A 66,150-nucleotide genomic window follows, 5' to 3' on the forward strand; every position below is an offset into this window, starting at 1 on the left:
AGCCCATGGAACAGTCTAAGTTTGGTGAAGGATTTTAGGGTAGGCACCGTAGACCTTGACCCCGTATATACTTTAAACATGTTATGAGAGTTACAGAAGTACACAACACCAAACTTGTGGCCAGTATATTACGATAAAATAAGTGGTCTCAGTACATTTACGAGACAGTGCCCATTGATACGTGGCAGCAGAACCTTGAATTCACGGCGTTGGTCTCGTATCATTCATCAAAACAGGCTGCATCTAACACACGACGTATATTTAAGTTGCCAGAGTGCTAGAGAAGTAAACATTTGTATCAACAAAGTAATTGGTCGCTAGCTGGACTGTTATATATATATTCAACACGTACGTTAATTTACGGTCAAACTTTGCCCAGCATCTTCATTTTTAGCTAGGCAGCCTGCTTCGTTAATTTTCTTCAGCATGATAATCCGACGAACCTTGGTTAATTCTGCTGTTTCGCGTGCGTGGTTTCTTACTTAACGCACGCTAGCTGTAGCGCACCAGCTTAGCAACCTTCTGGTGCTGGTGGTACGTGAAGCGCGAATTGTCTTCGGATTATCGGATATATCCCTGCATGCCCACGCGGCGGGCGCCGCGCGCACACAACATAAGACAACGCGTCCATCCAGCGATCGACGACGCGCGCACTGTCCATCTATCCTACCTATCGCTTTATATATCCATGCATGCACCTCCCTATCCTTCACACCTAGCTCGCTCGATCATTTCATTTCTCGAGGCAGGCAAGCTAGCTAAGATTCGATCAATGGCGCTCCGACGCCACGCGGCACTTCTCTCCTTGGCAGTAGTACTACTGTTCGCCGGCCTCGCCGCCGCGTCGCCGACGTCCCAGAACACCGGCGACACCGTGATCTTTTGGGGACGGAACAAGGACGAGGGCTCCCTCAGGGAGGCCTGCGATACCGGCCTCTACACCACCGTCATCATTTCCTTCCTCAGCGCCTTTGGCTACAAGCCCGGGTACTACAAGGTCGACATCTCCGGCCACCCGGTCTCCGCCGTCGGCCCCGACATCAAGTACTGCCAATCCAAGGGCATACTCATCCTCCTCGCCATCGGCGGCCAAGGCGGCGAGTATTCCCTCCCGACCCCACAGGCGGCCGTTGAGCTGAATGACCACCTCTGGTACTCCTACCTCGGCGGCCACCGCAACGGCGTCTATCGCCCGTTCGGCGACGCCATCGTCAACGGCATCGACTTCTTCATCGACCAGGGCGGCAGGGAGAACTACAACAAGCTAGCCAAGCTGCTCTACGCGCACAACAAGGACTACCGCGGCACGGTCGGGGTGATGCTGACGGCGACGACGCGGTGCGAGTACCCGGACCACCGGCTGGATGAGGCGCTGGCGACGGGGCTCTTCCACCGCATCCACGTCAAGAAATTCAGCGATGGCCGGTGCCCGGCATCGTCCTGGATACAGTCGTTCCAGAAGTGGGCGAAGATGTACCCGCAGAGCCGTGTCCTGGTCGGCGTCGTGGCCTCGCGGGAGGTGGACAGGGAGGCCTACATCTCGCCAGAGGACCTCAAGAAATTGATGCAGTACGTCTTCAGCAAGCTGCCCAACTTCGGAGGCGTCATGGTCTGGGACAGGTTCTACGACGAGAAGACCGGCTTCACGGGTCGCCTGCGAGCGTAACTGGTCGCGACATTTGAAGCCCGTTAATTCCTTACTATGAGATCAATAAAAAAGCTTTTGTGGAGTACTCCACAAATAAAGTCATGTAATAATAAATAAACATATTGTGTATACTATAAAGATTTGTGTGTTGGGTAATGTATGTAATCAATAAATAAAGCGAGGTACGATGATACCTCGAGTAAAATAAATAAAGAGCTTTGAGATTAATAAAGTTTTCTTTATCTTAAAAGGTATAAAGATTAATTGCCGTGGGAATTTACCCTCTATGGACGATTAATTCATAATATGGACTTACAGAGATCTTTGCAGGATGAAGGACCAGAACTTGAATGCTTGCATACAATGACTTTTTCAATTTGTGAGCTAATAATGATGATATACTACCTCCGTTTTTTAATAGATAATGTATTTAATTTTTTTGCCGCATGTTGAACTATTGATCTTATTCAAAAAATTATGTAATTATTATAATTTATTTTGTTGTAAGTTGTTTTATCACTTAAAATAGTTTAAGCATGATTTATATATTAAACATTTGCATAAAATTTTTGAATAAAACAAATGATCAAACATGTGTTCAAATGTCAACAACGTCATATATTAAAAATCGGAGGGAGTATATGCATACAAGTACATATAAACCGCTCAACAAATTTGTCAAGAAATCACTTCCGTACTTTTTTTTCTATAGTGGCCTTTTACATATCCATTTCGGGAATCATCAGCCTACCTGGAAGAAGGTATAACAGGCTAAACCCAAACAAGGTGATCGATTTATCTTATCATATATAGTTCGGATGATGGTGGTTGCTTAAGAATTCCGCCTAAAATATATAGATGCCCCTCCACTCTTCCTCAATAGACCGACGATACATTATAGATGCCCCTCCACTCTTCCTCAATAGACCGACGATTTTGGGGAGGCCAATACCCCATGGGACACGCGGTGGAAGTTGAAGCGAACGACGATTTTTGATAAAGGATGGGACTACCTATACATCTAACGGGTGATTTTTCACCCAAAATCACACAGATTTTTTTAAACCATTAGATCTACATCCAATGAACAGGAAAAAATATAATAAAAAAACAATTATAAAATAGAACAAAAAATTAAATGAAATATAAATCAAATGGGCTGTAATCTAGCCCAAACGTCATAATCAAAATAAACCATAAAAGACAAAAAAAAGCCCAATAGAAGAAATGAGCCCTAGATAGAAAAGAAAATCAACAACATAGCCCATTGAAAATCGTAGCCCATTACAACAGAACCATCAACTTGGAATCCAAGAAAGCTATCAAAAAAGGAAAAGAGGAAAACACACGCAACAAACAAGGTTCAAGGTTCTAGATCAATCAGAGCAGATCAGGGGCGCCATGGACAGCGATGAGAAGGAAAAAAAAAGAGAGAACAAGGAGACTATCACCAAAAAAATGGAGATCAAGAGGATCAAGCAAACAAGAGAAAACATACCAGGTAAATTTCAACCCTGAAACCCCTTCCCCCTTCACCTTTGCATTTCTGATTTTAAACCTCTAAAACTTTCACCACATCTTCTGCCATCAGTTGACCAACTAGAACAGATCTATCTAATGCTCATACAGTTGAACAATTGAACAGATACCAATTCTCATGCAGGATATTAACTTGACAACTCAAAACTTCCACTAGATAACAACTAAAATTACATATGGAACTATGGTCCAATTCCACTGTAACTGCACTGTAACTGTCAATGAATTGTACTGTAACTGAAACTATAAGACTACTTACAGTTATATTTTGCTAGCACCATACATGGCCCCAACCCGTATGCAAAAAATTACAGTGCATTTGCACTAAAATTACATTTGTAAGAACAATAGATATAACATGTAAGTGCACTGTAAGTTTAGTACAAATGCACTGTAAATTTACCAAAAAGTAAAATAACCTTAGTATGCCCATTCCAAATTGTGCTAAGAGGGAATCACTAAAACTGAACACATCAACTCAGTTTTGAATCACTAATAGTATATCATGCCATGTAGCTAGGTGCACAAACCACTGTAAATCACTAATAGTATATCAATTGGTCAGAAAAAAAAGAAAAAGAAAACCACACTAGTTATTAGCATGGTGATATGGGTCAGAGACAACTAACCTGCATGATGGCTAATAGACAGGATAGTTGAGATCCCTTGAGTAAGAAGCAAGCTAAAATTAAAGAGAACAAAAGCATGAATTAGGACATATTCCACGGTAAAACTGAGTCACATAACAATTGGAGTAGGGCACAATCCATATGAAAAAAACTCAATCCATATCTACAAACATGCCAGGCAAAAAAAAACATGAACACCTATTTTAGGCACAAATCAACTGAAATCAACACACAAATAATACTCCAATACTAAGATTGCACAAGGGATTAAAAATGAAAAAGAAGTTCAGAAACTAAAAACAACACCGCACCAAATCAAATTCACATTCACATATGGTCAAATTGGAAAATTACAGTGCTTTGTACCTTAAATTACATTTGTAAAAACAATATATACGGCATGTAAGTGCACTGTAAGTTTAGTACAATTGCATTGTAAAATTTGATAACTTCAATATGTTAACTTCAAAATTTCATAAATTCTCCATCAAACAGTAATGCATATACAGATTTTACATCAAACATGATAGGAACACATGTAATGCTCAAAAACAAACAATCAAGATTTACTTAAGGTAATAAACACATTTATATTAACACTAATAATATAAAAACTTTTGCCATCAAATATTAAAGAAAAACACCTCAAAACTTTGCACATCATCAGACAAGAAGTTTAATAAATCTTTTTCACAAATAGTGAATAATTTTCTTGTCTGATGACGTGCAAAAATTTGATTTGCTTAATTCAAAAATTATTTATCATCATTTGGCAAAAAGAGTTGATTGCATAAAGAACACTAGATTATGAAAATTTGGTGCATGTCCTATGTAAATAAATATCTAATACTTAACAATCTAGTAAGATGATTTTAAAAAACATGTATACTAATTTGGTGCATATTCCTTGAATGTTGCAGGAACAAAATTTGCTGAACCAGTTCAGGTTGGCTGCATGGACAAAATAGTTACATAAATACTATACTATGCTAGACAAAAAGATTCATCACATCAGGTCATATTAAAAATAGCACTATTCAGAAGTTAAAGTTTAAAAGAAAAAAACAACTTACAGTCAAAACTTGCTACAACTTACAGTCAAAACTTGCTACAACTTACAGTCAAAACTTGCTAAAATTACAACTGTAACTGTAGTTCATGAAGAATGTATTGGACTGTAACTATAGTGCAATAAATATGGAACTAGAACAGATATATCTAAATACGCCCCAATTCTCGTAGAGGAAACTTCACAAAACCAAAAATTACAGTAGATAACACCTAAAATTACATATGTAACTATGGCCTAATTCCACTTTAACTGCACTGTAAGTGGTATACAATTGTACTGTAAGACCACTGTAAATGTGATAATTGATGAAGAATATACAGGGATTGTATGGAATATAGAATTCAGTAAGGACAACACATTACATGTTTCTACTGTAACTACATTGCCTTAATTTTTGCAGGGTTAAAGAATGAGACACAAAAAGACAAAGACATCAATAAACAAGGAAAAATACAGGCACAGATTCAAGTAATGAAAGAAATTGCTGGTAAGTAATTTATGGTCAACAAAATTTTAAATTACAAAGATATTATATTGTAATGCTTTTTAAATATTAATGCAGGATTAAAGCCAGATGGAGAATGTAGTCAGAAAAAAATTCTTTCAGAAACAAGTTGATACAGAAATCACCAATTTCAAGCAACATACAGGTAACAATTAAATTCTACGAAGAATAGAATAAAATTTATTTTGAAAAACACTGCTTGCAGCTATAAAAAATGACTAGGGCAGCAATCAAACTAAGGGGCACATAAAAGTCCGAACTTACAAAAACATCAAACAAATTTAATTCTCCAGGCATGCCCCAACAAATGAATGATGACAGGATGAAAATATCTAAAAAAACTAACATTCTATTATAAATTACAATACAAAAGTACTAAAATTACGACTGTAATTAATCAGTACTTGAACTGTAACTGACTGTAAGTGGTATAAAATATAACTGTAACTGATTGTATTTTTTTTTGCAGGTACAAGGAAGCGTGAAAGTGAAGAAGGGGGAATAAATGCAGGGGAGACAATGAGAAGAAAATTTCAAAAAACTGGGCTTGAAGAAATCAAAAGAGACATACAAATATCAGGTTATATTATTGAGAAGGAAAATTTTAACAGAAAAAAAAATGACTTACAGTCAAAACTTGCAAAACTTACAACTGTAACTATAGTTGTTGTGTACTGTAACCTTATGATGCTTATTTATTTATTCAATTACAGGATCAAATCAATTGCAGGAGATTGACAAAAAAGAATATTCAATCAGGACAAAATGCTAGAGGAGGAACAGAAACACCAAATGCAACAAGCTATGGAGCACAAATACTATACAACCAGTACTCATTGCTTAATGAAGATGGAAGACTTGTAAGTACAAAATTCACAATATTATAAAAATAATGCCAATACTTCTGATATAACAGAAAACAAGGGAAATTTACAGATGGAGGCAGGAAAGATGAGCTACACTAATCTCATGCAACAAATAATTCAGAGTCCAAGAGTGACCATGCAAACAAATGAGGTAAGCATATTTTAATCAGATTTCAATTGTACTAGAAAAAGAAAAATGAAAGAAAAACTAATTGCAATCTAAAATGAAATGTGCAGGAAGGAATAGAGGCATATACAAATCTACTTCAAACACCCGTCGCATTTGATGTGAGAACTTAACTTACAACCATAAATGAAGAACAAAAATGTCAAAATTTATAAGTCATTACTAACAGTTTATATTTTGCCATTGCAGAATTCTATGATTTTGACAACAAGCAGGTTTTCTCCACAAGAAACAGATCAGCAAGATGGGTTTTATCAACAACAGATTTCTACAACAGAACGCATCTATCAAGAATTTGATGCAATATACAATAACAACAACATGACTACATGGAGTGAGGTAACATTTTGAACAGTGAAATAAATACACTAACCGGATTATTACTTACAAATGACAAACAATTTAAAAAAATTATGCAGAGATCATCAGAAAGAGATATAAAAGAGTTGTATGAATCCAAAAACAACCATTTCAAAAGACAGGTACGTTACTTTTGACAAACATTCATAAAATAAAATCATAAAAACATGTGATAGTATAATTGAAACATAACAAATAAGAAATTTGCAGGTGAATGGGACGACAATGGCAATGCAGAGTAATGAGCATCCAAACGAAGAGGATATACAACAAAATTCAAGAAATGAGAATGGACAGGTAAACAAGAGTGATTCATATATTGACATTGAGATTACAAAATAGATTAGTTTACTAAAATTTCATACTAATCAATTCATATATTTTTTTCAGATAAACAGTGGACAAGTGAATGAAGAAATAACAGAAGTTAGAAATGACACAGAAGGTGCACAAAAAGTCCAAAATAACTGTGAACAAAGTACTATAACAGCTAGTAATGAAGTAAGCAGTTCAAGAAGCCACACAACTGGAGGGGACATAAATGAGGAAGACATAAACAATTTCTTGGATAATGAATAGGAAATCAATGAAGTAATTGACAAAAGGCACATACCTGAAGTTGGAATGGAGTTCAGATCAGATAAGGAGGCTCATGGATTCTTCAACTTTTATGCATACCTAGTTGGGTTCTCAATTGTAAATACACACCATTACAAGACAACAAGCAAGAAAATGAATGGTGAGATTACTAGTTATACATATCAGTGCTACAGATATGGGAAAAATGAGGAAGATGGGAAGAAAAAGAAGAAAACAACAGAACAAAGGAATACAAATGTGATAAACAGAACTGACTACAAGTGTGTGATGGTAATAAAAGAGGAATACAAATGTGATAAATAGAAAACTGACTACAAGTGTGTGATGGTAATAAAAGAGGAATACAAATGTGATAAACAGAACTGACTACAAGTGTGTGATGGTAATAAAAGAGGTACAGAATATTTGGAAAATATCAAGACTGAACCTAGAACACAATCACACACTAAGCCCAAACAGAGAAGCAAAATTCCTAAAGTCACACAAGAATATGACAGTAGAAGAAAAGAGGTTGATCAGAACTCTCAAGGAGTGCAACATACCTACAAGAAGCATGATAGTCATACTGTCATTTCTCCAAGGGGGATTGTCAGCACTGCTATACAACAAAAAAGATGTCAGCAATGTGACAACATCAATCAATTCAGAAACAAAAAACAGTGATATGAAGCTCATGGAGTATCTATTAACAAAGAAGCCGAAAACCCAGGATTCTACTACGAGTTGTTGCTAGATGAGAATAATAAGGTGAAGAGTATGTTTTGGACTGATGGTAGATCCACTCAACTATATGAGGAGTATGGTGAATTTGTTAGTTTCGACACCATGTACAAAACTAACAAGTACAACCTACCATTTGCTCCTTTTGTTGGGGTTACAGGTCATGGCAGCATATGCATTTTTGCGTGTGCATTTTTAGGAGATGAAACTATGGAAACTTTCAAATGGGTTTTTGAGGCATTCCTAACAGCTATGGGAGGAAAACATCCTGAGACAATCATAACTGACCAAGACTTGGCAATGAAATCAGCAATAGAAAAAGTATTTCCGGATACAAAACACACGAATTGCTTGTTCCATATTATGAAGAAGTGGAGAGAAAGGACAGGAAACACATTTTCAGAAAAGAAAAATAAAGATCTCTACAATGAATTTTATGATATTGTTCACAACTGCTTGACAAGAGTTGAGTTTGAAACATTGTGGCCTCAAATGATTGAAAAGTATGGTTTGCAAAACATCAAATACCTACAGACAATGTGGAGAACAAGGGAAAACTATATACCATTGTACTTTAAATTAGATTTTTGCCCATTTATTCACAGTACAGCACTAAGTGAGGTGACAAATGCAAGGTTCAAAAGGGGTGTGGGCCCAACACACAGTGTAATGAGTTTCCTTAAAGAATTTGAGATAATCAATGACACAATCTTTGATACAGAATTTTGCAAAGATCATCAGTCCAGAACAAAGAAGCCTAAGACACTATGGTCAAGCTACAAGATTGAACTACAAGCTTCAGAGATGTACAACTTGAGAATTTTCAAAAAATTTCAAGATGAGTTGCAGGAAACACTGAATCAAGAAATTGCAGTTATAGAACATGGGAAAACATATGAAGTATATGCAGCTGAAAACCTAACAAAACAGGAATTCAGACAGAGAAAATATGTGATCATAACAGACTTAGCACAATAGAACTATGTGTGCATATGTGCAAAGCCATATCCTGAAAGTGATGCTATTTCTAAAAATAAGCAAAATTCCTGAAAAGTACATAATTGAAAGGTGGAAGAAAAAGGAGAGAAAATGCATAGCAAGAATAGAGAAACCAGCTAGTGATGAAAACAGTTCAGTTCTTAGGTTCAATGTCCTCTCTAGAAGAATGGCTGACATGGCTTCAAAAGCATCAAAGAGTAAAGACACTTACCTGTATATGCTAGATCAGATGGACAGGTTGGATGGAAATTTGGACTTGTTGATTGAACAGGCACCTGAAAATCTGCAACAAAATAATCAAGGCAGTACAACAAAAGAGAGTAATGGGGAATAAGAAACAGAAGAAACAATGAATGAACAAGAAGATATCGAAGACCCTAATTTAGCAAATACAAAAGGCAAAAAAATCAGCTAGAACAAAAGCAATTGTAGAGAAGCTTAAAGAGATTCCAAAAAGGCATTGCACACGATGTGGAAGAACAAATCATACAATAGAGACATGCCCATTGATGGAAGACACATACATTATGCAAAGTCAGCAAAAAACAGCCAAGACAAGTAAGAAAAAACAATTTCTTTGAAATAAATTAAACTTGTACAAAAATATTATGTGTTACCAAAAATGTACTTATAAGGATTTAACATTGTCAGGGACTATTGAGAAGCAAAGGAAGCCTGGAACAAGAAAGAAACAGGGAGAAGATCAAACTGGAGAATCGTCAAGCAAAAGTAAGAAACAAAAAACATTCACCTAAGAACAGGAAAAAAATTAGAGGCTGACATATAAAAAAATGAAATTTCAATTTTCAGGAAAGAGGTCAGCTAGTCAAGACAATGAAAGAAAAACAATTGAGAAGAGGACAAGAAGATGAAGCAAAGATGAACAGATAGATCAAGGGAAAAAAAGATTAGTTACAATTGCTACAATGAGAATGAAAAAATTGTGTAACAGACAATTGTAATATACTATGTTACTGGATCAGAACCAGCTATCAAATGTAGCAAAAATTCTATTACAGAAAACCATGCTCAACATTTTAGTCTCGAAAGTATTATGTTCTTCTCAGAATTAACTACAGCTAATAGCTGTCCAATTTGCTACAAAAGATCCTAAGAATTCAATGTCACTGGCAGAACTTTTTCTGAGCTGCTGAAGTAAAAGTAGGCTGACGAGTACGAGGAAATTTCTCCTACAGGAAGAAAAAAAAATGAAATTTTAAACTAAATAATTGTCACATCCTGATTTTTGTTTCAGGCTTTATAAATTATTTAATAAATTAATAATAGAATTTATATTAAATGTTCTTTAATTTACAAGTGAAGTTAAATGTGGGAAATAAAATTTCCTAAATATAAATCATGGCTGAATTTAATTTTTATTAAATTCTCCATGATTAATTATACTCTCTGAAATTTTCTCGGATTTTTTCGGAGCTCAATTCCTAATTTTAACAATACAAAGAACATTTCAGTAATTATTTAACTAATGAATTAATCATTAAATGGTCTGGTTTCAATATTTTTAAATACTTAGAGTGTCCAAGTATATTCAAGATTTTTCTTGGAATTATTTGAGCATTGGAAGTATTTTTAACAATTGAGAGATCATCTCATTGGTTATTTTTTTTGGAAAAGCAATAAAATCTTCTTCCTAGTCTTGGGCCCTTTCAGCCCATTCCCTCCTATTATCTCCCTTCCTCTCAGCCCGCATAGAAGTCTGTTTATCCTCCCTCTCGCTACAGTGTTGTCTTCAACCCCTGGATAGAGCCGAGCCGTCCCGAGCCTGTGCAACCGTGCCGCTCCTCCTTCCAAATCCGGCCTCCTCGTTGCTCCTCTTTCCAAATTAGTTGCGGGAATGGAATCCTCTCAATCTCCTCTACAATTTCCCTAAGAAATCCCCAAAAGTTTCTATGGAAATCCTTTCCAATTTCGCGGATCAATCTTTCCTTTTTCCGGCGAGGATCCTAAACTTTCCCAAGTTTTTCCCCTCGATGTGGGCTTTTTCCCGAGCTCCCGTGCCTATATAAAGGACCCCCTCGTCGTCCTCTACCTATCCCCTCAAGTCCCGTCCTCCGCGGTCGCCGGAATCGCTCTCCCCACGCTTGTCTTCTCTCTCCACCGCCGCCACCATCTCCAGCGGCGCCGCGCCGCCCCTCTGGTCAGTGCCGCCTTGAGCCGTCGCCTCCCTCGGCTTCGCAAGGGTGAGAGCTACCTCGGCCACCGGTTGTTTTGCGCCAAATCCCACCGGAGGTTGCCCGTCGTCGTGAACCAGAGCGCCGCCGTCGTCGCCATGTCTCCAGCCGCACTGTTCGTCGTCGTCCGTCGTCGCCTTCGGTCGCCGTCTACTCCATTGGGTTCGCAGGAGCAAGGTGAAGCCCGTCCACCCCTCAGTTGTCGTCTCCCGTCGCTGAAACGCCGTCGCCACCGTTGATCAGTACCTCGCCGCCCTTCGGAGCTCGTCGCCGGCCATCTTCCGTCGCTGCCTGTCATCGTGTAAGTGTTGGTAAGAATCGCCGTCACCTTCTCTACCTCCCGGTGCCCTCCGTTTGCATTATTGTATCGTGGTTCGCCGGCAACCGCCGCTCTTATGTCGTTCACCGGTGTAGTTTATCCCTAGGGTCTTAATTCCATCTAATCTAATCTTGTTTGGCCCTAGCGTCATCATCGTCTCCGTGTGTGTCGTCGTCGCTGTGTCGTAGCTGCTGCACGCCGTGCGGCTGCGGTTTGCCGTCGCTCTACCGAGCCTCTTAGCCACCGCTGCTTAGTCGCTACCGCGTCGCGCCTTGCCGCGTTGCCCCGCAGCTGCTTGCCGTGCCGCTGCTGCGCGTGTGCCGGCTGAGCCGCTTAGCTGCAGCTGCTTGCCGCTTTGCCGCGCTGTTGCCCTAGAGGCCTAGACTTAGCGCAGCCGCAGTCCGTCACCGCGCTGCTATCATGCATCACTACCGCTGCCGCTGTTTGCCGCTTTGCCACAGCCGCAGCCGTGCCGGTTGCGTTTTTGCTCGCAGCCCTGCTGCTCTAGCCGTGCATGGTCGCTACCGGCTGTGCCGTCACCCTAACCCTAGCTGCGTGTTTCCGCCTAGCCGCCGCCTAGCCGAGTCAAGTTGTCTTAGTGCCGCCGTGTCGCAGCTGTGTGCCGCTTAAACCTAGCCGCTGCTTTTAGTCGAGTTGTGTAGCCGTAGGTGCAACCCTAGGTTCCTACCGGCCTATCGTTTGTCGTACCAGGGCTTTACCGTGAATCGTGTCTAGCCGACTGGTTTAGCCACAGCCGTTGTTGAGTCGTTCGCTCGTTCGTTCGAACGAGGTGTTCCCCGTGCTTCGTTCATTCGTCCGTGTTGAGTCGTCCTTTAGTTTAGAGCCGTTCAGAGCCGCCGGTTCTGTTCGCCGGTTTCGGTTGATCATTTAGGTGATCTCATGTCACGTGGAGTTGACTCGTTGAGTCGGTATCTCGTGAGGCTCGCTTGCCAGATCAATCCAAGCCATCCGATCTTAGTCGATTCGGTCAAGGTTAATCTCAACTGTCCAAAATCAATATAAATCCTCTCCTCTTTTCAGTGGCATATTATTTCTTTTTAATATATGTCATCTACCAAATATGATCCAATCTTTTCCAGAGGTTGCTTTAATCTTTTATCTCCGTTATAAATCATTTGTAAATGATTTAATTAATTTGGAATAGTCTCCGTTTAATAGGTTTAATTGGAATTAAATCTTGTAAAATTCATAATAAATTCATATGAAATCAGAATGAGGCCGTTCAAGTCTCATAATTCATCTAAAATTATAATCTACATGTTTGTTTACTTTATATGTATTGTTTATTTGGTTTTTATTAGTCTTTTTCTTCGTTTTGCGTGTTAGCTTGTCGTTTCCGTCGTTGCGAAGGTTCGCGAGTGCGCCGGAGTATTCAAGAAGATTAATTGAAGACCGATTATTACAAGGCAAGTCACACAGATCCTAAACACATTCCTTTGAGCATGTTGATCATATATTTAAATTCTCTATTTATTTCAACTGTGCATTTATTTTCGAATGTCACTGGGTGGTGTGAATCTATTCCTTTGTTATGGCCTGTTTGCATTGATTACTTTATTCCTTGATACCTTGGGTTATTATAACTTGACTAGTTGAGCTATATATATTGGTTCAGCTAGATATTAGATATGATTGCTTAGCCATGCTTAGAAACATTAGCACACTATTGGGATAACTTATGACTCACTATTATTTAATGATGGCTTAATGATAGTTCACGATGGTCAATCGTGATTGGTTAATTAATTACTTGCCAACTAAAACTTAATAATGGTGGGTTGTGAGCACATGGTTTTGAGAGTCGTGCTCATGACAATTAAGGACCGGTTCGCGAGCTACTGTTGTGAAACATTAACCGTGCCAACCACAAGCCAGCGTGGGCAACGGCTTTACCTTTTGTATAGCATGGTTCATTGCGGAGCACCAGACTGAGAAGTGGCGGAGATAAGCCCACGGGGGTCGCTGGGGAGTCCATGCCTTGTTTTATAAGGGGGTGATTATGATCCAGGAATGGTGCACTGTGGTGAGTTGTGTTGTGCAGAGGGTATTGTCACAGCCTCTATTCGGGTACTTTCCAGTATCGCGACGCATGTTAGACATGATGTTGAGGCTGTGTCTTGTGGGTACAGTGGTACACCTCTGGCCAGAGTAAAACTATTCGAATAGCCGTGCCCGCGGTTATGGGCGGGTTGAGCAATGTTTTTCGTGATTAGTCTCACACCTCTCACAATAATTATTGATGTTATAACTGGTAATAATTTGCTTAGCTCCTGGTTTGGAGATTAGATCTGTACAGCCGGGTATGGTTGTTCAGGATGGTCGGGCCTGTGCAGCATGGGTGTGCTGTTCAGTGTTGATTAAAATTTCTGATTAACTACTCTACTGTTTTATTTCTCTTAAATATTTTGCTAAACGCTGCTTTTGCAAATGAGCCTATATTATGCCATCCTTTGGTATCCTTGTGCACTTGCATATTTGCTGTGTGGCTTGTTGAGTATGTCATATGCTCATTCTTACAATAATCAATCAACCTCAGTTGAAGAAAAAGAATTCAGAAGGAGAAGACGTTTGGCTTATACCCCAGTTGAGCTACCTGTGGGAGTGGAGCCGGAGCTTCGCTAGATTTTATTTTCCGCTGCAGTTTTCTTCTTGGTGAGGACTTAGTGCCTCTTAAGTAAGTATTTATCGTTTTAGTTAATTTGATGAATCTGTATATTAAATTGTCAATTTGTGTACCTCGGCTGATTTCTGGACGAGGATTTCATGCACAAATAAGTTCGGAAATTACTAGTGAATTTCCGGGCGTGACAATAATACATAGACCAAATAAATTTGATAAAAAGGGAAAAATATTAGTTGCAAAACTTACTTGATCAAACCAATTGAGAACAACATCTTCAATCTCAGTTTGCAGCATTCTATTCTTTGGATGAAAGAATATTTGATTGGCATATTGGACACGAATATTCTTGATGTTTTCATTTGAAAGCACAGTGGATAATATAATCCTAGGTGACCAAAGTTCGGTGAATTTCATCACATAAATTCTAGAATCACAGCTGAACAAAAAAATGTGCAGAAAAAAAGAACAATTAAAAATATCAAACAAAAAAAAGATAACTAAAATAAAAAAATGAAGAATAAAGATTATAACCTGAAATCTTGACGAGGTACTGGAGGAAAAACAATCTGGAACCTTTGAAAATCCATAGGTACGCAAACAAATTTATCCCAAGCAATTTGTAAATTGGCTATCTGAATACCAAATTTAAAAATTAAAAAAAAAGTTAAACAAAAAAATTGTTTGATGATGCATCATAGATCAACACAAGAAATGTTCAGCAAGTAAATATATAAGTGGCAAGCTAATACCATGGCATACCAAGAACTGAAAAAAATTAAAGATCATGATCATGTAAAAGAATAATTTGAAGAAATATCAAAAATTCAGACATGCATATATACAGTCACAGGTCGACATCACGAATTCACATTTTCAAGGTACAAATTAATTAGATTAAACATAAAAAAGGAATATAATAACAAAAAAAGAAATATATGGCCTCAAAAATTAAGCAACAATTAAATAATAAACAAGTAGAAATGATATGATCTTACAAGCTGAGACAGAATAGGTCGAAAATACTCATCACCCTCATTATGCAATGAATCCAAAATTACAAGCATTCTATCCTTGATGTCAACAACAAACAGAAACCAATGATGATTGAAGTTGACTGGAAAATGAAGCTGCAAAAATCACAAACTATAAGTTTAATAAACATGAAACTTCATATGTGCAATGATAAAGAAAGTTCAGCAGGCATAAACACTATGAATAATAATATTCATATATTTTTTGACTTGAAAGTTTGACAAACATAAATTTCGAAAAGACACATATTTCCTTGCAAAATGCCATAAATCAATCAAGGTAACTATGCAATTCATTAAAGTATAATCTAAAAGAAGATGAACATGAATATGCAAATTACAGCATAAAAGGTAGATTTAAGGGACATAAAATAAAAAAACAGAAAGCTATGCAAAGCAATACATGGACAGGAGCAAAAAAAAAAGTTGATATGAACAGGGAAAAACCAACAAGCAAATCAAGTAAAACACCTTACCATATCACACAAGTGTAATTTCCTAGCTTTCCCAGCTCCAACAAAAGATTTTTCAAGTTTCTCCATAACACTTGTAGAAGACATATTAGATGGCAATTTTTCCTACATTTAAATCACAAAATTTAAAAAATGTATTGAATATATTTATTTCAAATTTTAACAAAAATAAAAAGAAGTAAATAACTTACAACAATAGATGGGAAAAAGTAATTCTTCTTAGATCTTGAGGGATGATCATTATGAAACAAGACTCGACAAAAAACTGACATAACAAAAGTGGAGACAAAACCACCTTTCTTGAGAGAATGACCAAACTAAGATACTTTTTCCTTCACACCATCTATATCAACAGCATCATAACTGAAGAAAAAAATATAATTACAAAATTTTTTAAAAAATATATAAACATATGTAACAAAAAATAGGAAACAAATAAAAATCAGATTAATACCTCTGCCATTTGGAACTATCAGCAAGACGACAAAAAACAATGTAATAACAGATTTCTTCATCAGTTATTGGAAATCGACGTATCTCAGTCACAAATGGATATGTGGCATGTCTTGCAAGAATTAAAACTCTCCTAGGGCCATGTATAGGTATCTTGCCACCAGTGGAATTGAAATCTTGTGTGCTTGTAGACAAATTATTGGATGAATTGTAAATTTCATCAGATTTAGAACAAAGTTTCTTACAACAGTCAGCAAATTTTGATTCACCAAGAAATTGGATATCTGGGGAATTCTGTAACGATAATTTAAAAAAAATAAAATTAGATGAAGCATTGAAGTAACACAAATGCAGTAAAATGCAATTAAAGGATATGTTTTACACATGAACGTCTTTAAAAAAAATTCATATCAGTAGAAAACTTTATCAAATGAACAATGATAGCAAATAACATATATAAATGGGAAAAGTTAAAATAAACAGTAAGAATAATACTTGATATACTAATCATAATCATTAAAGAATTGTCAAAACAGTGTAGAAATGCCCGGAAGTTAGTAGACAGGGTAAATAAAATCAAGTAACAAAGGTCAAAGGAAGTGCTTAATTCTGAACTTTTTAATTTATACTATCCCAAAGCAGTTCACAAAAATGAACTCAGGAAAGTAAACCTAAAATAAAAATTGCAAGCCAGAAGATTGTAGAGCATAACAAACACATATCAAAGAAAAATGCACAAAGCTTAAGATAAAAAGGTATCATGTAAAACAGATAAAAAATATAACAAAGCAAGGGAACGCATTCACAACGACACTAAGGACAGAACATAAAAATAGTTGGAAATATAATGCTAGTTAACAGAGACAACCAAAAAAAGAAAAGAATGCTACAAAAATAGTACAATGGTAGTGGAACAAAAATGGTAATGGTAATGATTTGAGACACATTAAGGGCCTGCTTGGGAGTTTAGGTGTTTTGATGGAAATATAGAATAACCAAAAATAAAAGTGAAAACCCACTCTAGGATCTACTTCATCAGCTTCTAAGTACTGACCCAAAAATGGTCATAGCAATATAGCATTTCATTAAAAATTTTAGACTGACAAAAATTTCAGTTCAAAGGAAAGTTCTAGAACAAGAAAATTTGATAAAAAAATAAATTAAGATTGAACCTAATTGATCATAAAAATATCAGAACAAACGTAAAATTATGATCTGGTATTTAATCAAATATAGTAAAAATAAAGAACTACATCCAATCTGAAAAAGAGAAACATCATGAACTGTATGTAATGGGAATGAGTTAAACAATACATTAAGAAAATGTCTAAGAGTTAAACTTACAGTTAAATCTTGAAATAACCTCTTGTTGGGATTTTGACAATTTGTTCTTTCTTTAGTACCAACATTTTCATACCCACGAATTATCTCAATTGGAGTGTCCTCAACAGAATGAAAATAGATAAAGCCCTACAAAACTAAAAATAATGTTGTGGTACAAAAAAATTGATGTTGCATCAATGCAAAAAGAATTCTATTTTAAACATATAAATTAAAACAGGAAAAAATAGTGTAGTACCTGAGAACATGTTGCATCAATGCATTGACACCTAATTCGTTGTCCTTATCACAATCACTGACATCATCATCAGAATCTAACAACCTAAAAGAAGGCCTATCTTCACCAAATATAGCTGCTCTTGAATTTAACTGAGTTAATCTGGACCTAAACTTGTTTGCCACATTCTTCACAAGACTAAAAGCAGCAACAGAAGATCCTAGCAAAATTATTAAAGTAAAAGAACTAATAAATACAAACTTTTAAAAAATAGGAATTAATTTTAAAATTGATAATGGGCAAAAAAACACCTGCATTAGATTGATTCATATCATTGTTTATGTTCCTAAGATAACCAACATCAGGAGTAGCAACAGGTTGACCTGATAATACATAGACATATAATAAATTAAAATGAAAAATTGAACAAACAGAAAATTAAATGAAAAGTAGTTAGTACATTACTAGCAGCAAAACTAGGAGCAATACCATTACCAGAACCATTAATAACCACCTATAATAAAATATAGAAAAAAATTTTGTTGGTACAAATAAAACAAATCAAAATGAGAAAAATAGATAAAAAGAAGGATTACATCTCCACGGTTCATTGATGACAATAGAACATTTGATTTATTGGAAGGATCAGATATATCACAATTCATGCCATTTCCCTAAAACAAAAAACTTCAATCAGTCTAACATTGTAAAAAAAAAATTAAAAAAAAAACTTACAGTTATATCGTTGATGTGGATTGACTCATTATTGTTGCCATCATCACAATTCACAGAAGAACCATACAAAGCTATTATAAAAATGAAAAAAAAGAGTACATATTTAATAAAAAGAAATATAGTTTAAAAGTACAAAACAGTTCATAAACATACCAGCAATTCTATCAAGTGATGGGCAATCCTTTTCAATAGACTTCAATGCAGACTTATCAAATGGTTCATCATTCCTTAAACTTCTAATATTAGGAGCAGAGCGAAGGGAGCCTATAAATATAAAAAATCATAAAAAAACAAAAAATTAATATTGAAAAAAATTATAAGAAAAATGGAATGAAATAAGAGTAAGCAAACTAAACTTACTACAATTTATAGGAGGAACATCAAATTGTATGTCTTTTGGACTTGCAGGTTGAAAATTACTTGGGCCAGCTTCAGTGTTAACTTGAGAATGTAAAATATCAGATTCATTCTGATCTTGTACAGCATCACTTCCACTTGCTTTAGCAATCAGCGACAAAATAGAAACAACCAAATCTTCACATGATTCACTGTCAACTAAATGATGACTGAAGCAATGAGAACTCAACATTTCAGAGATTTCATGCTTGAGAAAATCTGGAAGCATACTACCAATAGCTGAATCAAGTTTGTCTTGAATTATCACTGATCTAGATTGAGTTGAATCACGCTAAAAAAATATAAAAACAATCAACAAACTTCATTGAAAAAAAATACATTACAAGACAGAAGTACATACCTTGAAATAGCAAGTGTCCTGGAAATCTTTCAGAGGTCTTAATCCAAAAGTGTTCTCATCAATTTTGTCTAATTCAGAGAATGTTGATATCATGTCATCTTTCCAAACAGAAATACGAGGACAACTTTGGTCAACATTTCTTGAGCCAAAATCAACATTGTCAAGATACAAAACCTAAAATAAAAAAAATATAAATGCATTGCAAAAAAAACTAAAGAAGTGAAATAAAACTTACAGCCCAATAAAACAAGCAGCCTCCGAAAGTGGTGTTCTTCTGAAACTTTTTTATATAAGTCATCAACCAATCATAGGTAAATTTTTGACCAATCAAAGTATTTCAAGCGAGAAACATCCTCGAAAATAGTCAAATACTTCACACTTGGAGTCAAAGAAGAGTTGGGGCATAAGAAACAAGCCAAGGCGACAATAAGAAAAGATGTGATTATTTGATCTTCAGACAAATCTTTCTGCTGAATCAGTAGATCACCAAAAAATTTAACTGAAGGCAATACAGACTGACCAAACATAGAAAGGATGCATTGCCTGCCACGTTCATAATCTTTGCTAAAAGGTATTCCACCTAAAGGAAGCCCAAGAATATCATGAACTGATTCAACTATGACTAGAATAATTTTTTCCTTCACAATAATCTCTGATGTCCTGACATCAACTTTATTGGCAATCCAAGTGGCAAACTTGATAGGCACATAACTACTATTGAACATCAGCAAGAAATCAAACTCAAATTTCTTGATAATGGATTTTTGATAATCAGACAAAGAGGACACAACTTCAGAAAAATATTTCACAGAGAATCTTGTGAATGAAGACTCTGTGTTAGCATGGGCCTTCTTCTTCTTAACCTTTAAAAGCAATTAAACAAAGAAAAAAGAATCAAATACAAATATTTTTTTTGAAAAAAGTTATAAATTGAAGATTACAAATTTTTAAAACAAAACATAAGAAAAAAATAAAGAAGAACCATACTGGAGGCTTTTGAAAATCAAAAGATGAATTGGTCATTATATTTTCTTTCATCTCCTTGACAATCTACAAAAGAGAACAAAAAAAAAGGGTAAATTGATTTACAAAAAAAAATAAAAATGTGTATATAATAATCATACCATCTTCCTGAGTAAGGCAAGAAGAATGTCAAATATGAAAATATACAAGTAAAAATATACAGTCAAATATGAAATACACATCTATAGTACAACTAATCAACTACAGCTAAGTAATAAGAAGGATTTAAAAATCTTGTCAGACTCCTGACTGGAAATAAAGATAATTGATAAGCAGAGTTAATAATAAGTGAAAACAGGACAAAAAGGGACAATTGATAAGCAGAGTTAATCAATGCAACCATGAAAACAAAAAGGGACAATTAAAGCATTATCCATTCTTGACATTGACAATCTACAATATGCAGATCATTGAAGCATGATATATAATTTGTGAGAAATTGAACTAAAAGATGCACAGGAATGAATAAAATCAATTTAGGATCATAGAACCATAAGTTAAATCGCATCACACAGATTTTCTGTAAGAAAGTAAACCAACATTCTCATCAAGATCAGATGCATTCTCATCAATACAAAGAAAAAAAACATGAGCTTAAAGAACTAAGACATTAATACATTAGAACATTTCCAGGTCACCTAAGTAAAGGAAAAATACATACAGTTCCAATTAATTGTCATCACATATAGAGTCCAACTTTAACAAGTATTGATCAGCTATTTTTGTCAATTGAACAGGTCAAGTTTGCAATACAAAATGATGCAAAATCACAACAATGTCAATTGTCAGCTTCCTACGACTTTCATATCATGTGCTTAAGAAGTAATTTTGAGATGTAATTCTTTAATAGAGCAATCAAGCACAATCAAAATTCAATGAAGAAAAATAAAGCCATCCCATGAGTACAAATTTATCAAGTTTTTTCAGATTTCACCTCAATTCCAAAAAACAATACTGCTTTATCCAATTGCACACAGAAATCTCACCAAAACAATACTGCTTTAATCAGGTGTAGCAGAAATAATCAGGTTTATTTATTGATCCTAAACAAAAACTGGAGTGAATTTGGCTGGCTAAACTAATCAAAATCAACATCGAAAGTTTTAAAAAATGCAAGAACAAAAGAATTAACATACCAAAACCCAAATACATGTCATTTGGACATCTACCTAGACCTACAAAATGAACATAACACAGATAATAACAACAAAAGGTACAGAAACTAAAAAGAAAATTATATTACTAGTGAACCATGTCATACAGAATCATTTAGATTAGCACTAAGTAATTCGAAACACACATAAACATGATACCTGAACTAGCCAAACCAATTCATGTGGAGCTTTAACTTTAAAAATATTGGCATCATCATTATTATACAGAAATGGAGAAAGCATAGAACTAAATACAAACACTATATAAGATATCTCATGGATCTGGAAATACAAAAATAAACAAATCAAACATGAAAAAATCTAAAAACTAAAAACTATAATGATAAATCAACATGAGTTGAATAGCCATCACCATAAATCATAGATCAAAACCCATCAACATGGAAAAAATCAAAACCAAAACCTAATCAGATCTAGAAAACAATTCAGGAAATAAATGTCTAGAACCTCAGAAGAAGCAGATCGACATATTTCAAATTAAAACTACAACTAAAAAACCAAAAACAAGTATAGGCCAGATCTAAAAAAAACTAGGAATCATCGGCGACACCTAGATCAGCATAAAAAACTTAGGAATCATCGGCGACACAGGATTCTGACTATAAATCCAAAAAGGATTTGGATTCTAAGACCACAAAATCAACACAAAAATAATTCAAAATCCTGCCTCTCGCGCGCAACCGATTCAAAATAGAACTACCTAGACGAAATCGCTCAAATAAAACGACCGGAGGATGAAACAAAAAACAAGCAACAACAAACGACACAAAACTAACCGATCAAATCTGGATCAGATGAGAGAAATTCGACGAGATTCCTCTCCCTATCGCGCGCAACCGGTTCAAAAACTGAATCAAAATCGAACTACCTAGACAAAATCGCTCAAAAAAACAACCGGAGGATGCAAAAAAACCAAGCAGCAACGAACGACACAAAACTAACCGATCAAATCTGGAGCAGATGAGAGAAATCCAATGAGATTCCTCTCCTTCTCGAGCGCGAGAGAGAAGAAAAAGCCTCTCGCCGGAGAGAAAGAGAAGAAAAAAGCAAAAAGAGAGGAGGAGAGAAGAAAGAAGAATGGAGAAGATACCGGAGAAAGTAGGAGAGATAAAGAGGAGCTACGGCTACAGACACGGCGCGGAAAACGAAATTTGACAGCGTTCAGACCGCGCATTGACTAATACCATAAATATCAGCACGAATCTTGAAGAGCAGATCGGACGGCGCAAAAAACGTCAGATATGGGGAAGAAAATTTGACATCAGATTTCTAGCAAAATCGTAAAGGATTCGTGTCGCTAGTGGGAACTCGAGAGGGGAAGGGCAGGGGTCATTCACCGGTTGGCCCAAGGTGGTTAATTTGGACTGGGCCCGCTGAGTAGGAAAGAAAACCCTCAAGAAGCTATCTGCTGCGTTGAACACATTGATCGAACGGATAAGAATAAAAAGTGACGTGGCTAACTGAGAGGACAGCAAAATAGTTAGTGGGGATCAACTGTATAAGTATACAGGATTCCACATTAAGTGAGTATTCGTGATTTCTTTTGGGTATTTAATTTTTTTAAGTAAGATATATTCTCACTATTATGGGTTCATCGTTTAATATTTATATTAAGTGCTCTAGTAAGACTCTAGATAAAGAAGAAACTTCTTGTGTGGGGGCTAGAGAAGTAATCGATAACGTAAGCGTGTGTCTAGGTTAAAAATTACCTTTGTTTATTGTGTGCTCCATGGGTTGTAGAGATACGCAACACGTGGTGATAGCTCCGTTCATACTTTGTAATGATTCACATTCAGGTACATCATAGAGCTATAGGCCTGATTCGTTTGGCAAACCATGGAAAAGCCAGTGCCCTAAGCAAGTGATAGAGTTTTACCTTAACTTAATTCAAGATTATTAACCCATCTGGATCCTCTCTATCCCCCTCCTACCATTAAATTGTTGTCCCTGGATGAACCTGTTTCCTTGATTTTACACACTTGTTCCCTGAGATTCGATATGGTTAAGTGCTACAGCAGTATCCGTGCGCTTGCGTATTTATCTGTGAGTAATAAATATCAATATAAGAATTTCTGGCGGTGTTACTATGGAACAGTTGTTATATTATCTTCAAACCTAGTTTGCCTTCTTATCTTATCTTTTTATATTTCTTTTCTTTTCTTTTCCATCATGGAGCAACTATCTATATGAAATGTTTCCGAAGGGCGAGTTTTGTGAGCCAGCAACTTCATCAAAACTTATTCTCACATCTGGATATGAACTCTGTCCTGGCTTTATAGCCATTCGAGAACAATCCTTCTCGGGGGTGCGATAGCTCAAAGCCCTACTGTCATCTACGAGAGTTTTAGCAATTGTGCTCGTGCCAGACAATCTCAGGCATGACACAAGAAACTCCAAAGTGGAAGTTGTTTCCCTTCTCTCTCATTGAGGAGGTAAAACAATGGTACGCTCTTTCCGTTAGGAAGACGAACAACGAATGGGGGAACTCAAAAGTAGGTTTTGTCTTGGTTTCTTCCCGCTATCCAGTATTGTCTCCCTACGGATGGAAATCCTTGGCTTTCAGCAGAGAAAGGAGGAATTTATTGGAGCAGCTTGGCTTAGGTTCTCATTGTTAACTCAATTTGGTTAGAGTTGTCTATTGTTGACGGTCGTTATCGATCAGTTTCGACCGTCAATTTTATCAAAACAGAGGAGAACTAGTGATGCTTGCAATGCATAAATATGTTAGAATAATAATATTCCACTAGTATTGGGTTTACTAACCTTTTGCAGAGAATGATCATAAAGTGGAGGAGAATCAACATCAACTCAAACGATAAATCAATCGGACGATGTCGAGAATCAGACTTGTGTATGAATGGGACAAGAACTTAGAATTGACACAACAAACCAGGCCAAAATTCACAAGTCTGTGTATGAGAGCAAAAGAGGAAGCTGCCTGCCGAAATTGGGCCAGGTCGGCCCAGCCCATGGTTCAGCCGAACCCCCTGCAGTGCCGTTTGATCCAGGGTTCTCCTGGACAGCTGAGATGGCTCCCCAATGACGGTTGGTGGGTATTACCGACCTTTCCAACCGTCACAACCGTCATTGGGAGGCTATAAAAGGAGCTCTCATCATCACTTCACTCACACACCTCAAGCAAGAGCTCTCTCATTTCTCTCAAGTTTAGTTTAGTAGTATCTAGCTAGTGGAAAAGGAATAGAGTAGAAATCAGGAGTCCGAAAGTCTTCGAAAGAGTTCGGGTATGGCTCTAATAGCTTTTCTCCTCTTTTGTAAGCCTTGTACTTTTATTAGAATACTCTTCTATCTACATTTATGGTATTGAAATACTTTCCGAGTATATGAATGCCTACTTTACATTATGTTCATGTTATACTGAATGTACGGCTAGCTTATCTGGCAGATGCTTTGGTGCGGGTATAATGTTTGCTTATGTAATTACTCTATGTCATGACGATGATATTAGAGTAGTATCTGGTAGTTTAGACGTGGTGTCTAGATTACGGGATATCATTATTTGGGGTTATATGCTACGGATGAGAGGTGGGCCGCTGTTGGTGACAGCTCAGTACAGGTATTCCTCCGCGCCTGTATATAATCCTAAGTTAATTCCCTGGGGAGGGTATTCCTCCGTATTTAGCCCCGGTTGTATGGTCATGACGGTCTGACGTAAGGAACTCGGCAGTCAGGGGTGGCTTCTCGAAGTACCAGGAGGGCATCGGATAGAGGGTATTAGCTAGTGTATCAGTTAACTAAGAATGTATGTATACTATGTACATTAGAAGTATAGGAATAGATTCTCTCTCTTTTCTTTCCACTTAGCTTAGATAATATATTATGAGAATGAGTAGCTGATGCTTGTGTGTCACTCTACCCTTAGATTATCTTAACCCCTGCTTAGAATATAATTATCACAAGTAATATATAAATTATTAGTCAAGTTCTCTCTACATGATCTTCCCACGGGATAAATTAAATACGATACCCTTGTAATACTCTCGGGTGAAATGCTGCAATGGTATATCCGTGCGCTTGCGGATAAACTCTCTAACCATAATATACCAGGAGTATTTCTGCGCCATTGCTGGGAATTATATTTCTAGTAATGTCGTTAAGAAATACCAACATCTATACCCGATCATGTCTTGTTATAACATTTTTGTTTGGGTCTAAACAAGGAATATGCTCCGTATCTTCACATTTACGCCAAAGGTACCTTTGCACATAAAACCACGATAGAAGGAAGGGAACTCTTGGATCGTATCCTAGAGAACACCTCCTTCATCAGCAGCGAAACCATCCAGGAAATCGAGCACACCCATGAGAAGCCCTCAACTGTTGAATTGGATCTTGTACCTTCCACATCACAAGATTCAACCTTTGAGCCCTCACCTTGACCAGATTGTATGATTTGTTTTCTTCTTTGATCCACCTTCTGATTTACAATATATGTGATATAAGTAATGCCTCATTTTTATTTCCCTACCTTGAGCTCCACATAGACCTTTGGAGGCAATTGTGTTCTTGCCCTTGCTTTCTAGTTCAATTGTGATTTTAGCCTGCTTTTTAGAGTTTGTGATTTTGCTCCTGCTTTTTTGAAATGAAGCAACCTACTACCCATACTCTGTGAACTCATGGTAACGGTGTTTAAATGTGTGGTGAATGGACAAATATAGCCCTACTATTGAGATCAATAACGTTGTCGCGAACACTGGACATGTTTCAAGTTGAATTTATGCGTATTTCATATGGGACCTAAGTGTTGACAAAATTTGTAAAATATAATGGAACACAATATTTTGGACAACTTTGACAGAATTTTAGCAATAATTTTAACACAATTTGTAAAAGATGACAGAACACAATATTTTGGACAAAATTTTGATAGAAATTCATCAATAATTTGAACACAATTTGTAAAAGATTACATAGCACAATATCATGGACAAAATTTCAGCAATATCGTTGCCACGATTTCAAGTGATATTTCCAACATATCACATATAACATGTGAAGCATCACAAAGTAGCACCATACTCAACAGCACACATCAATATCCAACAAAAGCAAGTTACTTCCTCCGTTTCACAATGTAAGTCCTTCTAGCATTTCCCACATTCATATTGATGTTAATGAATCTAGACATATATCTATCTAGATTCATTAACATCAATATGATTGCAAAGACTGATGATGTTCGTTTGGGAGATAATAATACAAAATATTATCATCTGATTGCAAATGGCAAACATCGGAAGAAACGTATTTTTAGTCTAAGATCAAGAGGAAGGTAAGATTGAGGGGAATGAAGCTATAAAGAATTATATCACTGAGTTTTATAAGAAACTCTTTGGACCACCAGATGCAAGTACTCTCTCTTTTGATGCAAATAGAATTGATGATATCCCCCAAGTTACAGAGGCTGAAAATGACCACCTCATTGCCCCTTTCTCCGATGGACGGTTCTTTCAAACAAAGAAAGGCCTTCGACAAGGTGACCCGCTATCTCCCATTTTATTCAATATTATAGCGGACATGCTAGCGGTTATGATCCAGAGAGCAAATAATGCAGGACAGCTTGTTGGAGTGGTGCCTCATCTCATTGATGGTGGATTGTCCATCCTCCAATATGCTGATGATACTGTACTCTTTATGGAACATGATCTAGAGAAAGCTTGTAATCTGAAAATGTTGTTGAATGTTTTCGAAGAATTATCTGGCTTAAAGATTAATTTCCATAAGAGCGAGCTTTACTGCTTTGGTGAAGCCCAAACAACTCAGGATCAATATTCTAACCTTTTTCAATGTGAGGTTGGTTCTTTTCCATTCCGTTACCTTGGCATTCCTATACATCATAGGAGACTTCGTAATTCGGAGTGGAAGGAAGTGATTGAACGGCTTGAAAAACGGTTGGCAAGTTGGAAAGGCAAACTTTTATCACTTGGAGGACGACTAACACTAATCAATTCAGTGCTTACCAGCCTACCAATGTATATGATGTCCTTTTTGGAAATACCTAAAGGAGTGATCAAGAAGATTGATTATTTCCGATCAAGGTTCTTTTGGCAAGGGGATGGACACAAAAGGAAATATAGACTAGCAAGGTGGGACATCATATGTCGTCCTAAAGACCAAGGGGGGTTGGGAATTCAAGATCTTGAAATTAAGAACAAGGCTCTCCTTAGCAAGTGGTTGCATAAACTACTCACTACAGATGGTGTATGGCAACAAATGCTAAGGAACAAATATTTGGGGTCACAGCCTTTGTCTCAAGCTCAGTGGAAAGCAGGAGACTCACACTTTTGGGCTAGTCTAATGAAGGCCAAGCCTGATTTTCTCAGGTTTGGCTCCTTCAACATCAAAGATAGCTCTCAAGTACGGTTTTGGGAAGATAAATGGTTGGGAATGCCTGTTTAAGACAACAATATCCTTGTCTCTATAACGTTGTTAGGCATAAACATGCAACTATTTCAGAAATTTTCCAAACCAGTCCTCTAAGCTTTTCTTGGCGCAGGGACCTTACTCGCTCTAAGTTAGTGGCGTGGAATCACCTTCTCTCACGCATCGCTAATATTATATTATCTTATGACCAAAATGAGTTTAAATGGAATCTAACCACTGATGGCAGATTCTCGGTTAAATCTCCTTATCTTGCGTTGGTGCAGACCGATGTTCCCAATATTAACAAAAGAATCTGGAAGATCAATGCCCCCCTAAAGATTAAGATCTTCTTATGGTACTTACGTCGTGGAGTAGTCTTAACAAAAGATAATCTTATTAAAAGGAATTGGAGGGGAAACAAGTCTTGTTCTTTCTGCCACAAAGATGAAACTATTAATCATTTGTTCTTTGATTGTTGTTTTGCCCACGTAGTTTGGTCTTTAATCCAGTTTGCTTCGAATATTAGTTTACCTAATAGTACAACTCATATGTTTGGGCATTGGATAAGAAGACAACCACGCAATTTGAGATCTTTGGTCTTATTATGGGCAACTACCACTATTTGGTCTATTTGGCTTTGTAGAAATGATGTGGTTTTTGAAAGAAAAAACATATCTGCTCCTTTGCAGGTTATCTTTTTGATTACACATTGGCTCCGCTCATGGGCTATCCTTCAGAAGGTCAATTTGCGGGGTACTATCATTGCGGCTTGTCAACAATTGGAGCTAGTGGCCATGGAGTTTTCTACTCCGGCGCATGGGTGGCGTTCTAGGCTACGGTTAGAGGGCTCCTGAAGTTCTTTTTGTCCATGCTATTTGGATGATGAGTTTATCTTCTGTTTCTTTCTTGTTGGCTGTGTGCACTCTTTGGGTGCAGAAGCTGGAGGTGCTCTCAGAATAATTGTATCACTTGATAGAGTTTTACTGAGATTAATAAAGCTTTCATTATCTAAAAAATTAACATCAATATAAATGTGGGAAATGCTAGAATGACTTACATTGTGAAACGGAGGGAGTAGAAGGGAGCTTTGACAGTATGACATAGTCAACATAACACCACAAATTACATGTCTAGATTATATGGCCATTAACTGTCGAAACAAGATTTTGGCAATAATGAAAGGGGGTGGCTATCAAGCTAGGAAAGCGGATGGGTTTGGAGACAAGGAATTTTATACAAGTTCAGGCCTTCTTATTCAAGAAGTAATACCCTACTCCTGTCCGGGGATGATTCCGCCGCGTGTATTATTGATTGTATAAACCGGAAAAAAGATCACGCCCCGAGAGGCACACGGACCCCTCCTTATATAGGGGAAGAAGTCCGCTTTACAAAATACAGTCCATATCCTAACGGAATATGGGATTATAGATAAAATACAATCGTAACCGACTAGGATCCCGGGTATTTCCTTGACGTACAAGTTTAGAATCTAACCCGAGTCCTCATGAAGATATTCTATCTATATTTGGTACCGTATATCTGACTAAATTATAACTGTCATGTAGATATGGGGTATCCATAATCTCCACAGTAGCCCCCGAGACCTTCGCAGTTGACAAAATAGCCTTCTCGAAACAAAAAACAGTAATCCGAGCGCTTCAATTCAACTTGCTCTAGCTTACCGAGTGCTAAAATCAAAGACTGTGAAGGGCGAAAATAAAACTTGGTGCATCGAGTAGATGCACCTAATTAGGTGTAGCCCCCGACTATGTGATTAGTTGAAAAACTAAACATGTAGTCAAGAACCGAGTGGTTTTATAGCGAAGCATGCATGGTACTCAGTAAAACACTCAGCCAACTGCTTCTCAACTTGAACATATCAAGGATAAAAAATACGAAAAGGGCCGAGTGATAAACACTCAAAAGGTCCAAAAACAGACATATTTGATAGGAATCCGAGTAAGAAACTCTTAAAATGATCCACCAAACATGATAAAAATCATGGTAATCAACGAGTCTAATAGCCTAAGCTATGACTCTCACCATAACCAAATTAAGCATATAACATGCTAAGAGAATGACTCTTAATAAATTAGTCATCTCAAATCAACCCAAACAGCTTTTGCAGCCTAATAAGGCTTACAAAAATAGTATAACACCTTCCTGTCGGGCACCTTTTGTTTGCATCGTGTTAATTCCAAAGAATTATCAAACCGCATTAAAAAGGATTTTAACAACATTGGGCCACATCATTGTGAGCACAAATTGCCAAAGCAAAAAGCGCCTAAGTCCCTAGGGATCACAACGGGCCACGCTGATTATAATACTGGGCTGAAGTACTGTACAGGCCTAGGCCCATTAGTACTCCCGATACCCTAAAAACACCGAAGACCAAGCGTCACTTCGTCTTCCCCGCCGAGACTTTCGCCATTTCCCCACTCCCTGCTACAGTACAGAACCGCGCCGACGAAGCTAGGGTTCATCAATCCGCTCCAATCCATCCTCAAAAACTTTACGAAATTTCTCCCCGCGTCCACCGCTTCGATTCCCCATCCCCTTCCAGCCGTATCTAGGACCAAATTAAACTATCCAGTTCACATTCATGGCGGAAGAAAGAGAAAGCTTCGAGAGTCAGTGGGCGCCCTCCGATGTGACGGAAGATAATCTGAAGGAGATGGTGGCGCACGGCGTTCTTCCGGCGAAGGAGATCATCGGGTGGCGACCGGCATTCGGCGAAGCATTCCCGACCCCCGATACGCATGAAATCGTGGTATTTGCTCATTTCTTCTATGGCGGTTTCTCCCTTCCAACCTCATGATTTTTTCGGGGAATTCTGAATTTCTATGGAATCAGCCTGCATCATCTGAACCCAAACTCCATAGTTCACATCGCCAATTTCATTCATGCCTGCGAAGCCTTTTTAGGTATTAGGCCGTATTTCGCCTTGTTCCGCCGCATCTTCTTCCTCAAACCTCAGCCAAACAAGAGCAAACCATGTGTTGTTGGGGGGGCTGGCTTCCAACTCAGGGGAACCTTAAGCCAAAAATACTTCTCTATGCCCTTCAAAACCTCAAACAAAGGCTGGCATGCAAATTGGTTTTATGTTCAAAACCCTGAGCCTGCTCTCCCCGAGTACTCCTGTCTTCCTCCAGTTTATCGGGATACTTGGAACTCACTGCCAATGGGAAATGAAGCTGCGGAAGCAGTGGAACTGATGGAGAGGATGATAAAGCTAAAAGAACAAGGCCTTCAAGGAGAACAGATCACCCGGCACTTTATCAAGTGTCGGTTAGCTCCAATCAAAGAGAGATCTCGCACAGCCTTCGAATTTGACGGCAAGCACGACCCAAACTGTGAAGATCCAGATTCTCTTGACTTCAAGGTCATGAAGGAAAGGATGTATAAGATCTTCTCAAATGCTATCGTTGTCAACTATTCACACTTGCTGCCAGTCGTACCGTTCAATGCATTCAATCCTCCTCCACCGGTATGTATTCAAACGTTCCAACCTTCCTTAAAAACATGATTTCGTCTCTTGTTAAGTTGCTTGACATTTATGCTTAGGAATTCGCATTGATGAAGTCAGATCCTCCAATCGCCCAGCACCAATCACCTCGCTGCCAAACTGGTCAGGGAAGCGGAGGACCAAGAATTCGGTCTAAAACCCAACCAAGTGCTTCTGATCTAGTCGGCCAGTCAGATTCTCGCAAGAGGAAGCTGGTTCTAAGTGACGACGAAGGCGATGTTACCGGAAAGCTCAGAGATAAAGGAGCGACCGGAAGACCTCCGAAGCCAACTAATCCGAAGAAGAAAACCTCCAGTCGTCCTGTACCAAAAATCAGAAGGTCTTCCACGTACAAATCATATAGCAACCTTCCTTGTATTATTATTCTCCCATCATGAAAATAACACTGATGGTAAAACTTGTAGGAAACCATCTGACATAGATCCTTCTGAGAAAGACTCTGACCCGACTAACATGGAAGCGGATTCCTCAAAAGAAACCGGGCCGACTGCAAAAGATCACCCGAGTGATAATCCGCAGGCCAGCGACAATGTAGAACCCAGCGACGAACCCACGACCGCAAGCCAGTCGGCCGAAGCTGGAGTCGGAGTTAACCAGGAGCCCCCGACTGGAAACCAGTCGGATACAGGGCCAAGCCAAAAGATTCCCGAGGTTGAAGCTCAAACAAACAGTCCTCCCGGAAAGGATGCTGGCAATGACTCAGAAACCAGATCTCCTGTGAAGACACAAGAGTCCACTCGTCCCCGACCGGGAATCATCACAGGTAAACACGCTATCTGAAATCATTTCGATCCAACAGACTTTATTTGATTGCTTCATCTTTATTCATGGATACACTAGGGCCAATGATTGGTGATGAAGAAGAGATCCTCCAGATACGAGCAGCTAAGGATTCACGCCCTCCCATTCTGGTCAAGTGGTGGGATGACAACATGCAGCCTCAAGGAATCGTAATAAATAAGCAAAAAGAAGACGAAGAGTTATGTCTACTGAAAAAGGCGCTTGGTCAGGCAACCCGCATTGTAAATGTAAGCTTTTTGGCGCCTGATCTCAACCATCTCGTTTGCCATTTAGTTCAAGCGCTGATTAAACTGTCTTGCAGAGGATTCATCTTAGGAACGAAGCTAAATAGTGACCTTAGAAAGGTTAGTCCCTCATCTCGGAACCCTCGAAGCCACCAGGAATCAACTGCATGAGACAAAAGAACTTGCTAGGAAGAATAAACATGATCTGAGGGATCGGATTGCTGAGCTCCAGGAATCCAATTTTGAACTGAGTGGCTCATCAAAAGGTACGCACAAACTCTGCCCAACTAACTCATGCTATTATGTTTGTAATCTTGATTAACCAGAGTCAATGTAGTGCAAGCTGCCAAGATATCTCAACTGGAGAAGCAGATTCAAGCTCTGGAAAATGACAAGGCAGAACTGGCAAGACAGAGGGACTCGGCTTTAAAGGAGGTTGAAGGTACCAATAATCAATACCTCAAAAGCCATTATCTTCTATATGCTGATTCATTAATGTGAATCTGTTGATGCAGACCGCAAGATCAAGTCCCAGGCACAGTTTGATGTCTTAGTTGAAAAGGTCAACAGGCTTGAAGGGGCCAGGGATAAAGTCGCTAATGCCGCTACCCCACTCATCCAAGCCATGTTCTTCAATAACACCGGTCCGAGTACACTTGACGCTTCCGAGATCTTCGACAAGCTAAGAGTCGCTCCGGATACTTACTTCAAGAATATCAGGGAAGCTGGGAGTATGGGAGCAAGCATGGCATTAGCTATGACCAAATCTTTATACTCCAAAATCGATGTCGATGCCATTGATGGGTTTGCAGACGGGACGAGTGAAGAAGCAGCCCTCGACCTCATCAATGATGCGCAAAAAGCCGCTGACAAGATTGCTGCTGACGTGGTTGAGAGATTCCAAGATGTCGACCTTCGGCCGACTGGGTCTGATAATTCCGATGATGAAAAAACTGATACTGATTGATATAACAATGATTTTGATGATTAATGAAGATGGAGCCATAATTTGTACAATACTGATGAATTTATGCTATGCTTGGTGTTCCATACTTAGCTTCTGATTTCTTAAAAGCCTTTGTCAAGCCATATTGAGCCTAAAACCCGCAAAAGCTGTTAAAAACCTTCAGTCCTCATTGACTAAGTCGAAAGACCAAGCAGGGCAATGATAAATCAAGTAAGCAAATTGAATTGATAAAAATCACACTCCATTATTATCATAATAGCCCCCCGACTGGAAACTTCAAGGAAAAGCTTGAAGTTAGCAGTCAAAGAGGAAAGATACAAACGAAATGCCTAAGCATAAAATCGACGAAGGTGTTCAATATTCCAAGAATTGCTGACAAGAGTACCATCTTCGCGTTTGAGTCGATAAGAACCTGGCCGAGTGACTTCAGCGATTATGAACGGTCCTTCCCACAAGGGCGATAACTTATGCCGATCCTGTGTAGTTTGAATTCTCCTCAGAACCAGGTCGCCGACTAAAAAGGCTCGCGATCGAACATTCCGATTATGATAACGGCGCAACCCTTGTAAGTATCGAGCTAACTGGATTAGGGCTACTTCACGGGCTTCTTCCAGTCGGTTGATATCATCCACTCGATCTTCCTCATAGCGCTCCTCCCGGAAGTTGCGAAATCGAAGGGATTCAAATTCTACCTCACTTGGCAACATTGCTTCTGCGCCATAGACCAAGAAGAACGGCGACTGGCCGGTAGCCCGACTGGGAGTAGTGCGTAAAGACCAAAGTATGGACGGCAGCTGATCTACCCACTTGCTAGCATAGGGACGCAGTCGGTCGAAAACTCGTGCTTTGATCCCTTGAAGTACCATGCCATTGGCACGCTCGACTTGTCCGTTACTCATGGGGTGTGCCACGGAGGCGTAACAGATTTTAATGCCAAAGTCTTCACAAAAGTCTTTAAATACTCCGCCGGTAAATTGAGTGCCGTTATCAGTAATGATACGATTCGGTACCCCAAACCGATGTACAATGTTGATGAAGAAATCTCTAGCTTTGTCTGCAGTGATTGTAACGACCGGTTTGGCTTCAATCCAATTGGAAAACTTATCCACAGCTACAAAGAGATGAGTATAACCGCCGAGTGCCTTTTTGAATGGACCGACCATATCAAGCCCCCAAACCGCGAACGGCCACGACAACGGGATGGTTTGCAACTCCTGAGCTAGTAGGTGAGTTTGTCGGGCAAAGAGTTGACAACCCTCGCATGTTCGCACAATTTTGTCGGCGTCGGAAACAGCTGTGGGCCAGAAGAAACCTTGCCGATAAGTCTTGCCAACAATAGTTCGTGCAGCCGCGTGATTACCACAGATGCCTGAATGAATATCTTTTAGCAACTGTCTTCCCTCTTCCAAAGATACGCAGCGTTGTAGGATTCTTGATGGACTTTTCTTGTACAACTCGGTCTCGTGAATGACATAGAGTCTGCTGCGCCTGGAAATCTGCTCGGCTTCATTTTTGTCTTGAGGGAGTTCTTGTTTGGTCAAAAATCTTATGAGAGGTTCTCTCCAGTCGGCTTCAATCATGTTTACACCTTGAGTATCCATGGCTTCAATTGTTTCTTTTCTAGGCACGGTTGGTTCATAAAGATGCTCAACGAACACATCAGAAGGGGCTGCTTCCCGTTTTGAACCAAAATTAGCCAATCTGTCTGCTGCCTCATTATTGTGTCGAAGGACATGGGTAAGCTCGAGTCCATCGAATTTATCTTCCAACTTGCGTACCTCTTGTCGATAAGCAGTCATATTATCATCTAGACAAGACCACTCTTTCATGACTTGATTAACAACCAACTGAGAGTCTCCACGGACGATTAGTCGGCGAATGCCTAGAGAGATTGCAATCCTTAATCCATGGAGCAGCGCCTCGTATTCCGCCACGTTATGGGACGCAGAAAAATGTATCCACAATACGTAGCTCAATCTTTCTCCGGTCGGGGAAATTAAAACAACCCTAGCTCCAGTGCCTGTAAGCCTCTTCGACCCATCAAAATGCATAGTCCAATATTCCATCTTTTCCTCTGGCATGTCTTCTTGGCACTCAGTCCACTCGGCGAGGAAATTAGCTAAAGCTTGTGACTTGATCGAAGTTCGTGGCTTGAAAGATATTGTCCAAAGACATCAATTCTAAGGCCCACTTCGCAATCCATCCGTTTGCTTCATGGTTATGAAGTATATCCCCAAGTGGAAACGATGTGACCACCGTGACCGAGTGACTTTGAAAGTAGTGAGATAATTTCCTGACGGTAATTAAGACACCATATAATAACTTTTGAACCTAAGGATATCTTGTCTTAGAGTCGGCCAAAACCTCGCTAACGAAATAAACTGGTCGTTGGACTTTTTGAATATGGCCTTCCTCTTCACGCTCGACAACCAGGACCGTGCTCACAACCTGGGAGGTCGCCGACACATATAACAGTAGCGGCTCTTGTGGATGTGGCGAGGCCAAAACTGGTGGAGTAGTGAGAAGTTTCTTGAAGTCTTCAAAGGCTTTTTGTGCTTCGAGTCCCCACTGGAAATTGTCAGTCTTCTTCAGCAGCTTGAAAAAGGGCATCCCCCGCTCGCCGAGTCGTGAGACGAACCGGCTGAGCGCCGCCATGCAACCAGTCAGCTTCTGGACGTCTTTTTGGGAGCTTGGCGGTTTCATGTTGAGGATGGCGTTGATTTTCTCCGGGTTGGCCTGTATGCCTCTTTGAGATACCATAAATCCGAGCAACTTCCCTGACGGTACTCCGAAGATGCACTTTTCAGGGTTTAGTTTCATCCTGAAAGCACGAATGCTTGCAAAAGCTTCTTCTAAGTCCGTGATCAGGTCATCCTTCTGCTTGATCTTGACGACTACATCATCAACATAAGCTTCAACATTGCGGCCGATCTGAGCTGAGAAACATCTTTGAATCATGCGTTGATAGGTTGCTCCTGCGTTCTTCAATCCAAAGGGCATGGTTATGTAGCAGTAGGCCCCAAAGGGCGTGATAAACGAGGTCTTCAAGCAGTCGGATTCTTTTAGTCGGATCTGATAATATCCTAAGTAGCAATCCAAAAAACTGAGTAGCTCGCAGCCGGCCGTTGAGTCAACTACCTGGTCAATGCGAGGTAACCCAAAAGGATCTTTGGGACAAGACTTGTTGAGGTCGGTATAATCGACACACATGCGCCATTGCCCCGTCTTTTTCCGAACCAGGACTGGGTTAGCCAGCCAGTCGGGATGAAGGACTTCTTTAATGAAGCCCTCTGCTAACAGCTTGGTTAATTCCTCCTTGATCGCATCCTTCCTGTCCTGTGCAAAACGGCGGAGTCATTGCTTGATGGGTTTGGCGTCTTCCTTAACATGTAAAGAGTGCTCAATCACCTCTCTAGGAATACCAGGCATATCGGATGGTTTCCATGCAAAGATATCTTTATTATTTTGAAGAAAGGTGATGAGCGCGCTTTCCTATTTACAATCTAACTCAGCGCCTATTACAGAAGTCTTATTAGGATCAGAGGGATCTAAAGGAATCTTTTTGGTCTTGGCATCGCTTTCTCCGCTTTTGGGCATCTTGGTTGCAGGCACTTCTCCTTCGCTTGCCATGGTCGCAGCCAGTCGGATCTCTTCTCGGGCGAGTGTAATCTCGCGGGTTTGGGCCATCTCGCAACTTTCTTTATCACATGTGACGGCTTGCTTGATGTCGCTCTGTAATGATATGACTCCTCGAGGACCAGGCATCTTCATCATCATGTAAGTGTAGTATGGAACGGCCATGAATTTGGCTAGAGCCGGTCGTCCGAGTATAGCATGGTATGCTGTCTCTAAATCAGCAACTTCGAAACAAACGTTTTCTGTGCGAAAATTCTCCCGAGTGCCAAAAGTAACCGGAAGAGTGATCTGGCCGAGTGGTGTAGCGGATAATCCTGGGATGACACCGTGGAAGGGTGCATTACTCGGCTTTAATTCCGTTCGAGGAATCTGCATATCGTCCAGGGTCTTAGAGAAAAGGATGTCGAGTGCACTGCCACCATCGATGAGAGTTCTTCGGAGCTTAACATTGCGAACCACTGGGTCTAGTACCAGGGGGTACTGCCCCGGGTGGACCACTCGGTCGGGATGATCCGAGCGGTCGAACTTGATTGCTATCTCTGACCACTGAAGGTATTGGGGCGTGTTAGGTTGAACCACATTGATCTCCCGTTCTGTTAACTTCTGCTTTCTCTTAGATTCATAAGCCAGGGGTCCGCCGAAGATGTGATTGAGTTCTTTGCGATGATCTTGAAAACCAGTCGGGGCATCGTCTTCATCATCTTTCTTCTTTGATGTGCCTTGATCTTCGTCTGAGGGCTTACGTGCGTTCTTGACGTATTGCTCCGCAAACTGTTTGTAGACGAAGCAATCTTTGGCCGTGTGGTTAGAGTTGGGATGATGCGGACATTGAGAGTTCATTATCTTGTCGAAGGTGTTGACGCGAGAACGTTGTCGGGAAGATGGAGAGGTTGTTGCCACAAGTTCTTCGGGCTTACGCTTGCGATCCTTGTGGTTGTTACTTCCACTCCCTCCTGCGGTCGGCGTGTCTTTCCTTAGCTTCCAAGTGGTGCCCGACTGTTTGGACGCAGTAATAGCATCTTCGGCTTTGGCGTACTCATTGGCTTTTTCAAACATCTGCTTAACCGTCTTGGGAGGTTTGCGTCCGAACTTGCCGACTAGGTCCTCGTGGCGAATGCCTTTAGTAAAGGTGGCGATGATGACGTCGTCGGTGATGTCGGAGATCTTGTTGCGTTGCTTGGAGAAGTGTCGGATGTAATCTTGAAGGGATTCTCCAGACTTCTGAACGATGTTATAGAGATCAAAGTGTGTGCTAGGGCGTTCAAAAGTGCTTGGAAGTTGGCGATGAAGTGGTCGCGTAGTTCTGCCCATCATCCGATTGTGCCGCGGGGTAACCCGTGAAGCCAGGACCGGGCAGAATCCGCCAAGGCCACGGGCAGATAGTTCGCCATGGCTTTGCTGTCTCCTCCTGCTGCGTGGATTGCAAGACCGTAGACGGTGAGACAGGATTCCGGGTTGGTGGTGCCGTCATACTTCTCGATTCCAGTCGGCTTAAAGCCGGCTGGCCAATTCACTCAACGCAGATCATTTGTGAAGGCAGCAACTCCGTCCATATCGTCGTCGTAGCGATCTGGTGAATGATAGCCTCTTGCCGCGCGGCGCTGGTTGATGGTGTCGCGAAGATCGATGGGGCGCCTTCGATGTGGGGAGTGTGGTCGTTCAACTCGGCGCTCCCTATGTCGTTCAGGAGGCGAACGAACAGATCGTTCATCATGTCCCCTGCTCCTGCGACTAGATCCGGCGCCGGCAATGCTGAGGCTTGGCTGGTGATAGTCTTGAGATCGAAGATGAGGGACTCGGCTACCAGTCGGGGTGCGGGCACTTGCGGAGTTGGCTGGAACCGAGGCAGCGATCATGGTCTTCGTCTGGTTCAAGATGTTGACAACATGATCAGCTTGATTGAGTGCGTCTTCTTTGAGGAGGGTGTCGAGGAGAGTGATTGCTGCAACCGCGTTCTGCTGGGGGGTGCGAAAAACCGCTGTTCCATCGATGTCTTGTTGCCCGATGAGATCCCTCGCTCGTCGCCCGGATTCCAAGGCGCGCTGCCGTCGATCTTCAGCCTCCTTTGCAACTCGCTCGCGATCTTGTTGCTCACGCTGTAGTCGTTCTCGCTCTTGTCGTTGTCGTTCTTCCTCCAGTCGGCGACGTTCGGTGTCTTGTCGCGTGCGCTCTTCCTCCGCTTCTCGGGCTCGGCACTGTTCCTCCGTTTCGTTGTCAGCCATGAATACGCCGAAAAAGAGAGGCGTGTTGTTATCCTCATAGCTGTCGTCGAAGTCGCCGTAGTCGTAGTGGTAGCCGAAGTCGTCGCAGTCGAGGATCTCGGTTGGTCGGGAACTGACGCCAGGGGAGCTAAGGTAGCCGTCCAACTCTTCCGTCGAGACTGTCCCAAGAGGTTGGAGTATAACGCCAACCTCTCTGGATCTAGATTGGATCGGGGCCGAAGATGTCTTGGCTGTGAAGACAGCGGCCAAATCATCGGGTAGTCTCATCAGGATTGAGGGATAGGACCCGTCGTCTTGATCTGGTCGCAGAGGAGTAGATTGGATCTCGTCCGGGTGGTTTGAAGCCGACTCGGGAGAGATGATATTGGAGTAGGCCTCGGCTGAGTTCGGAATACCAAACGGCGCGGGGACCTGGTCTCTCCCTGACTGGTTCAAATCCGAGTCAAGGAGAGAGATCTTGCCGAAGTCGTTGGTGATGAAGTTGAGGCTACCGAACCGGAACGCCTGCCCGGGAGGGAAGGCGAAGTCGTCCATGCCGGAGACGGAACCCATCGCACTTAGTCGGCAAAAACTTGACGCTACCCCTACCTGGCGCGCCAACTGTCGAAACAAGATTTCGGCAATAATGAAAGGGGGTGGCTATCTAGCTAGGAAAGCGGATAGGTTTGGAGACAAGGAATTTTATACAGGTTCAGGCCTTCTTATTCAAGAAGTAATACCCTACTCCTGTCCGGGGATGATTCCGCCGAGTGTATTATTGATTGTATAAACCGGAAAAAAGATCACGCCCCGAGAGGCACACGGACCCCTCCTTATATAGGGGAAGAAGTCCGCTTTACAAAATACAGTCCATATCCTAACAGAATATGGGATTATAGATAAAATACAATCGTAACCGACTAGGATCCCGGGTATTTCCTTGACATACAAGTTTAGAATCTAACCCGAGTCCTCATGAAGATATTCTATCTATATTTGGTACCGTATATCCGACTAAATTAGTAAGTAAAGTAGAGTAGTAAGTAGAAAGCTATTACATATGGAGTTCAAATATCACATTGAAGGACCGAACAATTCAGCTAGCATCCCTCCCCTTCCATCTTCCCCTTCCCCTTCCTGTCCCCCTTCCCTCTGTAGATTGATAGATAGATATGTTGCCTCAAATTTTCCTTTCCAAACCAGACAAGATAAACACCACCAACAAGCAAAGCACTGGTGTTTGCACACTTGCGCATTCGAAGGAATTTCTAGCCATCTGCTCCAAATAAAAGGGACTTTTCATATCTTGCCAGTAACAATAGATCGTCACCTTAGTGCCAAGATAAAAAGGAAGCTGATACTGAATTGTTTGCTACCTGAGACAATGTGATCGCAGGTATCTTAAGAGAATGAGTATGCAGAGAAGATGCCTAAATAAGATGCATGGTAATGGTATACAACTAACACAACATATATAATCTTAAGTGATGGCAGTTTAATGCTGACTGAACTGGATCACTTTCACAGTTTAAAGCAATGTTCTCAATTTGCTTGAAAGCAAACTGTCGAAACTAGATTTCGGCAATAATAAAAGGGGGTGGCTATCAAGCTGGAGAAGTGAATGGGTTTGGAGACAAAAGATTTATACAGGTTCAGGCCTTCTTATTCAAGAAGTAATACCCTACTCCTGTCCGGGGATGAATCCGCCGAGTATCTTATTGATTGTATGATTTGGAGAGAATCAACACATGCCCCTAGAGGCACCCGGACCCCCCTTATATATAGGAAGGAGTCCGTGTTACAGAAGATAATCTATATCCCTAACGGAATATGCAGATACAGATAAAATACAGTCGTAACCGACTAAGTCTCAAGGTATTTCCTTGATGTACAAGTTGAGAAACAAACCCGAGATACAAATAAGATATTCTATCTATATTCGGTATCCTATATTCAGTCCAAATATCATCGCCGTGTAGATATGGGATATCCATAATCTCCACAGTAGCCCCCGAGACCTTTGCAGTCAACCATCATAGCCTTCTCAAAGATAATAATCCGAATGCTTCAAACTTTTCATGCCAAGGCCTGCCGAGTAGCGAAGACGAAGACTGTAAAGGGCGAAAAGATAAAGAATATGGTGCATCGAATAGATGCACCTAATTAGGTGTACCTCCCAACTATGTGATTAGTTAACAAACTAAACATATAGTTGAGAACAAAATAATAGCACAATCGTGCATCATATGACAAAAGCATACACGGCGCCTAAAGAGGCATTCTTAGCCGACTGCTTTTTAGCCATAATTAAAAGGAATCCGAGTGGTTAACACTCTAAAAGGTTCACGAATGAACACACTTGACAGGCATCCGAATAGAAAACTCTAAAGATTACCCACCAAATATTATAAAAATTATGGTAATGAATAAGTCTAATAGCCTAGGCTATGACTATTTACCATAATGAAAACAGGCATATAACATACCGAGGAAATGACTATGGTAAAAACAAGTCATTCCAAGTTAACCCAGACAGCTTTTGTAGCCTAAAAAAGCTTACAAAAACAGCATAACACCTTTCTGTCGGGCACCTTTTAATTTGCATTGTAATAATTCCAAAGAATTATATGACCGCGTAAAAAGGATTTTATCAGCATTGGGCAACACTATTGTGCGCATAAATTGCCAAAGCAAAAAATGCCTAAGTCCCTAAGGAGCACAATGGGCCACGCTGTTAAAAGTACTGGGCTGAGGTACTGTTCAGGCCTAAACCCATTCGTACCTCCGATACCCTTAACAAGAAATCCCGAGATCCAAGCGACACTTCATCTCCCCCGCCGGAACTCTCGCCATTTTCCCCACTCCCTGCTACAGTACAGAGCTACGCCGGCAAACTAGGGTTCACCATTCCACTCGAATCCACCTTCGAAAAGTTCATCAAAATCCTTCCCGTGATCCACCGCCTCAATCCTTCACCTCTCCCTAGCCATCCCTCGAATCAAATCAGCGCATTCGAAAAAAAATCAATGGCGGAAGAGAAGGAAAGCTTTGAAGGCCAATGGGCGCCATCCGACGTGACGGAGGAGAACCTGAAGGAGATGGTGGCGCACGGCGTTCTCCCTGCCAAGGAAATCATCGGGTGGCGGCCAGCGTGCGGTGAGGCTTTTCCGACCCCCGATACACACGAGACTGTGGTCTTCTCCCATTTCTTCTATGGCGGCTTCGCTCTTCCGACCTCAAAATTTTTCCGCGGGATATTAAGCTTCTATGGAATCAGCTTGCATCACCTAAACCCAAATTCCATAGTTCACATCGCCAATTTCATCCATGTTTGTGAAGCCTTCTTGGGAATTAAGCCCCACTTCGCTCTGTTTCGCCGAATCTTCTTTCTCAAGCCCCAACCAAACAAGAGTAAGCCATGTGTAGTCGGAGGGGCCGGATTTCAGCTGAGGGGGACTCTGAGCCAGAAGTACTTCTCTATGCCCTTCAAGACCTCAAACAAAGGGTGGCACGCAAACTGGTTTTATATTCAGAATCCTGAGCCTGCTCTTCCCGAGTACTCTTGTCTTCCTCCGGTGTACCAAGATACCTGGAACTCTCTTCCGATTGGGGATGAAGCAGCCCAAGCCTTGGAGCTGATGGATCGCATGCTAAAACTCAAAGAACAAGGCTTACAAGGAGAGCAGATTACTCGGCACTTCATCAAATGCCGATTGGCACCAATTAAAGAAAGATCCCGTACGGCATTCGAGTTTGACGGTAAGCATGATCCTAATCATGAAGAATCAGATTCTCTGGATTTTAAAATCATGAAGGAGAGAATGTATAAAAACTTCTCAAATGCCATTGTCGTCAGCTACTCACATCAGCTGCCAGTTGTGCCATATAACGCATTCAATCCGCCTCCGCAGGTACGTATCTGAAATCTTCAACCCATGACCAAAACATAATCTTGTCTTCATGTTGAGTTAACTAACCGTGGAGGCATCTCACTCAGGAATATGTATTGATGAAGTCTAACCCCCCAATCACTCAGCGCCGGTCTCCTCGCCAGCACACCGTTCAGGGAGGTAGAGGGCCGACAATCAGATCAGATCCGCAACCTCAAACCTCCAATCCGACTGGGCAGACAGGTTCTCGCAAGAGAAAGCTGGTGCTTAATGACGACGAAGGCGACGACGGCAACAAATCTGGGGACAAAGGCTCGCCCAATAAACTCCCAAAGCATACCACTCCCAGGAAAAAACTGGCTAGTCGTCCAAGGCCAAAGATCAGAACAACTTCTAGGTATAAACCTCTTGGTACCATTTCACTTCGACATGCTTCTCTCATGGAAATAATACTGAATATTGAAAGAACACTTTGCAGGAAACCATCCGACATAGATCCAACTGGAAAAGATCCTGATCCGACTGTGACAGAACCAAGTTCATCCAAGGATTCTGAGCCGACTGCCGAAAGCCAGCCGACTGGCGCCCATACTTCAGGTGATAAGGCCAATCCGAGTGACCATCCTCCGACTGAAAACCAGTCGGCGGCAACTGAAACTACAACAACCCAAGAGCCCCCGACTGGAAACCAGTCGGATGTAGGTCCAGATCAAGAAACTCCCGAAGTTGAAGCGCAGACGACAACTTCTCAAGGACCAGAGGCTGGTAACGACTCGATGATTGGGTCTCCAGATAAAGAACAAGGATCACCCCACGCTCAGCTAGGAACATCCTCAAGTAACTCATCTTCTCAAGTGATGCCGATTTAAATAACTTCAGCTTATTCGTCTAATATCTTGGAAATACATCAGGACCACCAGGCGATGACGAAGAAGAAATTCCTCGCATAAAGGCGGCTGATGACTCTCGTCCTCCTATCTTGCTCAAATGGTGGGACGAGAACTCACAAGCTGCCGGCATCGTCATAAATCGTCAAAAAGAAGATGAGGAAGTGTGCCAGCTGAAGAAGGCACTTGGAGAAGCCACTCGCATTGTGAATGTAAATCTTCCGGGTGACTGCCTTTGATGACTTTGTTTTCTCTTCAGCAAAACTAAACCATGAACCATCATGCAGAGAATCCATCTTCGCAATGAGGCCAAGACCGCAACTTTAGAAAAGCTGGTTCCTCATTTGGGAACTCTTGAAGCAGTTAGGGACCAGCTACATGAGGCCAAGGAGCTTGCCAAAAAGACAGAGAAGGAATTAAGGGACCGAATTGCTCAGCTCCAGGATTCAAACTTCGAGCTGAGTGGTTCATCAAAAGGTAATCTCTAGATCTGTCCCATTAATTTACGCTGTCGTAACTGTATCCTCAACCATTTGGATTTCAAACAGCGCAAGCCGCCAGGATGGCTCAAATGGAGAAACAAATTGAAGCCCTGGAAAGAGACAAGGTAGAACTGGCTGCGCAAAGGGACTCGGCCTTGAAGGAGGTTGAAGGTACTGCCAGCTGACAATCTGAACTTCTCTCTTTTTAATGCAGTAGATTTTTATCATAAATGTGTTTTGTAGACCGCAAAATCAAATCTCAAGCTCAATTTGACGTCCTGGTTGGTAAGATCAAGAGGCTTGAAGGAGCAAGAGATGAAGTCGCTAATGTCGCTATACCACTCGTCCAAGCTATGTTCCTCAATAACAGTGGTCCGAGTGTACTCGACGCAACCGAAATCTTCGACAAGCTGAGAGTTGCTCCGATGTATATTTCAAGAATATCAAGAAAGCTGGAAGTATGGGAGCTAGCACGGCATTGGTGATGACCAAATCCTTGTACCCGAGGATTGAAATTGACGCCATTGATGGCTTTGCAGACGGGACAAGCGTAGAGGCTGCTCTTGATCTTATCAGCAATGCTCAAAATGCGGCTGACAAGATTGCAAGTGACGTCGTAGATCAATTCCGCAACACCGACCTTCAGCCGAGTAGTAATAACTCTGATGATGAAAGGACTGATTCTGACTGAGCATAAATGTAGCAAATGGAGGCATAACTTGTACAATACTGGTGTATTTATGCTGTGCTTGATAATTCTAGCCAAGTCTTTGATTTCTTAAAAGCTTTTATCAAGCTTTGTTGAGCCTAAAACCCAAAGAAGCTATTAAAAACTTTCAGTCCTCGCAAACTAAGTAGAAAAAAATCAAACAAGGCAATGATAGACCAAGGAAGCAAATTGAATTGATAAAAAATCACACTCCGTTATTATGATGATAGCCCCCGACTGACAACTTCAAGAAGAAAACTTGATGTTGACAGTCAAGATAGGGAAGTACAGTGATAAGCTTAAGCGTAGAAACGACGAAGATGTTCGATGTTCCAAGAGTTGTCGACGAGTGTACCGTCTTCGCGCTTGAGTCGATAGGAACCTGGCCGGGTGACTGCAGAGATGATAAATGGCCCTTCCCATAGAGGAGATAACTTGTGCCGATCTCGTGTAGTTTGAATTTTCCTCAAAACGAGGTCGCCGACTAGAAAGGCACGGGATCGAACATTGCGATTATGATAACGTCGCAACCCTTGTAAGTATCGAGCCGACTGAATCAAAGCTGCTTCGCGGACTTCTTCCAGTCGGTGCAAGTCATCCACTCGGTCCTCCTCGTAGCGTTCTTCGCGGAAATTACGAAAGCGCAAAGACTCGAATTCGACTTCACTCGGCAACATTGCTTCTGCCCCATAGACAAGGAAAAAAGGTGACTGGCCTGTGGCCCGACTGGGTGTAGTACGCAAAGACCAAAGTACTGATGGTAGCTGTTCCACCCATTTGCCGGCATAGGGTTTTAGCCGGTCAAAAACTCGCGCTTTAATCCCTTGAAGTATCATGCCATTGGCTCGCTCCACCTGTCCATTGCTCATGGGATGTGCCACTGAGGCATAGCAAATCTTAATTCCAAAGTCTTCACAAAAGTCTTTAAAAACTCCGCCAGTGAATTGTCTGCCATTATCAGTGATGATCCGATTGGGCACTCCAAATCTATGCACAATGTTGATTAGGAAGTCTCGAGCGTTATCTGCTGTGATTGTGACAACCGGTTTAGCTTCAATCCACTTGGAGAATTTGTCAATGGCCACAAAGAGGTGCGTGTAACCGCCGACTGCCTTTTTAAACGGGCCAACCATGTCGAGCCCCCAAACCGCAAACGGCCAAGACAGTGGGATGGTCTGCAACTCTTGAGCTGGTAGATGAATTTGTCTGGCAAAAAACTGGCAACCTTCGCACGTGCGCACAATTTTGTCGGCGTCGGACACTGCTGTAGGCCAAAAAAAACCCTGCCGGTAAGCTTTGCCGACAATGGTGCGTGCGGCAGCATGGTTTCCGCATATCCCAGAATGTATGTCTTTCAGCAATTGTCTCCCTTCCTCTAAAGATACGCAGCGTTGCAGAATCCCTGAAGGGCTTTTCTTGTACAGCTCAGCTTCATGCATAACATAAAGTTTGCTTCGTCTTGAAATCCGCTCGGCTTCATCTTTGTCTTGGGGGAGTTCTTGAGAAGTCAAGAATCGTATGAGGGGCTCTCGCCAGTCGACTTCAACCATAGCTACGTCATGAGTGCCCGCAACTTGAGTAGTATCTTTGTGAGGTACTGTCGGCGTATAAAGGTGTTCGACGAAAACATCGGAGGGCGCCACCTCGCGCTTGGATCCAAAGTTGGTAAGTCTGTCGGCGGCTTCATTATTGTGTCGAAGAACGTGACTGAGCTCGAGTCCATCGAACTTGTCTTCCAATCTGCGTACCTCTTGTCGATATGCCATCATGTTGTCGTCAAGGCAGGACCACTCTTTCATAACTTGGTTGACGACCAGCTGTGAATCGCCTCGAACTATTAGACGCTTTATCCCTAGGGAGATCGCAATTCGCAGTCCATGAAGGAGCGCCTCATACTCAGCAACGTTGTGAGACGCCGAAAAATGTATCCAAAGCACATAGCTTAATCTTTCTCCAGTTGGGGAAATTAGAACCACTCCTGCTCCAGTGCCCGAAAGTCTTTTTGATCCGTCGAAATGCATGGTCCAGTGCTCCATCTTCTCCGCAGGGGTATCCTCCTGGCACTCGGTCCATTCGGCGACAAAATCAGCTAACGCTTGGGACTTGATTGAAATTCGGGGCTTGAATGATATGTCCAAAGACATCAACTCCAAAGCCCACTTAGCAATCCGTCCGTTTGCTTCGCGGTTGTGCAGTATATTACCGAGTGGAAATGATGTGACCACCGTTACCGAGTGACCTTGAAAGTAGTGAGATAGCTTCCTGGTAGTAATTAGAACACCATATAATAGCTTCTGAACCTAAGGGTACCTCGTTTTGGAGTCGGCTAGGACCTCGCTGACAAAGTAAATCGGTCGCTGGACTTTCTGGACATGGCCTTCTTCCTCACGCTCAACGACCAAGACTGTGCTCACAACCTGGGAGGTGGCTGATACATACAGCAACAACGGCTCCTGCGGGTGTGGTGAGGCTAAGACCGGTGGCTCGGTGAGGAGTTTCTTAAAATCTTCGAAGGCCTTCTGTGCTTCGGGTCCCCATTGGAAATCATCTGTTTTCTTCAGTAGCTTAAAGAAGGGCATCCCCCGCTCGCCAAGTCTTGAAACAAATCGGCTGAGCGCCGCCATGCATCCAGTCAGCTTCTGAACATCTTTCTGGGTACTTGGCGGTTTCATGTTGAGGATAGCAGTAACTTTCTCCGGGTTGGCTTGGATACCCCTATAAGACACCATAAAACCAAGCAGCTTCCCTGACGGTACTCCGAAGGTGCACTTTTCAGGGTTTAATTTCATCCTGAAAGCGCGGATGCTCGCGAAGGTTTCTTCTAGATCCGAGATTAAATCATCCTTTTGTTTGGTCTTGACGACTACATCATCCACATAGGCTTCAACGTTGCGGCCGATCTGCGTTGAGAAGCATCTCTGGATCATACGTTGATAAGTTGCTCCTGCGTTTTTTAGTCCGAACGGCATGGTGACATAGCAGTATGCTCCAAAGGGCGTGATGAATGAGGTCTTCAAGCAGTCGGATTCCTTCAGTCGGATCTGATGATACCCCGAGTAGCAATCCAAAAAACTGAGAAGCTCACAGCCGGCGGTCGAGTCGATTACCTGGTCAATGCGAGGCAACCCAAAAGGATCTTTAGGGCAAGACTTGTTGAGGTCAGTATAATCAACACACATGCGCCATTGCCCCGTTTTCTTCCGAACTAGAACCGGGTTTGCCAGCCAGTCGGGATGATGGACTTCTTTGATGAAGCCTGCCGCTAACAGCTTGGTTAATTCCTCCTTGATCGCGTCCTTCCTGTCTTGTGCGAATCGGCGGAGTCGTTGTTTGATAGGCTTGGCATCTTCTTTGACATGCAAGGAGTGCTCAATCACCTCTCTAGGAATACCGGGCATATCAGATGGTTTCCACGCAAAGATATCTTTATTGTTCTGAAGAAAGGTGATGAGCGCGCTTTCCTATTTACAATCTAACTCGGCGCCTATTACAGCAGTTTTAGTAGGATTAGAAGGATCTAGGGGAATCTTCTTAGTCTTGGCTTCGCTTTCTCCACTTTTTGAAGTCTTGGTAGCGGGCACTTCTCCTTCGCTCGCCGTGGCTGCAGCCAGTCGGATATCCTCCCGGGCAGACGCTATCTCGCGGGTTTGGGCCATGTCGCAACTCTCCTTGTCGCATGTGACGGCTTGCTTGATGTTGCTCCGTAGGGATAGGACTCCTCGGGGACCAGGCATCTTCATCATCATGTAAGTGTAGTGCGGGACGGCCATGAACTTGGCTAACGCCGGGCGTCCGAGTATGGCATGGTATGCTGTCTCGAAATCGGCGACTTCAAAGCTGATATTCTCTGTGCGGAAGTTTTCCCGAGTGCCAAAAGTGACCGGGAGGGTGATCTGGCCGAGTGGAGTTGCGGATAATCCTGGAATTACTCCGTGAAAAGGCGCATTGCTTGGTTTTAGCTCGGAGCGAGGAATCTGCATATCATCCAAGGTCTTGGCGAAGAGGATATTGAGTGCACTGCCACCGTCGATGAGGGTTCTGCGAAGCTTGACATTACGGACCACTGGGTCTAGTACCAGGGGGTACCGCCCCGGGTGGACCACTCGGTCAGGATGATCCGAGCGGTCAAACTTGATTGCAATCTCTGACCATCGAAGATATTGGGGCGTGTCAGGCTGAACAGCATTGATCTCCCGTTCGGTCAACTTTTGCTTCCTTTTAGACTCATAAGCCAGGGGGCCGCCGAAGATATGGTTGAGCTCCTTGCGGTGGTCTTGAAATCCTACCGGGGTGTCGCCGTCGTCCTTCTTCCTCGACGTGCTTTGTTCTTCGTCGGAGTTCTTCCGTGTAGTCTTGGTGTATTGCTCCGCGAATTGCTTGTAGACGAAACAGTCTTTGGCCACGTGGTTGGAGTTAGGATGGTGCGGGCATTGGGAGTTCATGATCTTGTCGAACGTGTTGACGCGCGAACGCTGTCGAGAAGAGTGAATGGCGGTTGCAACAAGTTCCTCAGGCTTACGCTTGCGGTCCTTATGATTGTTACTTCCACCTCCTCCCGTAGCCGGCGTATCCTTTTTTGGCTTCCAACTGGGACCCGACTGCTTTGATGCGGTGACGGCGTCTTCGGCTTTGGCGTACTCGTTGGCTTTTTCAAACATAAGTTTGACTGTCCTGGGAGGTTTACGCCCGAACTTGCCGACCAATTCTTCGTGGCGAATCCCTTTGGTGAATGCGGCGATGATAACGTCGTCGGTGATGTCGGAGATCTTGTTACGTTGTTCAGAAAATCGCCGGATGTAATCTCGAAGGGATTCTCCGGACTTCTGAACAACGTTGTAGAGGTCGAATTGTGTGCCGGGACGCTCGAAGGTGCCTTGGAAGTTGGCGATGAAGTGGTCGCGTAATTCGGCCCAAGATCCAATCGTACCACGGGGCAATCCATGGAGCCAAGATCGGGTGGAATCCGCTAAAGCTACTGGTAAATAGTTCGCCATGGCCTTGCTATCTCCTCCTGCTGCGCGGATCGCGAGACCGTAGACGGTAAGCCATGATTCTGGGTTGGTGGTGCCGTCGTACTTCTCTATTCCAGTCGGCTTGAAGCCGGCTGGCCAATCCACTCGACGCAGGTCGTCGGTGAAGGCTGCTACTCCATCAAGGTCGTCGTCGTGGCGGTCCGGCGAATGATGATGGCCTCGAGCTGCTTGGCGCTGTATGATTGTGTCGCGAAGATCGACGGGGCGGCGACGAGGTGGTGAGCGAGGCCGTTCCACTCGGCGCTCCCTATGATGGTCGGGAGGCGAGTGAACGGACCGCTCGTCGTGACCCCTGCTCCTGCGATTGGATCCTGCGCCAGTGATGCTGAGACTTGGACGACGGTAGTCATGAGATCGGAAGTGGGGGAGTCGGCTGCCAGTCGGCGTGCGGACGCTTTCGGAGTTAACTGGGACCGAAGCCGCAATCATGGTCTTTGTCTGGTTCAAGATGTTGACGACGTGATCAGATTGATTGAGCTCGTTTTCCTTGAGGAGGGTGTTGAGGAGGGTGATCGCGGCAACCGCGTTCTGTTGAGGGGTGCGGAAAACCGGTGTCCCTTCAACATCTTGTTGGCCGATGAAATCACGCGCTCGGCGGCCTGCTTCCAAGGCTCGCTGCCGTCGGCCCTCAGCCTCCTTCGCGGTTCGCTCACGCTCCTGCTGCTCACGCCGTAGCCGTTCTTGTTCTTGTGCTTGACGCTCCTCCTCCAGTCGGCGACGCTCAGTCTCGCGACGTGCTTCGGTTTCCCGGGCTTGGCGTTGCTCCTCCGTCTCGTTATCGGCCATGAAGACGCCGAAGTAGAGAGGGGTGTAGTTGTCATCTAGGCTTCCGTCGAAGTCGTCGAGATCCGCGTCGTTGTAGCGAGAGCTAAACTCGTCGTACTCTACGATGTCGGTGGGACGCGAGTCGACGGTGGGAGAGCTGTAGTAGCCATCCAGCTGATCCGTCGAAACCGTGCCGAGTGGTTGGAGGATGACGCCGACTTCCCTGAAGCTAGGCGAAATCGGTGTTGAAGCCGACTTCCGCCTAGGCCTACGGGATGGAGACGCTGTCGTGATGGAGACGGCCGCCAAATCGTTGGGGAGCTTCATCAGGATCGGTGGGTAAGCCTCATCATCTTGATCTGGTGACATTGGAGAAGATGCGATCTCGCCCGAGTGGTTTGAAGCCAACTCGATTGAGATGGTCTTGAAGTAACTTTCAGCCGCGTTTGGGAGTCCAAACGGGACTGAAATCCGGTTCTCTCCCGACTGGTCTGACTCCGAGTCAAGGAGAGAGATCTTGCCGAAGTTGTTGGTGACGAAGTCGAGGCTGCCGAACCGAAACGTCTGCCCGGGTGGGAAGACGAGGTCGTCGATGCCGGAGACGGAACCCATTGCACTGATCGGCGAAAAGCTTGACGGACCCCTACCTGGCGCGCCAACTGTCGAAACTAGATTTCGGCAATAATAAAAGGGGGTGGCTATCAAGCTGGAGAAGTGAATGGGTTTGGAGACAAAAGATTTATACAGGTTCAGGCCTTCTTATTCAAGAAGTAATAACCTACTCCTGTCCGGGGATGAATCCGCCGAGTATCTTATTGATTGTATGATTTGGAGAGAATCAACACATGCCCCTAGAGGCACCGGACCCCCCTTATATATAGGAAGGAGTCCGTGTTACAAAAGATAATCTATATCCCTAACGGAATATGCAGATACAGATAAAATACAGTCGTAACCGACTAAGTCTCAAGGTATTTCCTTGATGTACAAGTTGAGAAACAAACCCGAGATACAAATAAGATATTCTATCTATATTCGGTATCCTATATTCAGTCCAAATATCATCGCCGTGTAGATATGGGATATCCATAATCTCCACACAAACCGTCCACCAAAAAAAGAAAACATGAAACAGTAACGGTTTCTCACAAAATAAGACAGCAGGTAAACTGAGAGGGCCAACACACTCAAATAATTCTCCAAGTTACCCAAAACGAGACTTCTCCAAGCTACCATTCATTAGCTTTCTATTAAAACACCTGTCAGTTCGTCTTTACATAACCTGGATCAAATAGAAAACATTAGGATGCATGTCAATAATTATATGAAGAGAACTACTGGTATACAAAAATACAATTTACAGTGTTCAATATAAACGCAAGAAAACAGGAAACTACGACAATCCATGTAGTCCGTTTTACTCACAAAAATTGAAAGATACTCCCTCCATACTCATAAAGGAAGTCGTTTAGGACAGTGACACGGTCTCCAAAACACAACTTTGACTTTTGTTTCTATAAAAATATTTATTGAAAAAAGTGATATATGTATACTTTTATGAAAGTATTTTTCAAGACAAATCTATTCATATAATTTTTACATTTTCAAACTCAACAACTTGAGAGTTATTTACGATTTATATTCCCAAGGTTTGACTTAAACATTGTCCTAAATGACTTCCTTTATGAGTACGGAGGGAGTAGTGTTTTATGTTTTATTGGTGTCCTGATTCAGCAGAGTATTACAGTACATATCTATTGTTTGATATTCATCCCTTGATTCGGCAGAAGGTTACACCATGATCCTTGTTATGAAATAGCAAGCTTCATTTTAGTCTGATAGTTCATGATATTTTAGGACTAAAGAATGACAATTGCTCAGCATGATGACAACAATGCTGGGAAAGCTCTTATACAGTGCTAGTGTGCACTTAATAATGTCTGCTTGTTCAGTATACTGTATACACACAAGCCAGCAGAAATACCTCCATAGTCCCCTATAACCTCTTTGTATTTTATTTAAAGCAATGAATATGATATGCTTATTACTTTCTATAAATTTATTGATCCCAGGAAAAATATCAGAACAAGATCATGTGTCACAAATAGAAAGCTCTTAATTAGTTGTCCATAATATTATGTGAGACAATAATCATAATGATCTATTTGATGAAAATAAATCATAATGATGACAAGACCAAACACTTTTAAGGCTTTTATACTTGGTAATTTGGTACCTGTATTAGCCTAATTTGGAGTATACAAGTAAGTCATGCAATGCTGTTCAGAAAAAAAGCTATAATCTGCACACTGATGCAAGGTCAAGACTCAAGAGTAGAACATGATTGTGATAATTTTTAGTGTAGTGATGTAGTCTACCTCTACCCTTAAGACTGCAGAAGAGGCAACAGTTGCTCAACTATTATCAACTAAACAAATCCATCTTATAAACTATTCTGTCATGACTCAAAAAATGATGATGCTCTTCATCTATGTTCTTGAGTCCTGACTATGGTCGCTTGCCAACAGAACTGTGTTATCCTACTAAAAAATGAGCGTAACAGAAGCAATTAAGTGAAGCACAATTCTGTGTGATACCATTGTGAAGATCATAACATCAGTCTTCAGCCAACATTTCCCCCAAAACGAGAGTTCAAGATTGCAGCAGCATTGACATCCTAATATATCCTATCTGAAAATGAAATAGCGCTTCCTAGTCCACCAAGGACATTTTCAACTGTTAAATTTCAGAGATGATAGATGACATCTAATTGATCATATGAAGAAAAATGAGCGGAGGAAGAAGCAAATTTTCTTGATTAATTATAGCAAGTAAACAGGAATGATGACATTGTATTATATGCCCGTTTCCTTTTTTTTTCCTCTTAAAACACACTAAATGTTGATTTTCTATATACAGTTTCTTTATTGTGATATAATCACTTATCAAGAAGGGTATACTAAGCAATATAGACAATAACAAGACAACTAGAAATCTGAATAAGATTTGTTTAGGTTTTACTACAAAATAAGATTTACTGGACGAAAGCAAACTTTGTATTGAGTAAGAACTACCATCTGGCAACTACAAATATGTACAACTGAAGCAAGGTCAAGACACTAAAGTTTTTATTTTTTAGAAAATAGAAATAAAGTCTGGCCTCTACATCAACAAAGGATGCAAACGTACAACACCAGAATTTGAACCGGGTGGGTGCAATCCACAACTCCACCACCATACCAAAGGTGCTTCCCCATCTAAATTCTGACGTTATATTACATGATCGCAGATAATATCGTTCATTTGCTTAAAACAGAAGTGCCAATTTCACTGTAAACAAGGTTATCATGGTCAACAGAAAATTAGCACTTCTTAACTAGTATTTGCTAACATGGTTTCTTAACTGTTTGATAAGGAAATAGATGGTGAATTATATAAGTACCAAAGGAGAGTACACAAGTAAATAATTTTCTTCACCTCTTGTCGCTGTCTGCACGAACCAATATGTCTGATAAAGTCTTGCTTTTGGCGTCACCATTGTCGCGTGAAAAAGTTCCTTCAATTGAAAGGACATGAAAAATTATGCCAGAAAAAGAAAAGTAGAAGCTCACATTTTTGTACATTATTGCATCTATTGAGGTTTATTAGACACCAAGAGCATGTCATTCTTATAACAAATGTACTTAAAACAGAAATGTGGATTTGCTTACTAATACCAATATTCTATTCTGAAATTTTAGTTTTTGAGGAAATATTCAAAGACGTTATTCATGACTACACTGCTAATATTCATAGGCTATCGGTTAGTGGCTTAGCACAATCATTTGCCAAGACTACCAAAATGCTATATTATAATATGTACATTACAGACAGCTACAATTAGTCCACCCTTTTTGAGTTCGAGGTTTCTAAACAGTCATACGAGATGAGCCATATATAGAACAAAACAAACTCCTAAGCACAAGCCCCTAACTAACCACATAATTTAATATAAGAGAACATGGAAAATAAGTACTACAGATCTAACAATTCTACTATCCCTAACCACATATCATCTTAAACAAGACATGAATATGTGGAAGATCATGATTACCTGCAGCAGGGATTTTGCTTGATGAAAGCCATGGTGGGAGCACACATGGTTTAAGGACAGAGGTGATAGCATATGGAGGGCCTTCAGTTTCATCTGCCAGTGAACAACCCATCACCTTCCCCATGTCCATATCAACACCAAGAACATGTTTGCCAACGATCAGATACATGACGCTTGCGTTCAGTGGGTCAATGACGGCAATCCGCGCGGTGTCCCTCGGGCCTCCTCCCTTCACCTGGCAGATTCGACCAAGCGCCACCTCGTGCTCCAGCGTCCAGCCGCTGCCGTCGTCGTCAAGGGCAAATGAGCTGACCACGAAAGGATCCTCCTGGGACACCTCGACGTAGCGCAGCCTCCCCTCGCTGATTCCCAGACGCCGGTGCATAGCCTGCTCTTGTACAAGATCTGTGCTGGGCACTGGCCACACACTGTTCCTCGGGAGCTCGACGAAGTGGAGCTCCGGCCAGTCGCTGAACGGGTCGGCGGAGACGACGCCCCAAGTCAGGTCGGCCCACCATAGCCGTCCGGCGAACGCCACCGCCTCGGTGTACATGTCCATCCGCCGCGTGAGCGGGAGCGGGGATGGTAAGCCCACTAGCTTCTCCCACTTCCCGGTTCGCGAGAGGAACCGCCGCATGTTGAAGGTCCCGCCGTTGCGGTCCTCGCCGAGCACGGCGACGGCGTAGCTGTCAGGCGAGCCGTGCCCGGCTCCGGCTGCGGAGCGGGTGAGGAGGCCGGCGTTGTCGCAGCCGCGGAACATGGTCTTCTTGGTGCCGTCGATGTCCGGGAGGCGGAACAGCTCGCCGGTGATGGGGTTGCAGACGAAACGGATGAAGTCTGGGTCGCTCAAGTCGAGGCCGGCGAGATCGCTGACCCGAGGCCGAGCAGGAAAGGCGCCGGTGACGATCTTGGAGATGATGGGGGCCGGGGCGTGGGAGTCCATGTAGACGACGAGGAGGAGGCCGCCGTCGCCGCTCGTGGCGTGGACCGTGCCGCCTAGGATCCCCCGGATGTCGCTGCTGGGGTCGGGGCCCGGACGCCGGTCGATGAGGTGGTCCGGCACGAGGAGGTAGGAGTCGCGCGGGGGCTCGGCGAGCAGGAGGGACGCGTGCGGCGACGGAGATCTGACCGGCGGCGCCTGGCGGATCATCGCCCACTGAGGGCGCGAGGCGGCGGCCGTGGAGAAGGCGCGCCGAACTGCCGCGGGGGAGAGCGCGCGGCGGAGCGGGAGACGCATTCTGCGCGGCGGAGGAGGCCGGCGAAGCGAACTGTGGGAAAGGGAAGCGAGAAGCCGGAGAGGAGAAGCCGAGGAGGTGGTATGGGTTGCTGGTTCACGGTGAGCCAGGTTCACGGAGGTAGTAGAGCTCTGACAGCCGTAGCGCAGAAGGAAGGAGCTGGGCGGGCGTGGACTCGTTCCACGGAGCGCCCGGTCTTCTGCAGCGGGGGTCGTGAACCCGTGACACTCGGTGTACGTGGACTTGGTGCACCCATCTGTGCTCAGAGCTTTTCTTCTTTTGGGGGTCCACATGTCAGACCGTATTGAGATATTTTTGGACGACCAGTTGCCACCCAGTCACTAGTTTTCCCGCCAAAATTCTAGCTATGTGGCCCACCGTCGATGGGCTATTTCCCCTAAACCTCAAGGCCCATTGTAACAAGAAATCTGTAAGACAATAAGGTCCATTTTATGTCCCTCAACTATAGGTCGAATTTTATTACCATCCCTTAGCAACAAAACTTGCGACATAACATAGGCCAACTATCAAAACCAGAACAAATCAGGTTCCTGGGCAGTTTGGAACAATGATTTTATCCTAGGGCCAATTCCCTATATGCCCATGTAATTTCACCCAATCCCTTCTACGCCCCTGAAATTTGTTTGATCTCTTATATACCCCTGAGTTTTTATTTGGATCCCTTATATACCCATTCCGTTAGTTGACCATTAGTTTGACCGTTAGTTATTGTAGAAATTACTTTTATTGTCCTTGTTATATTGTTAAAAGCTAGAAATGTTTTATGTGTAAATTATTTGAGTTGTGAAAACCAATAAGGAATAAATTACTAAATATTTGTTATGAATTTTTGAAAATAAAACATTATTTCATTAAAATAAAAAAAGATTTATTGTAAAAAAAAGTTCTGCATAAGATTTGAAAATTACTTTTCAACAAATATTTAGTGAAAAAAGATTCGTTGTGAAAAAACAAAGGGGATATAATTAGTTTATCACAAATTAGAAAACAAATTTAAAATTTTTAAATAAATTTCAGATCAAATTTGATGAATTTCGTATATCTTCCCAAAAATTTAAACCTAAATAACATTTAGTTTTTGCTCTTAATTTTCTGGTGAAACTAATGTATGGATTTAATCATAATTTTTAAAAAATAAAAAATAATAAGTTTTATTTTTTAAGTTGGGCATTAAATGATTATATTGCTTGTATTTTGTATAAGTTTATTTTTCATATGAAAATTTATTGGGTAGGTACCACACATATGTATAATATGGGTAATATAGTCATTTTAAAATATTTAACGGTCAACTAATGGTCAACTAACGGAGATGGGTATAGAGGAGATCAAAATGAAAACTCAGGGGTATATAAGGGATAATGTCAAATTCAGGGGTATTGAAGGGATTGAGTAAATTTTCAGGGGTATATAGGGAATTTTCTCTTTATCCTATGTGGTGCTTTAACTTGGTCTTTGTTGCATGTGGCGTCTACATGGTGCTTTGCATGTCATTGCGTGAAAAAAAAATACAGGTCCCACCTGGCACCCTCTTTCTCTCCCTCCCTATCTTTCTTTACACTCTCTCCCATGTAGTGGTAGGCGACGTCGCGGCAGAGACAGGAATGATGGAGCTGAGGTCGGCCGGTGGCAGAGCAACACACAGAGGAAGTCACCAATGAGCTCCATGCCCGGCCCAAACGCTGCAGCGGACGACTATAGCATGGGCGTAGCAGGCCTCCCGCTGTGGGCGGGCTGCTTCCTAAGATAGACATAGGAGGAAGTCGCCAAGCGCGACGACTCTGACTGGGCTGCTGGTGAGCGGGGAGGGGATGGGTGATGTAGGGGAGCATGGGGAAGGCCGAGCCCAAAGCCCAACGGCGACCTCACCAGTGAACTCCACTTCTTCTTCTCACGTCCGCGGAGGGATCTACCCGGGCTGGACCACCATCACCTCGCCGTTGTGGGCCTCCTCCTCTTCGCCTTGCCCCACTCGGTTTCCTCTTTACTCACCGTTTCATTGCCGTCCAACCTCCTCCGCTCCTGTGTCGCTTTGCACGGCCATGGTCGAGCTCCCATTGCGCCTAGCTCTGCGTGGCCTTCCCCACTCCCGCCTCCTTCGCCCGGCCGCCTCTGCTCCTCCCCGCGATCCTAGGCTCACAGCCGAGGGAGGGATAGAAGAGGGCGAAGAGAGGGGGTGCGTCGACGACGGAGAGGAGGAAGGGAGAGAAGAGGGGAAAGAAATGGGGGTGATGACGTGGGTCCTATTAACATGTGGATCATATAGTTTTTTTTTGACTTTAAGTGCCATGCAGGAACCACGTCCCGCCGTCCAAACCGACTTGGGAAACCTTATTTGCACCGATTTTGGAAGTTGAGGGACGCATTATATCTGGTATTGTGTGGTTTAGAGACGAATTCCAGACTCAGCGACAAAATAAGACACCAAGAGTAAACTTATCCCTTTTCCATTAGTGGATGGTAGCTCATGGCTGATGGGCCATTTATGATTTTTGGCTAACGCGTGCTGAGTGGGAGGCCAAGGTTGCTGAGAGAGGAGGAGTGGGGTTGGCTCCAGCAGCAACAACAGTGGTAAGAAGAAGTACCACGGCAAATTTTACAAGGAAAAAAGGTTGTTGCTACAATTGACATGGATGATGAGCCAACTTTGTTGTGATGACCAACGAGGAGGGGCTCAAATAAAAACAACAAGATTAGGAGGTGATTGTTGGGTTTAATCTTGTTGATTATGTGTTCTTGTCGTGTGAGTGCATGTAGTAGAGCTGTACTCAGTCATGTGTATGTGAGAGAGAGTAAGTTGATAAATATATGTGTGAATTAGTTCGATCGGTGATAGCTATGACTTGCATGCAAGTGATTACATGCAGCTAGTGCACGTTGCCTTGGAGGAGCGGCCAAGTCAAGTGAAGTGAGAGTCATGGCGTGAAGTGTGGATCAGCTAGCATGCATGCATGTGTTAGTGGTGATCTGCATGCAAGCAATTGTTTTTTTTTTTTGGAGGAGAACGACGGCAGGAGATCTGCCGGAATTTAACATTAGAAGAGAAAAAAATACAAAGTAGCACAGAGGTTCAGAGGTTACAAGCCAAGGAATGGAAAGAGAATTACAACTGCAGGAAAAGCTAAAAAATTCATGGGGGTTTAAAGGCCAAGCAGCGCATATCAATAGCTTGCTTGATAAAATAAGCTACTTCAATCTCTGAACAGGAAGACTTTTGGAAAATTCTTCTATTTCTTTCCAACCAAATATGCCACCAGATAGTTAGAAGAGTTCCCCTGACCAGCTGCACATCCTTCTTAGAGCCTGCAAATTTGGTTCCAGACTACCATGTTGACACATCCAAGACAGGATTTATTCCGACCGAAGACAAGTTTTGGAATTGACAAATTAGGGTCCACACTTGTCTGACAAACACACAGTCACTGAACAAATGATTTGTATCTTCGAAGACACAACCACAAAGGCAACATATCCAATTGCAAGGCCAATGCCTACGGAGCAGATTTTGGGCAGTCAAAGTTTTTTGATGGAGAACTAGCCAACCAAAGAATTTTATTTTTGGTTCAGTCGGGGATTTCCATAGAGAATCAAACTCATTGGTGGCAAATGAGCCTTCGAACTGGAAAAGGTAAGCACTCTTTGTTGTGTAGACGCCAGACTCGGTCCAATTCCAGGTGATGTCGTCAGGATCCTGGGAAAGTGAAACCAATTGGAGTAATCCACCAAGCTGTACCAAATCATGAATTTGTTTCACGGAAGTGAATTGTCTGAAGAAAGTGAGCCATCTATTATCTCGCATTTCCATCTGAATTGTTCTTTGCTTTCTCTTTGCCATGCTAAAACAACTAGGCACAATATCTTTTAAACAATGGTTTTGGATCCAATTATCATGCCAGAAGCTAGTTTTTGCTCCGTCACCAATCATTATTGTCGTTGCCGCTTGAAAGAGTATTGTGTCCATCTCATCGCAAGGCACATTCATGCCTACCCAGGGTTTATCAAATTCTTTCCACTTGAACCAGAGCCAGCGGAGTCAGAGTGCTCTAGAGAACCTGTCCAGATCCGGTAGGCCTAACCCTCCTAAGCTTTTCGGTTTGCAAACAGTTTGCCAATTGACTAGACTATCACTTGGATTTGAATGATCAGGGTCTTCGCCCTTCCATAGAAAAGATCTTTTGAAACGGTCGATTCTTTTGAAGACCCATTTTGGCGCATGAAGGACTGTAAGATGATGCATCGGCATAGCACTCAAAACCGAGTTAACTAGGGTTTGATGACCTGCAGAGGTAAAGAAGCGACCTTTCCAAGCTGGTAGTCTGGCCCCGATCTTGTCTATAAGAGGAAGGAAATCAATTTTCCTTAATTTCCTGAAGTGGAGCTGGAGACCTAGGTAGCGGCAAGGGAAATTCTTGATCTGCCCTGGCCAGCCGGCAAGAAGCTGTTGCATGTCGATTCCATTACAACTGATGGGGAAAATCTCAGTTTTGTTGATGTTAGAATGTAAACCAGAAATTTGTGCAACACACGAAACGATGCGAGAAAGAGCATTCAGGTCATCGGGATTTGGGAGAGCAAAAACCGCGACATCATCCGCGTAGAGAGAACATCTGAATCTGCCACTTCTCACGCCAATCGGGGCTAACACATTGGCACTCTCCGCTGCTTTAATGATCCGGTGAAAAGGCTCCATAGCTAAAATAAACAGCATCGGGGACAGGGGATCTCCCTGACGGAGTCCCCTAGCATGATTAATTCTCATCCCTAGGGAACCATTTAGGAGCACTTGGGACGAGGAGGTGGAAATCAGATTAGAAATCCAACTTAACCAACGATGCCCAAAGCCGAAATGACGAAGGACCTTCAGGAGATATGGCCAATTCACAGTGTCGAACGCCTTTGCTATGTCTATCTTAATGAATAGACTCTGTTTTTTTGATCTATGAAGCATCTGCACCATGTTTTGGACGTACAGAAAATTGTCATGAATCGCCCTTTTACGAACAAAAGCACTTTGATTTTGTGAGATCATTTCATTTAGCCGAGGAGCAAGTCTATTTGCCAGAATTTTGGTGATAATCTTGGCGAAGCTATGCATGAGGCTAATGGGACGGAAGTGATCAGCGCCTGTAGCATCATCTTTTTTAGGGATAAGGCAAATAAAGGCAGAGTTCAGTTCTGCAAGTTGAGAAGTGTTGAGATGCATAAAGGATAAAATTGCTGCGAGGAGATCATCTTTCACCGTGGGCCAAGCGGTTTTGAAAAATGCCCCAATGAAGCCATCGGGACCAGGCGCCTTTTCAGGGGGCAAATCGAAAATTATGGATTTTAATTCTTCCTCCGTAATATCTTCGTCTAGCTCATTAAGGTCCAACGAAGGTAATTGTAATAGAGACCAATTTAGGCTTAAAGTTCTTTGGAAATTGGTCCCCAATCTTTCCTTGAAAAATCTAAAAAGTTCTTCTTCCTTATTTTGTGCCGAAACAGCCACTCCTGACGGGGTTTGAAGCGAATGAATGTAGTTTTTCCTTCTTCTTGTGTTTGCTTTAATGTGGAAGAATTTGGAATTAACATCACCTTCTTTAAGCCAAGTTAATCTCAAGCACTGTCTTAGCCTCAATTTATTGAGCACCGCAAGGCCTAAGACTTTTGTTTTGAGGCCTGACAACAGATGTTGTTCTTCGGCAGAGAGCAGCCTTGATTCCTGAGCTACTTCCAGTTGGAAGATTACTTCGAACGCTACTGCAAGCTGGAGTTTGATGTCCCCGACCTGGAAGCGGCTCCATCTTCTCAGGTCACGAGCTAGGCGACGCAATTTGAGCCGGAAAATGGCAATACTAGATAAGTTAGTGAGTGGGTAGCTAGCCACGAGATTGCTCGGTCGGTCGTGCGGCCAATCGTGGCTGAGCCATTGCTTAATTAGTGTGTGGCTAATTAAGCATGTAAGCATTGTGTTGTGTGTGGAGAATAGACAATGCATTACGCCACAAAATATTACTTATGCGTGCATCTAGAGCTTGTGCGTGAGAGTTCTTATGTTCATCTGTTAGCCTCTTTCTTCAATGTGTAAACAACTAAGTGAGTGCGTGCTCTTGTGAGCTGGGCCACCAACAGTGGTATCAGATTGGAGGTGGGTTATTGCTGTCATGTCCAGCGATGGAGTGTACACGCCGCCGCCAATCTGTCACTGCAGCGGTAGCGGCAGCGGTAGTGCCCTAGGTGGCCATGAGCTCGTTGTGCAACAAGTGAAGGAGGTTGGGTTGTGTTGACGCGAAAAACACACACTGGCCTAGAAGATCTGCTTAACTTCAGTGCAGGTCCAAAATCTTGCTTTTAGGTTCATGAGCGTGCCAGTTGATTTGATCCTGCAATCAACAAGAAACAAAGACAAGAAAAATCGCGGTTAAATCCATAAATGATAGCTGATCGGCCAGTCGCCGATGACGTATCATTTATTTTCAAGCCGATGTCATATGTGAATCGATCGGCAGTTATAAATAAGCAAGATAAGACTAAATCTACTCGATCGACTGTAGATATTAACGCTATATAATCCTTCTGTCGATGTATATTTAAACAAAGTGATTGGGATAGATCGGTCGTCATGCCGAGACAGTATAAATCACTTAGATCGAAGTATACATTAACATAAAGATTATAAGCGCTTATAGCATAGCCGATCAGATAGATCTAGCATGTATCGGCTAGTACTCCGATACCACTCTATATTAAGATATTAAAACAGATAGAACATATCATGATAGAAGTCTAATACACTTTATTGCAACAAGATATTAATATAAAGGGCAGATTTAGCATATCAATTAAGCATATGGGACATAAAGCTAAATCAGGTAAGATCGGCTGAAACCCCGATACTATATCTCTCAATGATCATAAAATAAGCCAGATATTATAATTATAAATACTACTTAATAGATCGAACTCAACCGATGCAGCATTAAGCATAAAGACAAGTATGAGATCTAGGCAGGATGATGAAAACCTACAAGAGATGGTAGATACACGATACAATCTAGATTAATAACAAAACATAACTCTACCAATTGCTTCCTAAAAATAAGAACCAGCCGATAATAAGTTATATAGCGCAACTAATATAGATTGTGTCGTGTATATGATAACTCAATGAATTACATAAACAGGGTTAAAGTGCCGTAAAGATGGAAGCATTAACCACGAGAACACAAGCCGCCATAACAAGTTTTACCTCTAGTAGAAGATTGAAACCGATGCAGCTCAACCCGAAAGCAAGAACTCGTCGAAATAAACGAAAGTAAAAAGGGTGGCGATGCATCGAGATTGTATTGAATGATTGTTAATTAATTACATGGGTTCGGGTCCTATTTATACCTGAGATACAAGATATGTCCTTGCCAGACACGATACTTATCTCTAACAAACTCTAAGATACCATAAGTCTTTGCGGCAGACTTTTTTGTAACAATCTCAAATTTTAAACTAAAATTTGATTGCATCATGCTGGCTTTTGATTAAATTAGTGTGTTTTAAAAATCTATTTGATTGGTTCACGTAATACTTCTTTAGAACCCTACTAATTTACTCTAATTATTCCCTTTATTCCAAACCTTAGTAAATTTGAGCAAATTCTCTCAAATTTCAAACTAGAGATTATTTTCTTAGCTTACCCTAATATTAGTAAGGATATGCTTCACTTCAAACCTTAGTGAAAACCTTCCAAAATCATAGTTTAAATTCAAATCTTTTTAGGGAAAATATTCAAAATTCCTGGATTTTACTGTTCATTGCCCTCAAGGTGTTCGGCAAAATGTCTAGCCCATCTAACACAGCCTAATTCCTACCCAATCCTTTGCAAAGTCTATATTTGATCCTAGGGGACCATACCCCACTCAAAAACCGTGGATTTCTTTGCTTCTTCCTCCCCTTCACGCGCGCCGCCCGGGCATCTGACTTTGCCGCGCGCCGAGCCACCGCGCGTCGGTCTCGGGATCGATCGCGCGTGCCCAATCGCCTTGGCGCACCGCTAGCCGTTCGATGCCCTCAGACCACCACCGCCGCACCAATCTTGACGACGACAAAGCCGGGACGACGACCGCCGCAAGAAATTGCAGCTCGACGCCGTGCGCGCCCGACCAAAGCCGCCGCCGAGTCCGATTTTGATTCTATCCGGGGTGAATCGCACCAATTCTTGCCGCACGGTTGGATTGAAGATAGACGGTGGTATCCCCTCTCACAATTCAAACCATTCACCCCCGAGTCGGCCGTTTTCACCTTCGCTGCCGCCGCGCGTTGCGCCCGGATTGGCGCCAACACGTCGCCAGCCGAATTCGCACGCGGTCAAGCCAATCCTTCGCCGGTAAGTATTCAAACGTGGCCTCCCGCCACTCAAATTGATCTTGCCCGCCCTCTCACAGCCTCTGCCGCCCTAGCCATATCCAAATCCCGAGCTCATCCATGGCGATGACGGTGCCCGAGCTCATCCGCTCCTCCTAGCCCTATAAATAGGACCCCAATCCCTTCCTTGTCCATCATCGATCATCAACAACCATAACCCCCCAACCCCGAAGCTCTGCTTCCCCAATCCATTCTATCAATCACCATCGCCCGTCGGTCGAACACCTTGTGCGCGATCGACTTCACACCCCTCCATCCATCCTCCGCCCTAATTACCCCTTAGAACACCTATATCCTACCATGTTCTAGTATACTAAGCCCTAACCGAAGCTCTGCGTCGAGTTTTACCTCGCCGCGCCAAGCCGAGCACCGCTGCCCCCGTGCTGCTCTGTTCTTCGCCGCCGAGAAGTTTTTCCGGCCGTAATCCGCCATTTCAACCGATCTCGGTGAGTTCTTCCGTTTCAACCATCTACATACTACCTAGATTCCATTTTAGCAATCCCTTTGCACTATCTTGCCACCCTCTGGGCTGCCGACGTGAACACGGCCGCCGCCTATGGAGGCGCTCGTCGGCAACTATTCTCCGCGTCTTGCCAAAGGATGGCAAGCTGCCGGAATCCCTCTAGACACCTCGTAGATGCTCTAGAACCCCTCCCCTAGCCATGTCTAACTCATATCACCTTGATCACCATTACGGCCTAACCGTGCCACCGCCGCCCTAGCCGCTAACCCATCCACATATCAAATTAACCCCTCCGCCGCCACTCGCCGTCACCAGAGAACCCTAGCTCCCTCCCCTCTTCGGCCACAACCACTTTCCCCCTCCATCGCCGCCGTAATCCCAAACCCTAGCACCGCCGGTCCGATTTGGGGAATGGCCGGAGGTAGAAGAAGAGGAGAGAGAGAGACTGACAGGTGGGACCCGCACATAGTGCCATTTCACATTTATTTGATTTTCAAACTTTAGAAGCCCATATCTTTTAAAATATAGATCCAATTCCAGTGAAACTTGGACCAATATTCTACTAAAATCATTCTCTATCTTTTGAGCCCCTTTTTGCTATTTTTGCATTTTATTTTATTTTCTCCATTTTTCATATTTTTGGATTTTATTTGATTTCCTTTTAAATTTGAATTTTATATATGTCTAACCCTAGGTCTTGAGGATTCTTTTGACTCAATAGATAATATCAATCAATCTCAAGACATCGAGCAAGGCAAGTTACCATATACCTGTTGATCATTTAAGCCTATATTTTATAAATTATTTATTTATAGCCTTCTATTCAATATTCTATTTTCTATGCATAAATCAATCATAGAAACCCATATAATTTAGTATTGCTTACTTTGCTTACAATCTGGTTAAAATACCTTATACTTAGATTGGGACAGTACGTAAGATTTGGTTGATTTCCGG

The 66,150-nt window shown here is 42.1% G+C and overlaps 2 protein-coding genes and 1 pseudogene across 2 annotated transcripts; 1 reads left to right on the top strand and 2 right to left on the bottom strand.

The window, feature by feature from the left end:
- The first annotated feature begins 711 nt into the window (after positions 1–711).
- Positions 712–1,880, top strand: LOC4338213 (xylanase inhibitor protein XIP-like). The gene has a single exon (XM_015783557.3). The coding sequence runs from the start codon at positions 773–775 to the stop codon at positions 1,664–1,666; it is 894 nt and encodes a 297-aa protein (XP_015639043.1). The 5' UTR covers positions 712–772; the 3' UTR covers positions 1,667–1,880.
- Positions 1,881–9,779: 7,899 nt separating this feature from the next.
- LOC136356611 (uncharacterized) lies at positions 9,780–39,280 on the bottom strand (annotated as a pseudogene).
- Positions 39,281–51,920: 12,640 nt separating this feature from the next.
- On the bottom strand, positions 51,921–56,399 carry LOC107276938 (uncharacterized). The gene is made up of 4 exons (XM_066310989.1): positions 55,081–56,399; positions 54,465–54,543; positions 53,585–53,723; positions 51,921–52,269 (listed from the first exon to the last, which is right to left on the bottom strand). Exons 1-3 carry the CDS (start codon positions 56,315–56,317, stop codon positions 53,720–53,722), a joined length of 1,320 nt encoding a protein of 439 aa, XP_066167086.1. The 5' UTR covers positions 56,318–56,399; the 3' UTR covers positions 51,921–52,269; positions 53,585–53,719.
- Between the last annotated feature and the right edge of the window lie 9,751 nt (positions 56,400–66,150).

This window comes from Oryza sativa, chromosome 5, assembly GCF_034140825.1.
Source record: "Oryza sativa Japonica Group chromosome 5, ASM3414082v1".
In the NCBI taxonomy this organism is placed as follows: domain Eukaryota; kingdom Viridiplantae; phylum Streptophyta; class Magnoliopsida; order Poales; family Poaceae; genus Oryza; species Oryza sativa.

What these genes read in the sequence shown, in the direction of transcription:
- LOC107276938 (XM_066310989.1), bottom strand. Translation starts at nt 56,317, where the DNA reads ATGCGTCTCCCGCTCCGCCGCGCGCTCTCCCCCGCGGCAGTTCGGCGC. An exon ending in AAGCAAAATCCCTGCTGCAG is followed by an intron (nt 54,544 to 55,080) that starts GTAATCATGATC and finishes TTTCAATTGAAG; the next exon opens with GAACTTTTTCACGCGACAAT.
- LOC4338213 (XM_015783557.3), top strand. Translation starts at nt 773, where the DNA reads ATGGCGCTCCGACGCCACGCGGCACTTCTCTCCTTGGCAGTAGTACTA.